This window comes from Heloderma suspectum, chromosome 2 (genome assembly GCF_057233095.1).
Source record: "Heloderma suspectum isolate Gila_16-S chromosome 2, 16-S_ref, whole genome shotgun sequence".
NCBI lineage: Eukaryota > Metazoa > Chordata > Lepidosauria > Squamata > Helodermatidae > Heloderma > Heloderma suspectum.
The window spans coordinates 400,984,099-401,056,187 of NC_139459.1; the positions used below are offsets into that span (position 1 = coordinate 400,984,099).

A 72,089-nucleotide genomic window follows, 5' to 3' on the forward strand; every position below is an offset into this window, starting at 1 on the left:
GCAGAGCAACGGCAACCCAGCAGCTCAGATAGGTCAGCTCAGTCAGTTTGTTGGGTGGTGATGGGGATGGCAGCAGCCAAAAAAGGCAGTGGGGGTGGGGGTCAGGGCATGGGGTCGGGTGGTGGGGTGGGCAGAGAGAAGAAAAGGAAGTCTATATGAGTGAGAAATAAATGAAAAGAAATTTTAAAAATTAAATTAAAATAAGAAATACCTGGGAATAACCGCCATTGAAATCTATATGCTTACTTCCGAGAAGACATGTACGTGGATATTGGGAGCCCCGGTGCTGCCCCCGCCTTGTCTGTCTCTGCACAGCTCTGGGCAGGGCCCACAGGACTTTGCCATCACGTCTCTCACAGAGCCTTCCTCAAAGTTGCTTGCTCCAGATGTGTTGGACTGCAAATCCTATCATCCCTCCTCCCAGCCAGCATAGCCAATATGCTTTCTGGAGCCAATGGGAGTTGTCGTCCAGCAAATCTGGAGGGCACCAAGTTGGGGAAGGATGCAGCCTGCTGCATTTCTTCTTGGTTGTTCCTGCAGACGGTGAGGGCCTAAAGTGCACATTACCAGCAACCCTGATGGTCTTCCCATATTTTTTTTTAAGTAAAGCAGCTTTTCTCTTGTTTCCCCCCTCTCTCTCTCTCTACACACACACACACACACACACACACATTTCCTCCATATATTTGTTTTGTGCTTACTTAAGAGTAAGCCCCCATACTTGAGGGTAAGTCCCATGGCCATGATGCTTTATTCTATTCATATGATAGGGTTACTATTTTATCTGAGGTAGAAAAAAAATACATAATCATTGTTGTCCATATCTGATGTATTATTTATGGAATTGATTGGATTAATTTCATCCCAAAGGCTCAGGGCTGGTAACAATATGCTAATCAATCTACTTTATCTTCCCCTGTTGCTGGTCACCAAAAGACAGTTTGAATAAAACATGTCTTCAGCTGCTTCCAGAAGATGCACAGACTTTGGCTTTTACAATATATGTGGTACTTTACAGAGAATCATAAACAAATCAAAGAAGAAAAGTCAGGTCTCTCCCCTAGAAGCTTACTTTCTCAATTTAAATGCACAGTTAATTTGTAATCTAAAGTTACATAGCTTTTCGAAACTTAATTTTTTATTGTACAAGCCATCATCATCATCATCATCATCATCATCATCATCATCGTCGTGTTCTCCTTTCCTTTTTCCTGACACCATTTAGATATAATATGCCTTTAGGAAGTAAGGGTGTGGAGATGTGAATGGCCTAGACCCTTGTTCCCCTCTTGAAAATGTACTCCCATTGTTTTGTCACTTTAATTTAAGAACACACATAAAGCTGATTTACATACCCTTAACTGAGGTTTGTTTAAGGGTGAGGGTGGGGGGCTCATTCCTGCATCACCCTTAAAACTCCTGATGCTTAAACTTGTTGGCAGTTCCCTGGACCAGCAGCCAGAGCCAGCTAGAGCACCATCCTATCCCACTCCCACAATCCCAGGGCAGGAAAGGAGAACGGGGCCACAGCAATACACCAGCTCTCTCAGTGAGTTAGGATTGGTGCCTTATTGTGCTTTACAGTGGGGGGGGGGGTGGAGAAATTTTATGGAAAAGTTTCTTTCAAATCTTGATGAACATGAAAAAGATGGAGGCAGATGGGCGGTGCAAATGAGAAGGAAGATTATGTCTTGTTCAGCTATTGAATTATTAATATTTATTGTAAGAGTTGGTTTGCGCCCGTTTTTAGGATTTATCACACAATCCTATGCATGTTTACTCAGAAGTCAGTCCCACTATGTTCAATTGCCCCTTGGGCTTTCTCCCAGGTAAGTGTGCCTAGGACTAGAGCCTTGGCTGCCCTTCCCAACATCTCTGTAAATTTAATTCGAAATAAAGACCCATTGGATTGCACTGTTAATTCTTGAACATTAATTTCTACAGTAAGCGGAATTGCCAAATGCAACCTGCTCGGTCAGCTACAATGTTTGGTACAAGGTTGGCATGTACGTGGGCAAACAAACCCTGGTGGAGGGAAGGGAAACAGAAGAAAAAAAATAGTTGGGGGGAGTGGGGAAAGAAGGTGTGTGTGTGTGTCCCACTATGTTCAATTGTGTGTGTGTAGTTAAATCCAGCTGGGTGTGTGGACGCTTCTGTTGAGGGAGGGGAGGGATATAATGAAGGAGCTTAGAGAAAGCTAATGGGTAAAGTTGGGGTGCTAAGGGAGTGTGCAAGGGGGCTGTTTAACTGCAAAGGGATCTGTCCATGAGGGCTGAGTTGAGAGGGTGAAGCTTCCATAGAGGATCATATTTTGAAAACCTAAAATGTTTGTGTCTGAGTGAGGGAGTGGGTGGGTGGGTGAAAAGATGTTAACACTCCTGCATTTTTTTCTGACACGTCCAACTGAAATATCACCGCTTTACTCCCAGCTGCACTGTTTTTGGATAACTGTAAGATATACAGTTGAAGGCTGTATATCTTACAAGGCTGTACAATCCTAGAAGGCTGTGAGGGGGCGTGGCTGTGACTGTCACGAAGAGACCCTGCGCTCCTGAATTTGCCACTATGGTACTGGCCAGGGGCCATTGGATTCAGCAGAGGGCATCTCCTGGGTCCTCCTGTGTTACTTACCATAGGCTGAGGATCAAATGAAGACATAGCAGCCCCCCCCACCTCCCCCCCCGTCAAAGAAACACACACACGGCAGCACTTCCACTTGCAGAAGCTGAAAAAACTCTTCCTCCAATTTGCAACAGTTGAGAAGACTTTGGCCCCCAAACTCCCTCCAAACTCTGCTGCTTCTCCGTGTGGCCTCCCCTCCCACTGTTATCCTTCACTGATGTTTCTCCCTGTCTTGCATTTGCTCTCTGTGTTTTCCTTGGAGATGCCCCCTAGGTAAGTCGTTCTCCAACAGGGCAACCCTCTCCCATTCCCCTTACCTCCTTGAGGAATGTGGGAACTGAGTCCCGGGTGAGAGGAACAGGAGCAAGCCAACGGTGCCTGTGTATAGCAGGAGGACACCCTGCGCTGGGGCTGGAACTGGGAAGGGGGCAGAGAGAGGGCTTTGCCTTGCGCAGGGAATCTGAAGGGACGTGGAGTTCTCCTAGCTATCTGTTGGAGACTATGTGCTGGAGACCCTCATCTCATGCCTTGTGTCACAGAAACAGCATCGGTTTCCCTTGTCTTCCTTCAAAAGAAACTTAATCCCAAGTAAGGGCTTGGGGAAAAGCCCTGAAACTTTTCACGACTTGGAAGTGGGGCACACACCTGTAACTTCAGGTTACTACCCTTTTCAAGAGGAACCCATCCAGCTGCAGTGAATGATACAATCGGCTGCACCCAGAATGGTGTGCCTTGCTTCTTTAAATAATTAGAATGGGGCCCTACTGTTGATGACCCCCCCGCACGCGCGCGCGCACACACACACACACACACACACAAGGTCTTCCCACAAAGAGCATCTCTACACCGGCCCCAAATCCCGCATTTAAAACATTCTATTTTAAATGCAGGATTATGACAGAATCCCTTTACACACGCTTCCTCCCCGCCCATTCCCCATCCTTGCCCCTTATCTGAGCCTTTCATATATTCCAGGACACAGCCACTTGATGGCACTGAGGTCTGGCTCCTCTTACTGTGAGTTTTCCTCTTTTCATGAGGGAACACAAGCAGAATAAAGTGTGGGAGACACCCTGGAGGTTGATAACGTCATCTAAAGGACCTGCAAAATTCTGTGAGTAACCAAGCTCAATAGCAGGATAAAAGCTCAATGTGAAGAAGCCCAAAGGCAACCGAAGATGAGCTCTTTGCCTGGGGCTCATGAAATCAGTACGGTCACAGTGCTGAACTGGCAGTAGCTCTGTCACCACATACTTACAAATCCTTTCAGAAGGGTTCTAAGGGGAGGCTTGTCAAAAACATCTGCGTTTGAAAAAGCTGGAATTGTTGTAGGGATAATCCCACTAATGAGGTGGTCTCCTGGCTTGTAAAAATTGAGTGGATCATATCCACCCCTATCTACAATCAAGGAGGATTTAGCCTGTGGCAGCAGAAGTAGCAGCAAGAAGCAAGCCATGCTTGGTGGGCCTGGTATAGCCTCTGCCCTGCTCCTCTCAACCAATTGGAAGAAAGATTCGAGGAAGCCAAAGCCCTCTTGCAAGACCCAGGCTTTCCTAATCACTTCTGTGGACTTTCCAGCACAGATGGAGCCCAGCCAGCCACAGCTTCTCAGCTGAAGGAGATGACAGGACATCCACCTCACCTCTGCACAGTCCTCCTCACCTGCCCTACACCTCCTCCCAAGGTCTCAGTGGCACAGGAGATATTTATGCTCCAGTCCTTCTGCACCTGGAGGTAAGACATCACCTCGCCTTGCCCATGCATCTGATATTTTTGTCCAAGGCAATCTTAGGGAAAGCCTCTGGGGCATTGGCAAGGAGAAGAAATCTTCATCATTTTGATAATTATATGGAGAAGGAACGTTGCCTCGGCAACATTCTGAACTCTCTATGCTGCTTCTTGCAACACCGGAGAAAACGTGTTTGAAGAAACTCTCACATGTGGTTCCCCGATCTGATATGGGTTACTGAAGAGGCAGTTGAGCATGTATAACATTTCTTTAAAACAAAGAAACAAACACTTTCACAAGAGCCAGGATTCCCTTTTAGGATATATATTACTATGAGTTTGAGGGGTCTCTGGACAGGAGAGGGCTAATGGGGCCAGAAGGGCTGCAAAGGTCCTTTCGCACACATGCTAGGGTTATATTTAGGGATGCCAGAGAATTCTACCATGGACCCCAATGAGGACGTATTCAAAAGAATCCAGCCTCTGGAGTCCATGGCGGAAAGGATCCCTTACCTCCGCCTCCCCGTGGAATCCTCCCCAGCCAGATCCTCCCTGCTGGCAGCTCCAGAGCGGTAGGATAGCTAGCCTAGCCTCTGGATAGGCTAGTGATAAGCTAGCCTATCGCATGAAAAACCACAGATGCAAATGGCGTAGCAGACACCATTTGTGGCCATAAAGCCCTTAGCTTAAACTAAATGCAGCCATATACAGCTGCGTTTAGCTTAATCCAAGAGCTTTACGGCTGCAAATGGCATAGCGGATGCCCTTTGTGTCTGGAGTCAGTGTCAGCCAGCAATATGGCATGGCAATGGCAGCCGTATTGCTGGCACTTCGGCACTGGCTGGCGGATCCACAGAATCGCTGCGGAGTGGAGCTGGCCGGTGAGGATTCCAGGGGGAGGGATGGATCACCTCCCCCCAAGGGCAGATTTCCCAGTGAATGAGCAGGTAGGAATCCGTCCATCCCTAATTATATTCTACTTCCAGTCTCAGAAGCAGCATGCCTATGTACACCAGTTGCGGGGAAACATTGGCGGGAGAGTGCTTTGCACTGATGTCCTGCTTGTGGGTTTCCCGTGGGCAGCTGATTGGCCATTGTGCAAAGAACATGCTGGACTAGCTGGACCCTTGGTCTGATCCAGCATTAGGGTTCTTCTTATGTTCTTACTTTATGTCTCACCATCTGGAAGGGGTAGGTTGATGGGTGATTTGGGCCAAGCCTTTTCAGTAGTAGCATTCTGGTAGTGGAATGTCCTTCTGAAAGAGGTGACATTGGCTCTTTTTTGTTTTTGTTCTTGCTTTTGACAGGAAACAAATACGGTTTTATTCCATCGGACGTTTAATGTGTTATGTTCTGTCTTTCTTTAAACTGAATTCTGATGTCTGATCTCTCTCTCTCACACACACACACGCACACACACACACACACACACACACACAATGATTTGCTATTCTGGTTCTTGGTTTTATGTCAAGTTTTAAAAAATTTATGTTTTATTGTCCATTGCATTGGACACATCGTAGGAAGAGGGTATTATTTACTTATTCTTTCATTCATTAATTCATGTATTCATGTATTCAAACAATCAATAAAAATATTTTTACTTATTTTTATTCATTACATTTATATCCTGCCTTTTTTCCTCCTCAAGGAACCCAAGGCAGCGTACATAATCCTCCTCCTCTCCATTTATCCTCACAACAACAACCCTGTGAGGTAGGTTGGGCTGAGAGTCTGTGACTGGCTCAAAGTCACCAGTGAGCTTCCATGGCCGAGTGGGGACTTGAACCCAGATCTCCCGACTCCCAGTCCAACAGCCCAGCCACTCCACCACCCTGGCTCTCTAGTCAAGGGGAAAGTTGTCAGGCACATTTTTTTTTAGAGAGAAAGGACTGGTCATTGGCCCAGGAAGGCTAGGAGAGTATTGCAGAAGATGACCCATTCTTATTTCACCTCCTCCCCAGAGGGGAGGGAAGTGAGGTGTGAGCAGAAAGCAACAGAAATATTTTGGGAGACAGGGATGGAGAAGACACAAAGAATGCTGAGCTGTGAGGTCTGGAAGGATTGTGGGGTGCTGGCTGCCTGTCTGGAGATCGGATGTTGGATGGTGGATTTGGCTGTCTGTTGGACTGCTCTAGCTGCATGACCCCAACCTGTATATTTGCAAAGAAACCTAAAGATGGCAAAACACGAATTAGCCTGCAGTGACCTCCTTCCAAAGGAAATCAAACCTGGGTAAGTGCTGTAGCCCTGGAACTCCTCACCACTCTGGGAAGCGGTGAAGCAGAACAAGTTCAACTATCACACAGCAGCACGGCCTGTGCCAGAGGCCTTTCACCAGTCACACATAACTAGACCGGAGTGGTGAAATTAGCTACAAAAGCTGCACAGGAACCATGTTTTCATTAGGGATGTGCGAAAGTCACTTACCTTTTCGCAGGGGTGATTCGCTGTGGGGGGGGGGGCGCTCCGCACCTCCCCCCGAAATCCTAACCCTGCCAGCTCCACTCTGCGGCAACTCCGCTGAGCCACCGGCCCAAATGGCGGCGGCTACAGCAGTAGATATGTAAATATTTACAGTACATATGTAAATATTTACACAACCTATCACAGCAAAAAAACAGAGGCACAAACGCATAGTGGCTGCCAAATATGTAAATATTTACATAGCCTATCATGGCAAAAAAACAGGGGTGCAAATGGCGGCGGCTGGGGCGGCTGCCATTTGCGTTCCCTTTTTTTGCCGTGATAGGCTATGTAAATATTTACATAGCCTATCACGGCCTCTACAGGGACGCAAATGGCGTCCCTGCATTAGCTGTGATAGGCTACGTAAGTATTTATATGTAAGTATTTACGTATAACTACGTAAGTATTTATGTAGCCTATCACGGCAAAAATGGGGAAGCGAATGGCGGCCGCAGACGCGGCCATCATTCGCAAAGCAGCGCAAACAGCACCAGGTAAGTGCTCCGTTTCGCACGCTTTTCGCCAGGTGGAGGGGCGGGGGGCTTCGTTCCGCCATGGATTTCAGGGGGCCAAATGCACTGGCATTCGGCATCACTGAGATCCATGGAGGAATCCCCTGACATCTCTATTTTTCGTACCTATTCCCGACAATAAACTAAGAACATTAGAAGAGCCATGCTGGATCAGACCAAGGGTCCATCTAGTCCAGCATTCTGTTCACACAATTGCCAATAACCTGCCCAGAGGAAACCCACAAGCAGGACACAAGTGCGACAGTACCCTTTTCCCATGTTCCACAGCAACTGGTGTAAATAGGCTTGCTACCTCTGATACTGGAGGTAGCATAGAGCCCTCACGACAAGTAGCCATTGATGGCCTTTTTATTTTATTTATTTATTGCATTTATACCCCGCCTTTCTCCCTCTCGCAAGGAACTCAAGGCGGCTTCTCCAGGAATTTGTCCAACCCCCTTTTAAAGCCATCCAAGTTGGTGGCCATCACTACCTCTTGTGGTCACTAATTCCATAATTTGACTATGCACTGTGGGAAACAGTACTTCCTTTTATCTGTCCTGAATGTCCCACCAATCAACTTCATGGGATGACATTGGTTCTAGTGTTGTGAGAGAGGGAGGGGAACAAAATCTCCCTATCCACATTCTGCACACCATGCATAATTTTGTACACCTCGGTCACGTCTCCCCTTAGCTTCCCTTTTCCCGAGCTAAACATTCCAGTTGTAACCTTTCCTCACAGGGGAGTTGCTTGAGCCCCTTGATCATTTTAGTTGCCCTTTTCTGAACTTTTTCCAGCTCTACAATACCTTTTTTTAGGTGCAGTAACGAGAAATACACACAGTATTCCAAGTGTGGCCTCACCATAGATTTATATAATAGCAGCATGACATGGGCAGTTTTATGCTCAATTCCTTTCCTATTCATGCCTAACATGGAGTTCTCCTTTTTTACAGCAACCGCACACTGGGTTGACACTATTTTACTGTACTAGGTTCTAAATCACCCTCTAGTCCCTTAGAAACCAGTTTTCCTCAGTAAACTGAGAGCAAGCACCCACCATCAGCTAGGGCTCAGTGCAGGGATAATGGAAGAGTAGGAGAACAGGAGGAAGTTCTCCTGTTCTTCTACTCTTCCATTATCCCTGCACAGAGCCCAGTACCCCTTATATGCATTCCTGGAGCCAATTTGGGCATATTGAGAGAATAGGGCAACTTTGAATAAGGAACTGGGAGCTTGTAACTAATGTCAGTCTTGTGCTTCACAACTGTAGGGCATTTACTCATACAAGGGGAGTCCAGCCATGGCTTCAGATCATTTGTCAGAAGTTCTTTAGATGTAAGAAGTTCAATACATTTCCTCACACTGCTCCCCATTTGGACGATGATATGATTGCAGTCCCAAGTAACCATTTTGAGCTTTCACAAGGCCGGGAGATCCGGGTTCTAGTCCCCACTTGGCCATGGAAGCTCACTGGGTGACTTTGGGCCAGTCACAGACTCTCAGCCCAACCTACCTCACAGGGTTGTTGTTGTGAGGATACAACGGTGAGGAGGAGGATAATGTAAGCCGCCTTGAGTTCCTTGCGAGAGGGAGAAAGGCGGGGTATAAATGCAATAAATAAATAAATAAAATAAATAAATGACAAAACTAGGAAAGAATTCAATAACAATCAAATGCCACCTTTAGTTGTTGATGTAAGATGCTCCTTTGTATTCAGATCAGGTCTCAATACAAGAATGTAGCACTTTGGAAGAAAGATGCAGCCCAGAAGTCCAGCACTGGAGGCCAAGATAGAGAAGACCTGCACGGCTACCATGTATTTCCCCTTCGAGCTCAGGTAGGAGGGAACAAAGGACAGCCAAACAGTGCAGAAGACCAGCATGCTGAAGGTGATCAACTTGGCTTCATTGAAGGCCCCAGGCAGCTTCCTGGCTAGGAAAGCCACTGTGAAGCAGATGGCAGCCAGGAAGCCCATGTAGCCAAGGGCACTATAGAACATAGTGACAGAGCCTTCATTGCATTGCAGGATCATCTGTCTAGGTAGGGAGTGCATGTCAAAATCTGGGAATGGGGGAGAAATTCCCATCCAAATTGTGCAGATGACAAGTTGGACACTGGAACAGGAAATGACAATAGAGTTGGCCAGACTCTTCCCCAGCATGTCCCACACCCTGTTCCCTGGCTTCGTGGCCAGGAAGGCCAGCACCACAGTGATGGTTTTGGCCAACAGAGAAGACACAGCCACTGAAAAGATAAGGCAGGTCACTTTCCTTGGCTGGCCAATGAAGAGGAAGGAGGACAAGAAGGAAAGCAAGAGAGAGATGAGGAGAATATATGAGAGGTCTTGGTTGTTGGCTCTGACTATTGGTGTTTCTAGGAATTTAATGAAGATTGCTAACACAAAGCCTGTGGTTAAGGACAAGAATAGGGCAAAGGACATTAGTAATATCCCCAAAGGTTCTTCATAGGAGAGGAAGGTTATATACTTTGGGATGCATTGATCTTGGTCCTTGTTTGGATGCTGATCGTCTGGACATTTGGTGCAAATAATGCTTTGCATCTGCAAAGAACAAGAGTAACATCCACTTTATACATCTGCAACAGCCCAGTTGTTTTACATGCCTTCAAAGACATTTTTCAACTTCTGTCCAAGAGCCCAAATAGCCAAGGGGAGGAGGGTTGCAGGAACTGACAATATGTAGTAGGAGAGGGGTAGCAAGCAGAGGAGAATGTTCATTTGGGGTGGACATATTTGGCTTTGAGGAAACCCAGCAGAGAATAGTCTCCTTTCTTTTACATTCCATCATATATATATATATATATATATATATATATATATATATATAGCACCCCCATATATATTCACCCATATATATATATATATATATATATATATATATATATATATGGGTAAAATGTCCATTTGTAGAGGACATCCTTAGCAGAAACCCGATCTTCACCCGTGCACATCTGCACCTAAACAGGGGTAGCAAAAGTGTCTTGGGCAGGGGAAGGCTGACTTCCCAAGACACTGAGGAAACTCTGGCAGGGACTATTGGATAGGAGTGGGATGGATGGATTAGGAAAGTGAATGAGTATAAAGCAGCTTGTATATGTTGTTCAAATAGCAATGGGTTGGCAGGTGAGTTGAACCTAACTTGTTTAACTTGAACCTAACTTGATTATCTAGACCCATTTCAGTCGGGCTTCAGGCCTGGGCATGGGACAGAAACGGCCTTGGTCGCCTTGGTAGATGATATGAGGAGGGCTCTGGATAGGGGTGAATGCTCCTTCCTTGTTCTCCTCGACCTCTCAGCGGCTTTTGATACCGTTGACCACGGTATCCTCCTGGACCGCCTGGAGGGGTTGGGCATTGGGGACACCGTATTGTGGTGGTTCCGGTCCTTCCTCTCCAGCAGTTACCAGAGGGTAGCACTGGGAGAGGAGGTTTCGGACCCGTGGCCACTTACTTGTGGGGTGCCACAGGGTTCCATCCTCTCCCCGATGTTATTTAACATCTATGTGAAGCCGCTGGGGGCAATCATCAGGAGGTTTGGGGTGCAGTGTCATCAATATGCGGATGACATGCAGCTCTACCTCTCGTTCAAATCTTCACCAAGGTTGGCCGTAGAATCCCTGTCCAAATGTCTGGAGACGGTGAGTGGCTGGATGGGGAGGAATAAGCTGAAGCTGAACCCTGGCAAGACCGAGGTACTTTTGGTGGGAGACAAGAGGAGGCTGGGGGATGTTGACCTGGTGTTGAATGGGGTATGGCTACCCTTGAAAGACCAGGTCCACAGCCTGGGGGTCATTTTGGACTCCCAGCTGTCCATGGAGGCTCAGGTGTCAGCTGTGAGCCGGACAGCGCTGTATCAACTCCATCTGATACAGCGGCTGCGCCCCTTCCTTCCCGACCATCTGCTCCCATCGGTAGTACATGCCCTGGTCTCCTCTCGTTTAGACTACTGTAATGTGCTCTACATGGGGTTACCCTTGAAGATGGTTCGGGAACTGCAGCTGGTACAGAACGCGGCGGCTCGCCTGATTAAAGGCAGCCGCCGGCGAGATCACATCACTCCTGTGCTGAAGGAGTTGCACTGGTTACCAGTTGTTTTCCGGGCCAAATTCAAGGTGTTGATTTTGACCTTTAAAACCCTATATGGTTCTGGCCCAGCCTATCTTAAGGAGTGCCTCCAGAAGCACCAGACAGGCCGCTTAACAAGATCAGCCTCGGATGGCCTTCTGTCTGTCCCATCAGCCAGGACAGCTAGACTGGTGGGGACGAGGGAGAGGGCCTTTTCTTTGGTTGCCTCCACCCTGTGGAACTCCCTCCCTAGGGAACTCCATCATGCCCCCTCTTTAATGAGCTTCCATCATGCATTAAAAACGTGGTTGTTCAGGCAGGCATTTGGGGTGGGTTAGGGTATTTTAGGAAATGTTTTTATTGTAGAATTTTATTGTTTTAAACTGTTTTATTGTATGTTGTACATTGCCCAGAGTGGCTGGGTGACCAGCCAGATGGGTGATTAATAAATTTAATAATAATAATAATAATTTAAGAGGACAAGGGTCAGACAAATTACACACTCACACACACACACATACACACACATAATTCAATGTCGGGAGCTAGTTGGTCCACCCTTTTTGACTGCATTCTCGTTGTCCGATTCTCATGAAACACACCTCATTGGAAAGCCCTTGACATACAGATTCCATGAAAAACAACAGTTTTTACTATAATTCAAAGTCAAGAGTTTAATTATGTCCATAAACTTTTTTTGTTTTAAAAGATGAAGTATCAGTAGCTAACCACTTTGCTATTGACTGTGTAGAAGGGCGGCTGAAGAAGCACAGGAGCAAGGACACCCCTTGTGGTGGCAAGACTATTGTGTTTGGCGGTGGCTTTAGGCAGACCTTGCCCATCATCCCACACAGCACCGGCCCAGCCATAATTGGACAGTCAGTCAAGAAATCCAGTGCCTGGAACAGTGTCACCAAATTCCAGCTCACTCTGGAGGGTTTGCTGCCCACCTTCTGTCTTTGGTAATGGTACCACCACAGAGTTCCTAGGTGTTGGAGAAGACATGATCAAGATCCTGGACTCCTGCATTGTTAATGAGGCCATTGTCACTGATGTCTGTGGGACTGACTTTACCGAGGCAGCTGTATCTGCAAATGCAGGCAAGGTCATTCTGCATCCCAAGAATGAGCACTATGGCTACATCAACCAAATGGCATCGGAAAGAATGGAAGGAGAGAGAAAGACCCACTTGAGCTCAGAAGATTAAAAGAATATTTCCATAATCATAACAAAACCCATATTTGGAACCTATGCCATAATCCTCTCTCGCAATTTCTGCCCCCCAAAACCTGGACTCCAAACCCAAATAGAAATCCAGTATTAGAAACCTCTCTTAAAACAGTGAAGCAAAGAACTGACGAACATAAAGCTGGATGGATCTTTTACAACATAAGAAGAGAAGGAAGAGAGGCCCTCAACCAACCTTGTATTAGAAAAAGACATCATCACAAAGCCAACTGTTAAAAGGGGAGCTGTTGTTATGATGAAGACTGAGGAGTACATTTCTGATGGTCTGAGACAACTAAATGACAGCAGTACATATAAACTCCTTGATTGTGATACCACAGCTGACCTAAATGAACCAAAAATCTACACCTTTATCAATTCATTCATGCATAAAAACTGACTGGACAGAGACCTTGCTGTTCTTTTTATTACCCCCACCCCTACAGCAGGAAGATTTTACATGCTACCCAAGATCCATCAAAATAACAATCCAGGAAGGCCTCTTCTTTCATGCAACAATAATGTCACTGAAAGAATTTCACTATATATTGGCCCCATAATTCAACCACTGGTCCATAAACTTCCTTCATATATTAAGAACACTACAGATTTCCTTATCAAGATGGAAAACTTAAATCAAGAACTTTGATTTAGCAATGATACCATCATCGCAAGCTTCAATCTCCCTTCTTCATACAGCAACATACTCTAGAAAGATGGCCTCTCTGCCTTCACATACTTCTTTAACCACAGAACCTCTGATGAACCCAGTACTGAAGTCTTAACATCCCTGGCTAAGTTGGTACTCAACTTGTAACAATTTCGATGTTCAATGGCAATCACTATTTACAACTCCAAGGTACAGCAATGGGAATACGCATGGTGTATTGATGGGACAACTTGAAAAAACTATCTGTAGAATTGCTTCCTACAAGCCTAGCATCTGGTGGTGTTACAGAGATGTCATTTTTGTCATCTGGTATTATGGGAGGGATGGCTTGGAGATTTTTTACCAAGTTTGTCAACACACCCAATGATAAAATTTAACAGTAACACCACAACTGAACACCCAAAATTACCTTTTCTGGATGTCCTCTACACCATTAAAAACCATCAAATTGTCACAGACTTATATTGTAAGCCTACAGATTCCAACCTGTACCTTCATTTCCAGTCATGTCATCTGATCCATCTAAAGAACAACATTGTGTATACTTTGGCTCTTAGGATGAAACATTTTTGTAATAACAAAGAAAACGTCTCAAGAAGATACAGCAAACCTAAAGAACATCTCCAACAATGTGGATACCCTAGTCACATCATTGACTACAACACTAATCAAGCATCAACAATATCGAGGGATACCCTTCTTTGTGATGCAAAGGCTAACCATGTCCAGGGCTGCTGTGTCTATGTTTTACCTAAACTTGTTTCGTAGGGTTTTTGCATGTAATTATATTGGATGTTACCACACCTGGCTGTCCTTTCAAGACACAAATAGTCCTATGTGAGTTTGAGATCTAATGCTGATCCCAGCACTGTCCACTGTATGCTGCCACTACAGTCCATTCTCCAAGGTTATGTCTTGCAACTTACTTTGTGAAACAAATGATGGATTAAAAAAAAATGACAAAAAGAAAGGATCCAACTTTAAACTGCCTTTTAAAAAACTCACACAGAAAATGTGAGGGTAATCTTGTTCAGACCTTCAGAAATATAATCCTCAGTCTTCATCTTAACAAAATTGTCCCCCAACTCAGATAACCTAGATGGCCCTGGCAACAGACCTCCTGGGCTGAAACTGCTGCTGTTGAATGCCAGGTCAGTGAATGGTAAAACAACAGCTACCCAGGACTTGATCCTGGATGAGCACACCAACCTGGCCTGTATTACAGAGACCTGGTTGGATGAAGCTGGTGGAGGATCTCTCCCAACTCTGCCCTTCTCTGCTCAGCACCAGGCAAGACCTGGGGGGCTTAGAGGTGGAGATGCAGTGGCCTGTCAGGATTCGATCCCCCTGACCAGGTGACCTATTCCTCAGTCTGCTGAGTTCACATGTGTGCATTTGAAGGTGGGTGCCCAGGACAGAAGAGGGATTCTGTTGGTGTACCATCCACCCCGCTGCTCAACAATCTCCCTTCCTGAGCTAGCCAGGGTAATCTCGGGGTTGGTGCTGGAGGCCTCTCGGCTTGTTGTGCTGGGGGATTTCAACATCCATGCTGAGGCTGCCCTGTCGGTAGGGGTGGCGGAGAATTTCTCCCTGAAACTTCGGGGGGCCGAGCGCCAACTTGTTCAGCCCCCCAAAGAAGTTTCGGGGAGAAATTCTCTGCACCCCCCTGCCCCCGCACCCCCCCCCCCGGGATGGGACTTAGCTTTCCCGAATGTCCCTCCTGGCGGCAGGTCCCGGCGGCGGTTTGTCGGGTCTTCGTCAGGGGCGGGGGCGGCAGCCGGTCTTTTGACCGGCTGCCGCCGCCGCCATTCCAATAAAAGAAAAAAAAAAAACACCCCCGTGATAGGCTACGTGACGATTAACGTAGCCTATCACGGCTAGATTTGCAAAGTCAGCCGTGATAGGCTACGTAAATCGTCACGTAGCCTATCAAGGGTGACTTAAAAAAAAAAAAAAGCGCGTACGGCTAATGGCGGCCCCCATAGGGATCCGCCATTCCCGTTCCTTATTTGGTCGCTGTAGTCTACGTAAAGATTACATAGACTATGGCGAAAATAAGGGCAACGCTATTTGCGTTGCCCTTATTTTCGCCGTAGTCTACGTAAAGATTTACGTAGACTACAGCGACCAAATAAGGAACGCGAATGGCGGCTCCCTATGGGGGCCGCCATTTGTGTACGCGCTTTTTTTTTTTTAAAGTCACCCATGATAGGCAGGCTACGTGACGATTTACGTAGCCTATCACGGCTGACTTTGCAGATCTAGCCATGATAGGCTACGTTAATCGTCACGTAGCCTATCACGGGGGCGTGTTTTTTTTTAACTTTTTATTTCGCGGCAAGGCGAGGTGAGGCGCCTCCCCCCCCCCGGCCTGAATTTCGGCCGGGCGAGGCGGGAAGCCCCCCCCCAGCCTGAACTTTGGGGGGAGAGCAGCGAAGCGACTCCCCCCCACCGCGAAAAGCTGCGAGACCAGGTAAGTGGCTTTCGTGCACTCCTACCTGTCGGGAGCGACTCAGGACTTCATGTCTGCCATGACAACCATGGGTCTGCCCAAAAAGGTACCTGGCCCCACCCATGCTGCTGGGCACTCTGGACCTTGTTTTCTGTGCTGGATGAGGTGATAGTGATCTGAGACTGGAGGAACTCTGTATAGTTCCATTGTCATGATCACTACCTGGTGGGGTTTAGACTTGCTGGCACTCAAAACCTCTGCAGGGGTGGAGGACCGATGAAGATGGTCCGCCCCAGGTGGCTGATGGAGCCTAATGGTTTCCTGACTGCTCTTGAGGATTTTCCTGTTACCTCAGCAGATGATTCTGTCGAAGCCCTGGCTGATCTCTGGAATGGAGAAATGACCAGGGTTTGGACACGATCGCTCCTGAGCGTCCTCTCATGGAGTGGAGTCACACCAGCACCCTGGTTTTCTAGGGAGCTGGCGGTGATGAAACGAGTGAGAAGATGACTAGAGCGACGCTGGCAGAAAACTCGGAGTGCATCCGATCGAATGCGGGCCAGAGCCTCTTTGAAGGCCTACTCTGTGGCAAGATGGGCAGCAAAAAATAAAAAATACAACCTGCTGCTATTGCATCTGCAAAGAGCCATCCAGCAGAGTTGTTTCAGGTGGTCAGGGGTCTTTTATTCACTAGCCCACAATAGGAGAACTTAAAGCTCTTGACAGCCCACTGTGAACAATTTGCTCAGCACTTTGCAGACAAAATCGCTCGGATCTGCTCTGACTAGGATGCTATACTCGATGCAGACCCAGTGGATGTAACTGTGTCCCCTGCTTGTCCAGTGCTGTTGGATACTCTTCAATCTGTACAGCCTGAGGCTGTGGACAGGATCCTGGGAGAGGTGAGAGCCACCACCTGTGTTCTAGATCCTTGCCCTTCCTGGCTCAGAAAAGCAGCCAGAGGTGGACTGGTGGAGTGTGTAAGGGGAGTAGGTAATGCCTCCCTTAGTCAAGGCAGAGTTCCAGCCTGCCTGAAGGAGGCGGTGGTGAGACCTCTCTTTAAAAATTCCCCTGAACCACACCATCTTGGATAATTATCGGCCAGTCTCCAATATTCCATTTCTGGGCAAGATACTGGACTGTGTGGTGGTCTCCCAACTCCAGGGATTCCTGGATGAGACAGATTATCTAGATCCAATTCAGTCTGGTTTCAGAACCAGTTGTGGGGCAGAAACAGCTTTGGTCACCTTGGTGGATGACCTATGCCAGGAACTAGATAGGGGGAGTGTGTCCCTGTTGGTTCTGCTGGACCTCTCAGTGGCTTTCAATGCCATCGACCATGGTATCCTTCTGGGCCGCCTCCCTGGGATGGGACTTGGAGGCACTGTTTTACAGTGGCTCCATTACTTCTTGGAGGGGCGGACCCAGAAGGTGGTGCTGGAGGACTTCTGTTCGACTCCCTGGCCATTGGCCTGTGGATTTCTTCAGGGTTCTGTTTTGTTCCTCACGCTATTTAACTTATACAGGAAACCACAGGGAGAGGTTGTCCGGAGTTTAGGGGCTCGGTGTCACCAGTATGCTAATGACACCCAACTCTACTTTTCTTTTCCATCTAATTCCAAGGAAGCTGTTTCAGTGCTAAATCGGTGTCTGTGGGCAGTAATGGACTGGATGAGGGCAAACAAATTGAAGCTTAATCCAGACAAGACAGAGGTGCTCCTGGTCAGTCCAAAGGGAGATCAGGGAATAGGGATTCAGCTTGTGCTGGATGGGGTTACACTCCCCCCAAGACACAGGTGTGCAGCTTCGGTGTGCTTCTGGATTCAGCCCTGATGTCGGACTTGGCCACAGTGACACATGCCTTAGTTACATCCCAGTTACATTGGATTACCGTAACACGCTCTACATGGGGCTGCCTCTGAAAAGTGTCCGGAAACTTCAGCTGGTCCAAAGAGCTCCTGCCAGACGGTTGCCTGGGGCTGGATACAAGGAGCATGCCACACCCCTGATAAAACAGCCTCACCAGCTCCAAGTTTGTTTCCGGGCACAATTCAAAGTGCTGGCCATGACCGATAAAGCCTGATAAGGCTCAAGTCCAGGTTACCTGAAAGATCGCATTCTCCCCTATGAGCCTACTCATGCCCTGAGATCTTCAGGGGAGGCCCTTCTTACGGTCCTGCCACCATCACAGGCACGTCTGGTGGGAACGCGGGAGAGGGCCTTCTCAGTGGCTGCCCCAAGGCTCTGGAACTCCCTTCCCAGGGAGACGAGAGTGGCACCCTCCTTGATATGCTTTTGCAGGCATGTAAAAACTTTTTTGTTCTGGCAGGCCTTTGGGGATAGCTAGTCTGGAGCTGTGAGAATATGACGGATGGATACTATGGCTTATACTTCTTGTTGTCTTTTAACGTTTTGATACGTTATACAATTTTAATATTATTGGTGATTTAATTATATTTATAACTTTTGTATATTTCTATTTATAGTTTTAACTGTACACATTTGTAATGTTTTAAGCCACCTTGAGTCCCAGTATTGGGGAAAATGTGGGATATGTAGAAATAATCATAGCAACAACAACAACAACAACAACAATCTTTGCCCTACTTCCAGCAGCAGCATGATCTTTCGGAGTCACCCACCTTCCTGGCTGGAGATGGTCCCTTCCGGGCAGGGAGCACAGGCATAGCAGCAAACTGGCCTTCCTTCCTGAACCACCTTCATGAATCCAGGGTGACAGCTTTCCACACATCTGGAATGAGGCAGGGGCTAAGCACAGAAACAAGGACCGTCAAGGAAGGTGTGTCACGGATGATGTCTCTATGGAAAGAAGCGTGGAACTGGAAAGGAGCCAACAGGACCTCTGCCTGCAGTTTGTGCTTGGTTGAACTTGAAGCCTGTATCTAAACCGAAGCACTTGCGGATGAAAAACCTGCTCGCTATGGGGTCTCTCCATCCTCTGTTGTTTCCCTTTGTCAAATTTCAGATTGTAATCCCCTCAGGGCACGGACCCGCCTTCATGTACCGTGTAAACTGCCATGCGCACTGAGGGCACTATATACATGAATAAATAATTGAACTGCCAAGTGTGTGTTTCAGGGCAGTCCTTTCGATGGATCGCTGATAGGGATGTACGAAAGGGACTTACCTTGTCCCGCAGCTTGCTTCGTGGTGGGGGGGGAGGCGCTTCGCTTCTCACCCCGAAGTTCATGCGGGGGGGAGGCGCCCCATCCCTCGCCGGCAAAATTCAGGCCGGGTAGAAGCGCCCCGTCTACCCGGCCGCGAAAAAAAAGTAAAAACAAAAACGCCCCCGTGATGGGCTACGTGACGATTTACGTAGCCTATCACGGCTAGCTCTCCAAAGTCAGCCGTGATAGGCTCCGTTAATCGTCACGTAGCCTATCACGGGTGACTTTGAAAAAAAAAAAGCGCGTACGCAAATGGCGGCCCCCATAGGACACCGCCATTTGTGTTCCTTATTTGGTCCCAGTAGTCTACGTAAAGATTTACGTAGACTACGGCAAAAATAAAGGCAACACTATTTGCTTTGCCCTTATTTTCGCTATAGTCTATGTAAAGATTTACATAGACTATAATGTAAATATAGTCTATGTATAGTCTTCAATGGGGGCGGGGGCGGCAGCCGGTCTTCCGACCGGCTGCCGCCACCGCCATTTCAAGGTAAAGTTAAAAAAAAAACCGTGATAGGCTACGTAACGATTAACGTAGCCTATCACGGCTAGATTTCCAAAGTCAGCCGTGATAGGCTACGTAAATCGTTACGTAGCCTATCACGGGTGACTTTGAAAAAAAAAAAAAAGCGCGTACCTTTTTTAGACTACCGGGACCAAATAAGGAATGCAAATGCAAAGGGACCAAAAAGCAAAGGGACCAAAAAAGGAACGCCTATGGGCACCGCCATTTGCATACGTGCTTTTTTTTTTTCAAAGTCACCCGTGATAGGCTACATAACGATTTACGTAGCCTATCACGGCTGACTTTGGAAATCTAGCCATGATAGGCTACGTTAATCGTTACGTAGCCTATCACGGTTTTGTTTTTTTTTCACTTTTTCTTTTGCAGCCGGGGAGACGGGGCTCATCTCCCCAGCCTGAATTTCGGGCAGGCAAGGCAGGGCGCCTCCACCCCCGGCCTGAATTTCGGGGGGAGAAGCAAAGCACCTGCCCCCCACCGCGAAGCAAAGCTGCAAAAAGGTAAGTGACTTTCGTACATCCCTACTGGAAAGTGACTCGTAATCAGTAAAGCTGTGTAACATGGGAGTCCCATGCTCTCTATTGCCTGCATTGGACTACAGTCTGACTCCAGCATTCAGTGGTAGAGCCCTTGCTTTGCTTCTAGAAGGGATGACCAGCGTGCCCAAGTAGGAGAGGAAAACCTCCTATCTGAAACCTTGGAGAGTGTCAACGTAGGCCGCTTCCTATGTTTCTGTGAACCAGCTGACATTTCCAAGCATTTTTCAAAGGTGGTCCTACACAGAGCATATTGACATTGTCAGTTCAACTAGATAAAGCAAATTATTTTCCACACCTTGTTGAGCCATTCAGGCAGGCCACGCAATGGCATCTGGGTTAATAGTGATTTTTAGCCTGGGGATCCCCGCCTTTCTAGACTCCCAAATTTCTCTTTAATGATGGACCTGTTGGGAAGCACCATCCAGTTCACAATGTCAAAGTCGGCTGCCGGGTCTCCGTTCTCATCCAAATACATTCCGTCCAATAGAGAAGTATTGTAAAACTGGCGGTTTCTCAGGAAAGGGTGAAGCTAGAATGGTGGAGGAAACACCAACATTTAGTAAACAGGAAACCACGGTATCTCCGTTCTGCTGATTTCAGACTTCAATCTCCAGTGACTAAGGACTGGTTCGAGACACTCTGTACATCTTCTTAATGTTTGCAGGGTATCTGGTTTCATTACAGAAAAACATCAGAAGAGCCATGCTGGATCAGACCAATGTTTAGGGAGGGCTGGATTTCCCCAGAGCCCCTGGCTCGGCTGTCAGGATTGATTCTGAGCACAGGGAGATAGTTCACAGCTCAGATTCAGAAGAGGAGCAGCCAGAACTGGGGGAGGCATTTTCACAAGCTAGTTCAGATATGGGTAGGCGTGTTTCTCATGTTACCAACTCCAGATGGCTGGGCATGAAGCTTCGTCCTTACCCCTACCCCCCGCCCGTGAGAAGCACTGGGCGGGAGGAGGAGGGGATTGGAGACTGTGACCTAAGAGATGCGAGTTGGCAGCTCAGAGCTAAGAGGGAAACATCAGGGGCGAAGCTCAGACGGTTGACCCAGTTAGCGATGTGTGAGAGGCTATGCAGGGAAGCATCACGCAAGGGGAGGGACCTCCCTCCCTCCCTAAGTTAGCCTAGCCAGATAGCCACCCTTTCAGACTGTGGACAACTTTCGATGATCCCATTCGAATCCCCTGGAGGCATGCCTTTGCAGCCAGAGAGTCTTGGAGGATTTGCATCTGTAATGGGCCTGTGAATAATGAATTAAAGGCGTGAGACTGAAGCCTCTCTACTTGTGTGTGAGAGTGCTTGAGGAAGGAGGGGGCCAAGAGATTTGTGACAGTGGCTTGCACTTGTGAGCCGAGCAGCAGGCCGGTTCCCCAAATATGGGACATCGGTTGGTCATGGTGCGCAAGTGTTTCCTTCTCCCTGAAATGGCAGGGACACTTCAACAAAACGACTAGGACCTTCTCTGCCACTGCGTGGCCTCTGCCACCACAGCAGGGCAGGAGGATTAAGAGCCCCCCTCCTTCCCCTATCCCCATTGCCACACCGCCGTGGCCACCAGGCATTGGTGGGAAAAGCGCCAGCTGGCCCGCCTTGGTGCGGGCTGCATTGGACCAGCTGGAGGATGGTTGGTCGGGTTCCGGAGGGCCAAGCTGGTGAAAGCTCACCAAGGTCCACCCCCCCACACAGTGGATTCATCTGACCTCCCTACCAAGGGTCCCTCTAGTCCAGCATTCTGTTCACACAGGGTCAAACCAGCTCCCCATGGCAAGCAGGACATGAGTGCAACAGACTCTACCGGAACCTCCCCTCTCTAACTGCTCTGGCATGTTCTGTTAAATGCCAACTTTCATTTTCTATTGTATTACAGACGAACATTAGACACAAACTTCTGCGTGCCCTCTAAGGGAAATTCTCCAAAGCGGGGCTGGCACTCCTCTCAGGTTAAGTCCAACCAGCCACTTCCTGGGGTTCCTGCTGGCACCATTAAAAGGCACAAAATGGTCGGTTATGTAATACACAGTGCGATTGTACACACCTCTCCTCATTTATAATAGTGATGTACAAAAGTCACTTACCTGGTCCTGCAGCTTGCTTCGCGGTGGGGGGGAGGCGCTTCGGTTCTCCCCCCAAAGTTCAGGCCGGGCGGGAGGTGCCCCACCTCGCCCGGCCGAAATTCAGTCCAGGGGGGGAGGCGCCCCACCTTGCCCAGCCGAACTTCAGTCCAGGGAGAAGCGCCCCGTCTCCCCGGCTGCAAAATAAAAAAGTGAATGAAAAAAAAAAAAACCCACCCGTGATAGGCTACGTAACGATTAATGTAGCCTATCACAGCTAGATTTCCAAAGTCAGCCATGATAGGCTACGTTAATCATTACGTAGCCTATCACGGGTGACTTTGGAAAAAAAAAAAAAGCGCGTACGGAAATGGCGGCGCCCATGGGCACTGCCATTTGCATTCCTTATTTGGGCCCGGGTAGGCGAAAATAAGGGCAACGCTTATTAAATAAGGGTGCAGTGGTGGCTGCAGGTGTGGCGGGGGCAGCGGCAGTGGCGGGGGCGGTGGTGGCAGGTGTGGTGGCAGCAGCAGTGGGGGCGGTGGGGACGGCGGTGGCAGGGGTGGTGGGGGCAGTGGCGGCGGGGGCGGTGGCAGCAGGGGCAATAGCTCAGTGCAGGGGGCTCAGTGAGCATGGGGCACATGAGGGGGCAATAGCTCTGTGGGTGCAGCCTGGAAGAGTGGGGGGGGGCGTTGTACTCTCAGACTCAGCTGAGCACCCGCACCATCTCTACCACAGAATCTTCATTGCATTGTGGAATGGAATGGAATATGTACTGGACAGATTGTCTGGCTTGGGAGTTGGAGGCACTGCATTGCCCTGCACTGGTTCTGCTCCTACTTGGATGGGCAATTCCAGAAGTTGTGCTGGGGGATTATTGCTCCATGCCTTGGCAATTATGCCATGGGGTTCCACAGGGCTCTATTCCATCCCCCATGCTTTTTTAACATCCACATGAAACCGCTGTGGGAGGTGACCCAGAGGTGTGGGCTGAGGTGCCATCGATATGCAGATGACACCCAGCTCTGTCTCTCCTTTTCATCAAATCCAGGTGACGCAGTTGTTGTTCTGAATCAGTGCCTGGGTGCAGTGACAGACTGGATGAGGGTCAATAAACTGAGACCCAAGACAAGACGGAGGGACTGTTAGTGAGTGTTTTGTCTCCCTGGCTAAGTGACGTTCAACTGAGTAGGGATGTCAGAGAATTTCGCCATGAATCTCGGGGAGGCCGAATGCCAGCGCATTCGGCCCCCCAAAATCGGTGGTAAAGTGGTCTGCCCCCCCCGGGATGGGACTTACCTTGTGTGAATGTCCCTGGCGGTGGTGGCTCCGGCGGCGGTTCGGCGACAGTTCGGCGGCGGTTCGGTGGCAGCAGCTGCGGCAGCCGGTCTTCCGACCGGCTGCCACCACTGCCATTTCCAGTAATAAAACAAAACAAAAAACCGTGATAGGCTACGTAAAGATTTACGTAGCCTATCACGGCTAGAATTTTAAAAAACACCGTGATAGGCTACGTAAATCTTTATGTAACCTATCACGGCTGCTTTAAAAGAAAAAAGAAAAAAACCCGCGTACGCAAATGGCGGCGCCCATGGGCACTGCCATTTGCGTTCCTTATTTTGGCATGTCTTAGTCTACGTAAACAGTTACGTAGACTAAGACGGAGAAAATAAGGGGAACGCAAATAGCGTAGCGTCTACGCTATTTGCGTTCCCCTTATTTTCGCCATCTTAGTCTACGTAAATGTTTACGTAGACTAAGACAGCGAAAATAAGCAACACAAATGGCGGCGCCCATAGGTGCTGCCATTTGCGTACGCACGTTTGTTTGTTTTTTTCTTTTAAAGCAGCCGTGATAGGCTATGTAAACATTTACGTAGCCTATCACGGCTGACTGCAGGGACGCAAACAGTGCCGGCTACGGCCGCCATCATTTGCAGAGCCGGCCGGCCAGGATTCGGGGTGGGAGGTACGGAGCGCCTCCCCACCGGCCAGAATTTTTGGGGGGAGGGATGGAGCACCTCCCCTCTGGCCAGAATTTTGGGGGGAGGGACGGAGCGCCTCCCCCCCACCACGAATGTCACCCTTCGAAAAGGTAAGTGACTTTTGTACATCCCTGAAACTAAGTGATGTTGGGAGCTGCCTCTTTTCAGCATGTAACTCCTTTGCTGAGGGAACTGCAATGGCTGCCAACCAGCTACTGGGCCAGGTTTAAGGTTTTAGTACTAGTGTACAAAGCCCTAAACAACTTGGGACCAGGATACCTGAGAGAGCGCCTCCTTCCTTACCAACCTGCCCAGTCACTGAGGTCATCAGAGGTCTTGCTCCTGGTGGTTCCACATGGACCTCTGGCCCGATTGGATTCCACCAGGAGAAGAGCCTTCAGTGGGGTGGCCACATTTCTTTGGAACTCCCTGCCCCTGGAGGTCAGGCAGGCACCTAAACTGTGTTGTTTCCGGTGCCTCCTGAAAACAGCACTGTTCGAGGAGGCATTCCTTAACTGACCAGTCACGGTTTCTATTGGCATTCTGTGTGTGTGTGTGTGTGTGTGTGTTTAAAAAGCATGATGTTTTAATCTTTTTATTCTTTTACTGGTTTATCTTTTGTGTTCACCGCCCCAAAATCTGTTTTAGATATGGAACGGTATACAAATATTGTAAATACATAAAAATTAATGCACCTCTTCTGGAGGGGGTTGCAACCCCCCTAAAGGATCAGGTTCATAGTTTGAGGGTGCTCTTGGATCCAGAACTGTCATTTGAGGCACAGGTGGACTCGGTGCACACAGCACTTTTTTCAGCTCAGGCTGTTATAGAAACGACACCCTTCTCTGGACAGAGATAGCCTAGCATATTCATCCACACTCTGGTAACTCTCATCTGGATTACTGCAATGTGTTATGTACAGGGCTGCCTTTGAAAACAGTCCAGAAACTTCAGATGGTCCGAAGTAGGCAGCAAGATGGTTACTGGGGACTGGCCAATGTGATCATATCATGCCAGTACTTTTCCATCTGCACTGGCTGCCAGTCTATTTCCGGACTCAATTCAGAGTGGTGGTATTACGTTTCAAAGCCCTGAACTTCTTGGGTCCAGCTTACCTGAAGGATAGTCTCCACCCATATGGACCTGCTGGATAGGGATGTTGGAGGAATTCATCGGGGGGGGGTGAAGCTCACCAAGTTTTAGTCAGCTCAGCCCCCCCCCCCCCAAATATCAGCTCACTTTCCTGCAGGCTGGCCTGACTCGAGCTGCGTCAAGTTAGGCCAGCTCATTGATTTCCATTTTTTTTTTAAGTGCAAAGCAATTTGTGCAAGTCATGGCCACAATTTGCACAAATGACACAACTTTCAGCTATAATTTGCACAAATGATACAAATTGCAGGCATAATTTGTGCAATTTGAGAAAATTTCAACTGTAATTTGTGTAAATTGCACAAATTGCAGTTGCAATTTGCTCTAATTGATTTTATGGGTGGGGGGACCTGAAAAAGTTCCTGGATTTGGAAACATCCCCCTGGCTCAGTTCACAAATGCAAGCTGAAATGGGGGCGCCACGGGAAGATGTTGGGCCCCCAAAGGGCCGGATATCATGAAGACAGACACCTCTACTTCCAGACCCTAATATTTTCTTCAGCGGTCCTTCTCAGGGAGCCCCTGCTGAAGGAATTGAGTTGGGTAGCTATGAGGAAGAGGGCCTTTTCTGCTGTGGCACCCAAGATGTGGAATGAGCTTCCCAGAGAGGCTCGTCTGCTGTGTACGTTGTTCTCTTTCCAGCATGAGGTGAAGACCTTACTTTCCCAGGTATTTTAGTCTTTTGGTTTCTGTTTTAAATATGTTACATGTTTAAATCTTTGTATTTAGGCTTTATTTTGGCTTCTATCTATATTTTATACTGTGGTTTAAAACTTTTGAACTTTTATAATGCATCTTAAGTTGTATTTTATGGATGAAATTGTTTTGAAATGCTCAGAGAGCGTCAGTTATTGGGTGGTATAGAAATGTAATACATACATACATACATACATGTACACCTGCAAGGCTGGAGAATATTAAAGTGTTCCATGTCTCACTCCTCTAGTGTCATCTGATGACCCCCTGGTACCGTGAAAATGGGAGGCTGCCACCCAGAAAAGGGCATTCTTCACTTCAAGGAATATTTGACAATATCAGACCATGCTGGCCAACTGAGAATATTTGTCTAGTCAATTGACTGATGTCCCAGTCCTCAACTGCAGTGAGATCAGTGATTTCTGAGTGGCCAAGTTTGACATCTTGCAGCCTCCAAAACAGCAAGAGCAAAATGTACACAGTTCAGTCATGATCACCAGAGTTACTTGTAAGATATGCTTATATATTATTCAAATTTATTTATTTATGTGTTTGTCTGTTTATAAAAACTGTTTATACCAACATTCATTCATGAAAAAGACCCCTTAGGGCTTTTACATTGATACAATCTCAAAACAAGTGAAGAACAAAGAGCATAAGAAGCCAGAGTAAGACAGTTAAAACCAAAAACCATGGTTTGCAGGATCTTACAGCAAAAAACAAACAAACGTGTAATTATCCCATGTTTTTCTGAGGTTGGAATGAATCAACTTTTGAAAAACGTAGAATACCAGTTCAAAAGCAGAAGAATATCACAGTGTTTGGTAAAATATTAATCAATTCTATGCTTGTGTTTTTTGTCATGAGGTGATCCTTTGCATTCAGATCAGGCCTCAGTATGATAATGCAGCACTTGGGAAGAAAGATACACCCTGTAGCCCAGCGCTGGAGGGCAAGGCGGACAAGAACTGCACAGCATTGTTAGATTAGAAGTATACAACCATCAATCAGTGTCAAGAACCAGCAAAGTAGCCAGAGCTGAATGTCTGCCTGAAGAAGAATAATAGCATATTATCTGAAACCATGGTGTGAGGAAGCAAATGCCTGATAAACGACACACCTATGAAAGAATTCAATAACAATCAAATGCCATCTTTGTTTTTTCTTGTTAGATGCTCCTTTGTATTCAGATCAGGCCTCAGTACAATAATGTAGCACTTGGGGAGAAAGATGCAGCCCAGAAGCCCAGCACTGCAGGACAAGATGGAGAAGACCTGCACGGCCACCATGTATTTCCCCTTGGTGCTCAGGTAGGTGGGCACAAAGGACAGCCAAACAGTGCAAAAGACCAGCATGCTGAAGGTGATGAGCTTGGCTTCATTGAAGGCCCCAGGTAGCTTCCTGGCTAAGAAAGCCACTGTAAAGCAGATGGCAGCCAGAAGTCCCATGTAGCCAAGGGCACTATAGAACATAGTGACAGAGCCTTCATTGCATTGCAGGATCATCTGTCTAGGTAGGGAGTGCATGTCAAAATCTGGGAATGGGGGAGAAATTCCCATCCAAATTGTGCAGATGACAAGTTGGACACTGGAACAGGAAATGACAATAGAGTTGGCCAAACTCTTCCCCAGCAAGTTCCTCACCGTGTTCCCTGGCTTTGTGGCCAGGAAGGCCAGCACCACAGTGATGGTTTTGGCCAACAGAGAAGACACAGCCACTGAAAAGATGATGTTGAATGTAGTTTGCCGGAGGAGGCAGGTTGCTTTCCTTGGCTGGCCAATGAAGAGGAAGGAGGACAAGAAGGAAAGCAAGAGAGAGATGAGGAGAATATATGAGAGGTCCCGGTTGTTGGCTTTGACTATTGGTGTTTCTAGGAATTTAATGAAGATTGCTAACACAAAGCCTGTGCTTAAAGACAAGCATAGGGCAAAGGACATTAGGATGATCCCCAAAGTTTCTTCATAGGAGAGGAAGCTAATATCCTTCAGGATACATTGATTCCGGTCCTTGTTTGGATGCTGATCTTCTGGACATTTGGTGCAATATTCTGCATCTGCAAAGAACAAGAGGAATATCCACTGTAGACATCCAAGAGGAGGAGACTTGTAGGGGAGAGGTCAGAAACTGACAATATGTAGTAGATGAGGATTAGCAGGAAGAGGAGAATCTTCATTGGGAGTGGACATGTTTGGCTTTAAGGAAACCCAATAGAGAATAATCTGTGTACTTTTACATTGCATCTGTGTGTGTGTGTGTGTGTGTGTGTGTAATGTTCATTCATAGAGGACATGCTTGGGTTGCCCATTTTTTGATCAAGTCACCTCCCTTGTAGACCGTGGGAATGCTGTAGACATCATATACCTCGACTTCAGCAAAGCTTTCGACAAAGTGCCCCATGATATCCTGATGAGCAAACTTGCTCGAAGTGGGCTAGATGAAACAACGATCCGGTGGATCCACAGTTGGCTACAGAATCGGACTCAAAGAGTGCTTATCAATGGGACCTTCTCAAGCTGGGGAGAGGTAACGAGTGGGGTACCGCAGGGCTCAGTCCTGGGCCCAGTGCTCTTCAACATTTTTATTAATGACTTGGAGGAGGAGGTGCAGGGAATGCTGATCAAATTTGCAGATGACACAAAATTGAGAGGGATAGCTAATACTTTGGAAGACAGAAACAAAATTCAAAGTGATCTGGATAGACTGGAGTGCTGGGCAGAAAACAACAGAATGACATTTAATAGGGACAAATGCCAAGTTCTGCACCTAGGAAAAAGAAACCAAATGCACAGTTACAAGATGGGGGATACGTGGCTCAACCACACTACGAGCGAGAAGGATCTTGGAATTGTTGTCGATCACAAGCTGAATATGAGCCAACAATGTGATGTGGCTGCAAAAAAGGCAAATGCTATTTTGGGCTGCATTCATAGAAGCATCGCTTCCAAATCCCGGGAAGTACTAGTTCCCCTCTACTCAGCACTGGTTAGGCCTCATCTGGAGTACTGTGTCCAGTTCTGGGCACCACACTTTAAGAAGGATGCAGACAAGCTGGAGAGGGTTCAAAGGAGGGCAACAAAGATGATCAGGGGACTGGAAACAAAGCCCTATGAAGAGAGACTGAAAGAACTGGGCATGTTTAGCCTTGAGAAGAGAAGACTGAGGGGAGATATGATAGCACTCTTCAAGTACTTGAAAGGTTGTCACAGAGAAGAAGGCCAGGATCTCTTCTTGATCATCCCAGAGTGCAGGACACGGAATAATGGGCTCAAGTTACAGGAAGCCAGATTCCGACTGAACATCAGGAAAAACTTCCTGAGTGTCAGAGCAATACGGCAATGGAACCAATTACCTGGGGAGGTGGTGGGCTCTCCCACACTGGAGGCCTTCAAGACGAGGCTGGACAGCCATTTGTCAGGGATACTCTGACTTGGATTCCTGCATTGAGCAGGGGGTTGGACTCGATGGCCTTGTAGGCCCCTTCCAACCCTACTATTCTATGATTCTATAACCCCACTTTCACCCCTGCACATCTGCACCTAAACAGGGGCAGCAAAAATGGCTACTAGTCCTGATGGCTATGTGGCACCTCCAGTACCAGAGGCAGTGAGCCTAAGTACACCAGTTGCTGGGGAACATGGGTGGGAGGGTGCTGTTGCACTCATGCCCTGCTTGTGGGTTCCCAGTTGACAGCTGGTTGGCCACTGTTTGAACAGAATGCTGGACTAGATGGACCCTGGGACTCATCCAGCAGGGCTCTTCTTGTGTTCTTATTTCTAAAAATAATTAAGGGACAGCAAACAATAGACCTAATTCAAGCTATAATCCATTAGAAATCATAAAACCAGAAAAAAAGGAAACCTGAAAAAGAAAACAAGTAGCCACTGAATTCAAAACACAGGAAAAAAATATTGAAAGGTTGTCCTAATGCTGTCTTTCCCCCCCCCATTTTGTTCTCATATAATGCATTAATTGAGCTAGAAGAAGAAATTCCCACATTTTTTCCTGTCTATTCACTTATTGCAGGAGTGATTAATGATCTCCAATTTTTTTACATTTATTTACACATATAACTCTTGCTCTTCTTGGATACATTTAAGGCACACTCGCTTTTTGCAGGGCACAGATAGGGCTGTTTCATCTCACCATTCTCCGGTGTGAAACTATGAACAAGCCACATTTTGTATTTTATGTGTTGAAACAAAAGCCTTTAATCTATTGTATTCATTCAACACAGAGGGCCCATGGTGTGATTTTAAGGACAGAAGTGGTGTTTGGGCTGGTGGTGCTGATCTCCGAAACAACCCTCATGAAGAACCACCAAACAAATCAATGGACCCAAAATTGTGGCGAAAAGCTGATAAAACTCAGGATAAGGCTATGTTTTCTATAATACAAATGTCCACCGATTACTTATGTTTACTGTCATTGTTATAATTTTTTTAAATGACAAATTTTTGTATAGTGATGTCCATCATGGGTAAATCCACTTTTGGGGGTCCAATGGATTCTTGTGGCATTTGCAAGCTGAGCCAAGGGTTTGTTCCTGAAATATGGGACCTTTTTTTTTTTCTTTTGTTTTGTTTTGTTTCTGCTTCTGTTTTTTGCATAAAAAGCAATTTATTTTTTATGCAGAAACTCACATTGTGGCTGCAATTTGCAGAAATTACAGCTGCAATTCGCACAAAATACACAGTTTTCAGCTGTAGTTTGCACAAATTGCTTTACATGTTAAAACATACACACACACACGAATTCCGCAAGCTGGCCTGACTTGATGCAGAAGGAGTCGGGCCAGCACATGGGAAAAGCCATAGTCCAGGGAGCTGAGCTGGCTAAAGTTCAGCGAGCTTCACCCCCCAGATGAATTCCTCCGACATCCCTGTTTCTGAACAGTACTCATTTCTGTATCATAGCTGTTACACCATTTTGCCTTCATGAAGGTAGCTAAAGGCATATTACCATTTGAGACTCTCTGTTTGCAGGATTGCTGTGTCTGTGTTTTATCTATGCATGTTGCATAGAGGGTTTTGCATTTAATTGTACTGGATGTTGCCACACCTGGTTGTCCTTCCAAATCAGGAATGGTCCTATATCAGCTTGAGACCTGGTGTGGATCCCTGCCCCATGCTCTGCTTGCTGCCACTACAGTCCATTCTCCAAGGTTCTTTCTTTCAACTTACTTTGTGCAACAAAGTATGGATTTTTAAAAATAGAAAAGAAAAGAAACAAAAAGAAGAAAGTATCTGACTGTGAACTGCCTTTTAAAAACTCCCACAGAAAATGTCAGGGAGAACTTTGCTCTCTCCCCACTGGCAGCATTTTCTTTCAGAGTAGGTATGTCAGAGAATTCCGTGACAGATCTTGGTGAGGCTGAATGCCAGTGCATTCAGCCCCCTGAAAACCATCGTGGAACAAAGCCCCCGCCCCCCCAACCCATGAAAGGCATGCAAAACGGAGCACTTACCTGCTCCCGTCCGCGCTGCTGTGTGAAGGGCGGCCGTCCTGCGGCCGCCATTCGCTTCCTCCTTCTTCAGCCGTGATAGGCTACATAAATATTTATGTAGCCTATCACGGCTAACGCAGGGACACCATTTGCATCCCTGTGGAGGCCGTGATAGGCTACGTAAGTATTTACATAGCCTATCACGGCTATGATGAAGAAGCGAATGGGGGCCGCAGCGCGGCCCCCATTCGCAATTCAGCGTGGACGGCAGCAGGTAAGTGGATGGCAGCAGGTAAGCTACCGCCATTTGCGTATGCTGGGGTTTTCCCCCTGCCGTGATAGGCTACGTAAATATTTATGTAGCCTATCATGGCTCACTACAGGGACACAAATGACGGTGGCTATGAAAGCCACCATTTGCATCCCTGCAGGGCTGCCCAGTGGCAGGATGTCCGGCTGTGGGCAGCCAGAGCTGGCCGGCGGCTCTGCGGCTTGGCCGCGGAGCGGAGCCAGCTGGCCAGGATTCCAGGGGGAGGCACGGAGCGCCTCCCCCCCCCGTCGAGGATTCCGGTGGATTCCCCCCAGCTGCGGAACTCGGCGGAGCCAGGTAAGCGGGGTTTCGTACACCCCTATTTCAGAGTCACCCACCTTCCTGGGTGGAGATGGTCCCTTCTGTGCAGGGAGCACAGGCATAGCAGCAAACCGGCCTTCCTTCCTGAACCACCTTGACGAACCCGGGGCGACAGCTTTCCACACATCTGGAATGAGGCAGGGGCTAAGCCCAGAAAAAAAGGACCATCAAGGAAAACGTGTCAGGGATAATTTCTCTATGGACAAGAGACAGGGAAGTGGAAAGGACCCAACAGGAACTCGAGCTGCAAGTTTCACTTGCGCTTGCAGATGAAAAACCTGTTCACCGTGGGGCCTCCCCTTCCTCTGCAGTTTCCCCTTTGTCTAATTTCAGATTGTAATCTCCTCAGGGCAGGGGCCTGCCTTCTTGTACTGTGTAAAGTGCCATGCACTCTGAGCGCACTATATACAGTACATGAATAAATAATTGAACTGCCAAGCGTGTGTTTCAGGGCGGCCCTTTCGACGGATAGCTGAGCAGGTGAGCTGGGAAAAGACCTCTGTCCTGATCTTGAAATGGTGCTGCTTGTTGACACGGACAGCACCGGGCTAAATGGGGTGATGGTCTGATGATGCCTCTCTTCACTTCACCACTTCCTACTCCAGGGACTGGACTGCAGAACCACAGACCAGAGCCACCATTCTATGGGGCATCTTGGTGCCGGCGTGTGGCATCTGGGTGAGGCAAGGAAGAAGAAGCTTTTTCACATTATTCGTTCCTACTGGTGGAAGTAGAAAATGGATCTTTTGTGTATCTTGCTGGCTTTGTTCTTACAGCTCATATAATATTTCATACTAAGTCACACTACTGTCCCAGGTTCAATCCACAGCATCTCCAGGTAGGACAGGAAAACCTCATGTCTGGAATCTTGAAGAGAGTTGACAATACGGGGCTAGATGGAGGAATGGTGTCCCTCAGTATAGGGCAGTGTCACACAATCACAATGCTTGCCACGTGCATTCAGTGTTAATCTTTGCATGGCTTGCTGTGCTAAATAGAACCCCGGTGCCTTAGGGTTAACTGCATGGCAGGGAGTGAGTGAAAGGTGGGAGAGGCTTGTGTGTGTGTGGGAAGACGGAGGTTATAAGAGGCAGGAGCAGACAGAGAGACCGATAGGGTGTGGAGATAGGGCCTTCGGGTTTGATGAAGCTACATCTACATTTTTATTTATTTATTTATTTATTTCTATATAGAGCTGTCATGGGAATAGGAGTTATAAGCAGGGATGGTGTGGGAGCCCGAAGAGGGGGTAGAGTCTGACTGACTCCCCCCGCCCCATCCGGCCTCACGGACCCTGCTTGCCGAGCCTAGGGCGCTGATGACCTGGCCGCCGAGTGCCCCAGAGTTTGGTGAGTGGCTGGCAGCACCACTGAGGAGGACTCATCCTGCCTCTGCCAGCTGTCAAGGAAGCCCTTGACAACCAGCGCAAGCAGGAGAGGCCTCAGCAGCGCCCCAGCACTTTCGCCCTGGCCTCCTCGGGAGGAGGCCAGGGATAGAGCACTGGGGGTGTGCCATGCCAAGGACTCCGGCAGTCAAGCCGTTGTGTGCATAAAGCTCAAGGGCCGGACTGCTGGAGTCCTTGGCCCAGTGAGGAGGGGCAGGGAGGCAGGGCCAGCAGGGAGGCTAGCTGGGGGGGTCCAGGATGTGTGAGCGGGGGGGGGCAGCTCATTGAGCTCCCCTGTGCTCCAGCTGAAGATGGGTCTGTCCATCCCTAGTTAGAAGGGGTAGAGTGTGGGAACAGTTGTCCCAAAGAGGAGACAGATGGAGCTGAGGGAGGGTGACGTCAGAAGTCTTTTTGTGAACCAGCTGACATTTCCAAGCATTCTTCAAAGGCGGTTCTGCCTAGAGTATACTACTGTTATGAGGACTTAGCAGATGGTCGGTACAATGAGATAAAACAAATGCTTTTCCACACCTTGTTGAGCCGGTCAGGCCACACAATGGCATCCCGGTTAATGGTGAATTTTAGGCCTGGTGATTCCCGTCTTTCTAGACTGCCAAATTTCTCTCTAATGATGGACCTATTGGGAAGCACCACCCAGTTCACAATGTCAAAGTCAGCTGCCAGGTCTCCGTTCTCATCCAAATACATTCCGTCCAATATAGAAGTATTGTAAAACTGAGGATTTCTCAGGAATGGGTGAAGCTAGAATGGGAGAGGAAACACCAACATTTAGTCAACAGGAATCCACATTCTATCTCAGTTCTGTTGATTTCAGGCTTGTATCTCCAGTGACTCAGGCCTTTTTCCAGACACGCTGTGTGTCTTCTTAATGTTCTCAGGGTACATGGTTTCATTACACAAGAAGAGAAGAAAATGAGATGAGCTGTGCTGGATCAGACGAAGCGTCCATCTAGTCCACCATTCTGTTTACACAGTTGCCAACCAGCTACCCATAGGAAACCCACAAGCAGGACATGAGTGCAACATTAACCTCCGACCCATATTCCCCAGCAACTGGTGGTTTAACCTTTGCCTAACCCACATTATGCAGCATTCCTGAACCTCCCCTCTGTCTGCTTTAGCAGTTTCTGCTAAAGGGGAACTTTTGTTTTCTATTGTATTAGAGATAAACATTAGGCACAAATGTCTGTGTGCATCCTAAGAAGAATTCTCCAAAATAGGACAGGTATTACCTTCAGGTTAAGTCCAACTGGCCACTTCCCAGGGTACATTCTGGCAGCATTAAAAGGCAGAACATTGCCAGTTATGCAATATGCAGCAGAATCATATACATCACTCTTCATTTACAATCTGCATTCCCTAATTAAGTGACTATACACGGTTAACTGTGTATACAGTTAAAGGTGTACAAAATTATGCATGGTGTGGAGAATGTGGACAGGGAGACTGTTTTCTCCCTCTCACATAATACTAGAACTCAGGGTGATCCCATGAAGGTGATTGGTGGGAGATTCAGGACAGGTCAAAGGAAGGACTTCTTCAACCAACACATAGTTAAACTGTGGAATTCGCTACCACAAGACGTAGTGATGGCCACCAATTTGGGTGGCTTTAGAAGGGGGTTAGATAAATTCCTAGAGAAGGAGGCTGTCAATGGCTGCTAGTCCAGATGGCTATGTGTTACCTCCAGAACCAGAGGCAGTGAGCTTCTGAACACCAGTTGCTGGGGAACATGGGTGGGAGGGTTGCACTCGTGTCCTGCTTGTGGGTCCCTGGTTGACAGCTAGCTGGCCTTTGTGTGAACAGAATGGACCCTTGGTCCGTTCCAGCATGGATCTTATTTTTTTAAATGCAAATGAGTCCCACTGATGGAAATGTCTCACTTGGGAGGGGTTGAAGGGGGGGCACTGCATCTCAGTGGTAGAGCACACGCTTTGCACATGGAATGTCCCAAATTCAATCCCCAGTGTCTTGAGGTAAGCCAAGGAACAAATTTGCACCTGAAAACATGAAGAACCACTGCCCATCAGTGAGGACAACACTGGGCTCGAAAGACCAATGGCAACCTCCTCTATTCCAAACAGGGAACATTTCACCTCGCTACTACATTTGCCTTTTTCTCCTGCTCAGAATCAAAGGGAATGATTCTGGGATTGTACCATTGATAGTTATGTTCAGCAGCGATATCTGTGATGGAGAAGGGAGTACCTGCCATGGCTGTAGCCCTTGAGCCCCCAGCATGCGGCCGCCTTCCATCCTCTTGGATCTGGACCTATAAGCAGCATCCAAGGCACGGGCCACAGCCTGTATGGTGTTGTAAATGACATAGCAGTCTAGAGACAGGATCCTCTCTATGTCCTCTTGGGGAAGGGCTTCCAGGTTCTCTTTCTCTGTGCATCGGGTCCAGCCTTTCACAGACAATGCATGTTTTGAATAGGAACAACTGAATGCTTCTTTTCCGAACTGATCGATGAAAGAGAAAAAGGGCCGAAACCCATCAAAGTCTGTCTTTTTTGGGGGTGGGATGAGGAAGGAAAATATACCATGAATGGGCTGCAAAGGAGGTCTAAACACCAACAAAGGCAAGGTGAAGTCCCACACTGCTGTTGTGATCCAGACTTTTGCTACATTGTCTTTTAAGAAGTAATCACTGTTCTTTTGTATCCTGTATATTCCATTTAAGAAGGATGTATTCTCTGCACCATAAATAAAAACACTGACATGTCCTGAATTGTGAAATGAAGCAGAATGGATCTGTTTATTGCCCAAAACTATTCTTGGGAGGCTTAGTGTGTAAACAGTACAAATGCCATTTGCAAGGAGCTCAGCCATCAATGTCATCATGAACCTCTCTCCATTATTGGTTTCTGGAGCAAGGAGACCGACCAACGTCCATCTGAAATGCAGGAGCAGTTTGACAATCCCCTGGTACTGGGTTGGGTCTTTGGGGACCATTGGATAGAAAAAAGGGAACTGAGCTTTATCATCCAGAACATAAGAAATAAAAGTATAACTGACCTGGCAAGGAAAGGAAGAAGTGAATGTTACATTTTATTTCAAATCAAAGCTCAAATATTTCTTATCCCAAAATCATTAATAATGACTGGAGAGATGCCAGCCATTGTGATGGAGGGGGTTGACCCATCTCTTGCAAGAAGGACCCTTCCCTCTTCCCTCTGTTAACACATTGTGCCCCCTCCTGCAGGGGCCCTGTCATTGGTTGTTCAGTCATTAAGTCATGTTCGACTCTTCGTGACCCCATGGACCAGAGCACGCCAGGCCTTCCTGTCCTCCACTCTCTCCCGGTGCGTGCTCAAATTCATATTCATTGCATCCGTGATGCTATCTAGCCATCTCATCCTCTGCTGTCCCCTTCTCCTTTTGCCTTCAGTCTTTCCCAGCATCACAGTCTTTTCCAGGGAGTTTTCTCTTCGCATGAGGTGGCCGAAATATTTGAGCTTCAGCTTCAGTATCTGTTCTTCCAATGAGCACTCAGGGTTGATTTCCTTTAGGATGGACTGATTTGACCTCCTTGCAGTCCAGGGCACTCGTAAGAGTCTTCTCCAGCACCACAGTTCGAAAGCATCAATTCTTCGGCGTTCAGCCTTCCTTATAGTCCAGCTCTCATAGCCATACATTACGTAAATGCAAAATAGGCAAGCTTCTGTAACTCAGCCATTCTTCATCTGATATTTCTGAAATCTGGCCAGATTATCCCTCTAAACAAGGATAATTTGTGTACCACATTCCACAATGATGTAAATCCTGGTGATGTAACGCAACTGGGCAGTATATTCACTTGCCCAGCCACCTCTACCCAGGGGAGTCTAATGCCCTTGGGGGTGGGGGGAGAGACTGAGAGTGAGAGTTTGCTTAGTAGCACCCTTTAGATTTAAAGAGGAAAAGAAGGGCAGCTGACACATGACAATGCATTTGACTCCACATACACACACACACACACAGAGAGAGAGAGAGAGAGAGAGAGAGAGAGTGGACATAAGGTCAATAGCCCTCTATTCTCAAGCAACTGTGACAAAGTGTTATACTGCCTCTGATGCTGGAGGTAATATATAGCCATAATGACTAATTGTCATTGATAGCCTTCTCCTCCTTACATTTGTCTAATCCCCTTTCAAAGCCATCCAAGCTGATAGCCATCACTGCATCTTACAGCAGTGAGTTCCACAGTTTAACGATGCACTCGGTGCACCAGTAGAACATCTGGTTGGATTACTGCAATGCATTCTATGTGGGGCCAAATTTGAAGATGGTCGTAAACTTCAGTGAATTCAATGGAGAGCTGCTAGGTTACTAACTGGGACTGGTCAATATGCTCATGTGAAGCCAGTACTTCATCAGCTGCCATGCAAAGTGTTGGTGTGCCCTAAATGACTTGAGACCAGAGGCTATAAAGGAGCGTTTCCTCCCATGTGTCCCTCCTCTGACACTTAGGTCATATTCGGACTCCGTCCTCTGGGTGCTGCTGCAAAGAAGCCATGCGGGTGACTACAAGAGATGGCCTTCTCTGTTGTGGCCCCCTGTTCTGGAAGACTGTCTGCAACTATGTTTGCCTGGCACCTATGTTGCTATCTTTTTGTCACCATGAAAAAACCTTCCTTTTCTCCCAGGCATTTGGGAGACTGAGTTCTAGGTTCTTGCTGTTTGATGTCTTTATTGCATGTTATTTTTTAAAAAATTTGCATCGCATTCTATATCTTTAACTCTTTATATTGCATTTTAGTCTTTTAACTGCTTGTAATCTGTCTGGAGAATGCTTGTTATTGGGAGAATTAAAATATGATAAATAACATGAATAAGAAGTGCTTTCCTTTGAAATGCCAATTCTGCTGCTTATTGACTCAGCCAGCCTCTTTCTCCATCCCTCCCTTTGCATTTTAAATAAAATTAAAACATGATGCCGAAGACTGAAATCCTAAACACACTTACTGAGTAGAAAATCCTATGGAACTCAACAGGATTCAATTCCGAGGAAAACTGCCTAGGAATGTGTTGCACAGATTATTTATGGGTCACAGCAGGGGATAGTTTTTCCAAAGAGTTGAAGGCAGTTTAAAGTTTAAACTTCAAGTGAAATTTGTCTCAGATCTCACACAAAGCACTTAAAAACTGTATCTCCAGTTTCACTGTGGATTTCAGACACAGAAGTGAAACTGAAGGGTCACAATGTCATCTAAAGAATCCATGAAAAAGGGTGAGTAGAAAATAAGACGGGCATGATAAAGGACAAAGAAGGCAGGGACCTCACAGAAGCAGATGAGATTAAGAAGAGGTGGAAAGAATACACAGAAGAACTATACAGGAAAGATCTGAATGTCCCTGATAGCCATGATAGTGCGGTCACTGAACTTGAGCCGGACATCCTCGAGAGTGAAGTCAAGTGGGCCTTAGGAAGCATTAGTAACAACAAAGCTAGCGGAGATGACAGTATTCCAGCTAGGGATGGGGGAGAATTTCTCACCGAAACTTCGGGGGGCCGAGTGCCAACGTATTCGGCCCCCCGAAGTAGTTTCGGGGAGAAATTCTCCGCCCCCCCGCCCCTGCCCCCCCCCCCGGGATGGGATGTACCTTTCCCGAATGTCGCTCCCGGTGGCGGGTCGCAGCGGCGGTTCGGCAGGGCTTCGACAGGGGTGGGGGCGGGAGCCGGTCTTTCGACCGGCTGCCGCCGCCGCCATTCCAAGAAAAGTTAAAAAAAAAAAAAAACGCCCCCGTGATAGGCTACGTGATGATTAACATAGCCTATCACGGCTAGATTTGCAAAGTCAGCCGTGATAGGCTTCGTAAATCGTCACGTAGCCTATCACAGGTGACTTAAAAAAAAAAAAGCGCGTACGGCTAAATGGCGGCCCCCATAGGGAGCCGCCATTTGCGTTCCTTATTTGGTCGCTGTAGTCTACGTAAAGATTACGTAGACTATGGAGAAAATAAGGGCAACGCTATTTGCGTTGCCCTTATTTTCGCCATAGTCTACGTAAAGATTTATGTAGACTACAGTGACCAAATAAGGAACACGAATGGCGGCTCCCTATGGGGGCCGCCATTTGCGTACGCGCTTTTTTTTTTTTAAGTCACCCGTGATAGGCTATGTGACGATTAACGTAGCCTATCATGGGTGACTTTGCAGATCTAGCCGTGATAGGCTACGTAAATCATCACGTAGCCTATCACGGGGGCGTTTTTTTTTTAAACTTTTTATTTCGCAGCCGGGCGAGGCGAGGCGCCTCCCCCACGGCCTCAATTTCGGCCGGGCGAGGCGGGAAGCCTCCCCCCCGGCCTGAACTTCGGGGGGAGCAGAGAAGCACCTCCCCCCCACCGCGAAGCAAGCTGCGAGACCAGGTAACTGACTTTCGTACACTCCTAATTCCAGCTGAGCTATTTAAAATCCTAAAAGATGATGCTGTTAAAGTGTTGCATTCAATATGCCAGCAAATTTGGAACACTCAACAATGGCCGCAAGACTGGAAAAGGTCAGTTTACATTCCAGTTCCAAAGAAGGGCAACACCAAAGAGTGTTCAAACTACCGCAAAATTGCGCTCATTTCACATGCCAGCAAGGTGATGCTCAAAATCCTACAAGCTAGGCTTCAGCAGTATGCGAACTGAGAACTACCGGAAGTACAAGGCTACAAGCTGGGTTTTGAAGAGGCAGAGGAACTAGAGATCAAATTGCCAACTTTCGCTGGATCATGGAGAAAGCAAGAGAATTCCAGAAAAAACGTCTATTTCTGCTTCACTGACTACGCTAAAGCCTTTGATTGTGTGGATCACAACAAACTGTGGCAAATTCTTAAAGTGATGGGAGTACCAGACCACCTTACCTGTCTCCTGAGAAACCTGTACAAGGGTCAAGAAGCAACAGTAAGAACTGGACATGGAACAACCGATTGGTTCCAAATTGGGAAAGGAGTACGACAAGGCCATATATTGTCACCCTGCTTATTTAACTTATATGCAGAGTACATCATGAGAAACGCTGGGTTGGATGACTCACAGGTCAGAATTAAGATTGCTGGGAGAATTATCAACAACCTCCGATATGCAGACGATACCACCCTAATGGCAGAAAGCGAAGAGGATCTAAAGAGCCTCTTGTTGAGGGTGAAAGGTAAAAAAAGGTAAAGGTGTCCCCAACCAGTCCTGTCTGACTCTAGGGTGTGGTGCTCATCTCCATTTCTAAGCCGAAGAGCCAGCACTGTCTGAAGATGCTTCCGTGGTCATGTGGCCAGCGTGACTGAACACCGAGGTGCACGGAATGCTGTTATCTTTCCTGCCAAAGCGGTACCTATTTATCTACTTACAATTTCTTGCTTTCAAACTGCTAGGTTGGCAGAAGCTGAGACTGAAGACGGGAGCTCACTCCGTCATGCAGTACTCAGGTCTCGAACTGCTGTTCTGCTGACCTTAGGGTCTGCAGTTCAGCATCTTAACCAATAAGCCACCACAGCCCCGAGGGTGAAAGAGGAGAGTGCAAAAGCTGGTTTGAAACTCAACATTAAAAAAACTAAGATCATGGCATCTGGCCCCATCATTTCCTGTCATATAGAAGGGGAAGAAATGGAAGCAGTGACAGATTTTACTTTCTTGGGCTCCAAGATCACCGCAGACGGTGACTGTAGCCATGAAATTAAAAGACGCTTGCTCCTTGGGAGGAAAGCTATGGCAAACCTAGACAGCATAGTAAGAAGCAGAGACATCCCCTTGCCGACAAAGGTCCGTCTAATCAAAGCTATGGTTTTCCCAGTAGTAATGTATGGCTGTGAGAGCTGGACTATAAGGAAGGCTGAGCACCGAAGAATTGATGCTTTCGAACTGTGGTGCTGGAGAAGACTCTTACAAGTCCCCTGGACTGCAAGGAGGTCAAACCAGTCCATCCTAAAGGAAATCAACCCTGAGTGCTCATTGGAAGGGCAGATCCTGAAGCTGAAGCTCAAATATTTTGGCCACCTAATGCAAAGAGAAAAGTCACTGGAAAAGACCCTGATGCTGGGAAAGACTGAAGGCAAAAGGAGAAGGGGATGGCAGAGGTTGAGATGGCTAGATAGCATCACTGATGCAATGAATATGGACTTGAGCATGCTCTGGGAGATAGCGCAGGATATGGTCCATGGGGACATGACTGAACTACTGAACAACAATAACAACAGAAAATGACAAGCACACAATAAATGCCTTCTGTAGAAAAGCTCTGAGTCTTGTGTCTTGTGGTGGACACCCGTTTCCCATTTTTCCACTTCTCCGGAGACTGCCAAGTGGAATTAGATTCAGCGTGCCAATGGCCCACCCATCTCTGAACCCACCTGTGGGATTTTATAGATGCTCAACATGGTTGAAATCTCCATGGACAAGTCAGATTGAGCCCCTTCAACAACAGTCAAAGGATGATGCTCCCTTCCACAGCTGAAGTTTGGAATGTCTGCTTGCCCAGGAGAGAGCAGGCTCAATAAGGCAGCGTAAGTAATTACTTCACTGAAATAGGTGTCATGGATTCTGTAGCCCAGGGTGATGTTGGGTAAGAGCCTGGGATTCTGGTTGATCTCCTGAACAGCAAACAGGACAGACAGGATCTCCCAATCCTTTGTGTGTAGATTCCTTGAAAAAATATTCAATGGAGACGACATTTTCAGATTTTGCTTCTTTGCCCCCTCAAGCCTGTCCAGGCAATGCAGAGCTCTGGATTCAATTTCTAGAACTTTACTTGCTAACACTGATCCAAGACCCAAGCCAGAGGCTCAACAACCAATCCCACTTGATGGGAGCTTGGGGTGGGAGAGCCGGAATATCCTTGTTCCAGGATCAGTAGCCGGATTTTCTGGGCCCTTTGGGCAAGATCCCATGCCAAGTGGCCCACCTCCTCACTACTGTCAACATTGCTCAGAGGTTGCCCTTTCCTTTTATGCCCAGACTTTTGTTGCCCTGGATTTTCCTTTTAAGTGGTCCAGACACCACGTGGCTCTTTTCCTCCCTTTTCCCTAATATTCCACCCCATCATCAACTCCTAAACCCTCCAGCTTTGGAGCTCCTTGCTGATCGTTTAATCCTCCCATCTACTTCTTTCCCAAACCTTTGCATTTGCTATACCTGCCCCACACCAACTCTCTCGCATTTCCCAATCCCCAGTTCTCCATCACACAAATCATCCTAGGCTGCAACCTATTCCCTTCCTTCCCCTTTTTCTCCACCCCCCTTTCCTCCTCTTGCTTTGCAAGAAAGGCACCCATGATCGTACATGTTGAGCCGGCTTTTCTCCCCCCCCCAGTTTTTATGTAGATGCCAGCTGGTGTCTTTCTGCTCACTGCTTAAATTAAAACAGTTCTCTTTAAATTGCCACACTTCCATCACCCCTTTTTGAATACACACAGATAAATAAATACCATACACATACGCACAATTTCCTTTGTGGCCTATTGCACCTAGCTTTACTACTGCTTTCTAAATGCTTGCTTTCTTGTAACCTTCTTAATCTCATTGTCTTTCGGACATGTGGTTTTAAATCAAATTCCCCTGATGGGTGATTTTACTTCCTTTTAAATTCTCCTCTTTAAATTACAGAACTGCTGCCAAGGACCTTGTCTGTGGTCTCTGACACTCTCAGCGTTTGGTTTTACTAAGCTTTCAGAATTCAGCACCAAATTGCACGTAAGTAATCTGCACACACCCATGTAAATCAATGGCTGTGTGCACATTACATCCATGAATGCATGGATTAGACACATTCCTCTTAGCACTCAACCTCCACTACACCGAGAGGGGAATTGACGAGGCCGAAAAAGCAAGGAGGAGGAAGAGGAGGAGGGGCTTTGGGGATCAGCTGGGGTCTACCTGCTGGGGTCCGCTGTGTTTCTTACCACAGGCCACAGATGAAGTCATAGCAACTTCAGCTGTCCACTTCTCCCTCCCCCTCTCCCTCCCCCTTTCTCTCTCTCTCTCTCTCTCTCTCACACACACACACACACACACACACAGCACATAGACACACAGCCCTAGCAGAAGCATTTCCCATGCAGAAGTGAAAATCACACATCCAGTTTGTAATATTTGAGAATACTTCCACCGCACACCCACCTAAATTCTTCCACCAAGTCTGGCTGCCTCTCCATGGGGCCTCTGCCCCCACCCCGCCCTGACCCCAGTGTTATCCATTGCTGAGGGGTCTTCCTCAACTGCATCTTTTCCTTCTTCGAAAACTTAGGAAAATCTGATCCAGTGCTGAATTCCACAGCGAATACAGCCCTACTTTACTACAGGATAGCTGCCCTCTTTCCCTCTCCCTCCCCCTTTCTCTCTCTCTCTCTCTCTCTCACACACACGCACACACACACACAGCACATAGACAATTATGGATGGTCATTAAAACTTTGCTAAAACAACAAAGCTGGTAGTGACCTGAGACATTTGCACAGTACTGTATATCTGTTCCCCTTCATGGATCACTGCCTTGTTGTGGCGAAGGGGATTGCGTAACTCAGTGAAGCCATAAGCTATGCCGTGCAGGGCCACCCAGGTCATGGCAGAGAGTTCTGACAAAATGTGGTCCACTGGAGAAGGAAATGGCAACCCACTCCAGGATTCTTGCCAAGAAAACCCCATGGAACGTATCACAAGGCTAAAAGAGATGACGCCGGAAGATGAGCCCCTCAGGTCGGAAGGTGTCCAATATATTACTGGGGAAGAGCAGAGGGTATTTCCAAGTCACGCCAGAAAGAGTGAAGTGGCTGGGCCAAAGCTGAAAGGACACTCAGCTGTGGATGTGTCTGGTGGTGAAAAGAAAATCTGATGCTGTAAAGAACAATCTTGTTTAGGAACCTGGAATGTCAGATCAATGAATCAAGGTAAGCTGGAGGTGGTCAAACAGGAGATGGCAAGATTGAACATCGACATCTTGGGAAGCAGCGAACTAAAATGGACAGGCATGGGCGAATTTAATTCAGGTGACCATCATATCTACTATTGTGGCCAAGAATCCCTTAGAAGAAAAGGAGTAGCACTCATAGTGAACAAAAGGGTGGGAAAAGCAGTAGTGGGGTACAATCTTAAAAAGGATAGAATGATCTCAGTACAAATCCAAGGCAAACCATTCAACATCACAGTAATTCAAGCCTATGCCCCAACCACTGAGGCCGAAGAAGCTGAGGTTGATCGGTTCTATGAAGACCTACAACACCTTCTAGAACTAACACCAAAAAAAGATGTCCTCTTCATCATAGGGGACTGGAATGCTAAAGTAGGAAGTCAAGAAATCACTGGGATAACAGGCAGGCATGGCCTTGGTGTACAAAATGAAGCAGGACAAAAGCCAATAGAGTTTTGCCAAGAAAACACGCTGATCATAGCAAACACTCTTTTCCAACAGCACAAGAGGCGACTCTACACATGGACATCACCAGATGGTCAATATCGAAATCAGTTTGATTATGTCCTTTGCAGCCAAAGATGGAGAAGCTCCATACAGTCAGTAAAAACAAGACCTGGAGCTGACTGTGGCTCAGATCATGAGCTGCTTCTTGCAAAATTTCGGCTGAAATTGAAGAACGTAGGGAAAGCCACTAAACCATTCAGGTATGACCTAAAGCATATCCCTTACGAATATACAGTGGAGGTGACGAATAGATTGAAGGGATTAGACCTGATAGACAGAGTGCCTGGGGAACTATGGACGGAGGTCCGTAACATTGTTCAGGAGGTAGCAACGAAATCCATCCCAAAGAAAAAGAAATGCAAGAAAGCCAAGTGGCTGTCTCATTTTTGGATCAAGTAACCTCCCTTGTAGACCGTGGGAATGCTGTAGACATCATATACCTCGACTTCAGCAAAGCTTTCGACAAAGTGCCCCATGATATCCTGATGAGCAAACTAGCTCAAAGTGGGCTAGATGAAACAATGATCCGGTGGATCCACAGTTGGCTACAGAATCGGACTCAAAGAGTGCTTATCAATGGAACCTTCTCAAGCTGGGGAGAGGTAACGAGTGGGGTACCGCAGGGCTCAGTCCTGGGCCCAGTGCTCTTCAACATTTGTATTAATGACTTGGAGGAGGAGGTGCAGGGAATGCTGATCAAATTTGCAGATGACACAAAATTGGGCGGGATAGCTAATACTTTGGAAGACAGAAACAAAATTCAAAGTGATCTGGATAGACTGGAGCGCTGGGCAGAAAACAACAGAATGACATTTAATAGGGACAAATGCCAAGTTCTGTACCTAGGAAAAAGAAACCAAATGCACAGTTACAAGATGGGGGATACGTGGCTCAACCACACTAGAAGCAAGAAGGATCTTGGAATTGTTGTCGATCACAAGCTGAATATGAGACAACAATGTGATGTGGCTGCAAAAAAGGCAAATGCTCTTTTGGGCTGCATTCATAGAAGCATCGCTTCCAAATTCCGGGAAGTACTAGTTCCACTCTACTCAGCACTGGTTAGGCCTCATCTGGAGTACTGTGTCCAGTTCTGGGCACCACACTTGAAGAAGGATGCAGACAAACTGGAGAGGGTTCAGAGGAGGGCAACAAAGATGATCAGGGGACTGGAAACAAAGCCCTATGAAGAGAGACTGAAAGAACTGGGCATGTTTAGCCTTGAGAAGAGAAGACTGAGGGGAGATATGATAGCAATCTTCACGTACTTGAAAGGTTGTCACAGAGAAGAAGGCCAGGATCTCTTCTTGATCATCCCAGAGTGCAGGACACGGAATAATGGGCTCAAGTTACAGGAAGCCAGATTCCGGCTGAACATCAGGAAAAACTTCCTGACTGTAAGAGCAATACAACAATGGAACCAATTACCTGGGGAGGTGGTGGGCTCTCCCACACTGGAGGCCTTTAAGATGAGGCTGGACAGCCATTTGTCAGGGATGCTCTGACTTGGATTCCTGCCTTGAGCAGGGGGTTGGACTCGATGGCCTTGTGGGCCCCTTCCAGCCCTACTATTCTATGATTCTATGAGGCTTTACAAGTAGCTGAGGAAAGAAGGGAAGCAAAAAGCAAGGGAGAAAGGGGAAGATATATCCAACTGAATGCAGAATTTCAGAGAATAGCAAGGAGAGACAAGAAGGCCTTCTTAAATGCACAATGCAAGGAAATCGAGGAAAACAACAGAATGGGAAAGGCTAGAGATCTCTTCAAGAAAACTGGAGATCTCAAGGGAACATTTTGTGCAAAGATGGGCATGATAAAGGACAAAGAAGGCAGGGACCTCACAGAAACAGATGAGATTAAGAAGAGGTGGAAAGAATACACAGAAGAACTATACAGGAAAGATCTTAATGTCCTTGATAGCCATGATAGTGCAGTCACTGAACTTGAGCCGGACATCCTCGAGAGTGAAGTCAAGTGGGCCTTAGTAAGCATGAGTAACAACAAAGCTAGCGGAGATGACAGTATTCCATCTGAGCTATTTAAATTCCTAAAAGATGATGCTGTTAAACTGCTGCATTCAATATGCCAACAAATTTGGAACACTCAACAATGGCCGCAAGACTGGAAAAGGTCAGTTTACATTCCAATTCCAAAGAAGGGCAACGCCAAGGAGTGTTCAAACTACCGCACAATTGCGCTCATTTCACATGCCAGCAAGGTGATGCTCAAAATCCTACAAGCTAGGCTTCAGCAGTATGCGAACCGAGAACTATCAGAAGTACAAGCTGAGTTTCGAAGAGGCAGAGGAACTAGAGATCAAATCGCCAACATTTGCTGCATCATGGAGAAAGCAAGAGAATTCCAGAAAAACATCTATTTCTGCTTCATTGACTACACTAAAGCCTTTGATTGTGTGGATCACAACAAACTGTGGCAAATTCTTAAAGTGATGGGAGTACCAGACCACCTTACCTGTCTCCTGAGAAACCTGTACGAGGGTCAAGAAGCAACAGTAAGAACCAGACATGGAACAACCGAGTGGTTCAAAAATGGGAAAGGAGTACGACAAGGCTGCATATTGTCACCCTGCTTATTTAACTTATATGTAGAGTACATCATGAGAAATGCTGGGTTGGATGAATCACAGGTCGGAATTAAGATTGCTGGGAGAATTATCAACAACCTCCGATATGCAGATGATACCACCCTAATGGCAGAAAGCGAAGAGGATCTCAAGAGCCTCTTGTTGAGGGTGAAAGAGGAGAGTGCAAAAGCTGGTTTGAAACTCAACATTAAAAAAACTAAGATCATGGCATCTGGCCCCATCACTTCCTGGCATATAAAAGGGGAAGAAATGGAAGCAGTGACAGATTTTACTTTCTTGGGCTCCAAGATCACCGCAGACGGTGACTGTAGCCATGAAATTACAAGACACTTGCTCCTTGGGAGGAAAGCTATGGCACACCTAGACAGCATAGTAAGAAGCAGAGACATCACCTTGCCGATAAAGGTCCATCTAATCAAAGCTATGGTTTTCCCAGTAGCAATGTATGGCTGTGAGAGCTGGACTATAAGGAAGGCTGAGCGCCGAAGAATTGATGCTTTTGAACTGTGGTGCTGGAGAAGAGTCTTACGAGTCCCCTGGACTGCAAGGAGGTCAAGTCAGTCAATCCTAAAGAAAATCAACCCTGACTGCTCATTGGAAGGACAGATACTGAAGCTGAAGCTCAAATATTTTGGCCACCTAATGCGAAGAGAAAAGTCACTGGAAAAGACCCTGATTCTGGGAAAGATCGAAAGCAAAAGGAGAAGGGGAAGGCAGAGGATGAGATGGCTAGACAGCATCACCGATGCAATGAATATGAACTTGAGCACATTCCGGGACAGAGCGCAGGACAGGAAGGCCTGGCGTGCTGTGGTCCATGGGGTCACGAAGAGTCGGACACGACTGAACGACTGAACAACAAAGCCGAAGCTCCCTGGGTGGCAGCATAGGATGATGAGTAAACCAAAGTGTTACCATGCTCGCCTCTGGAAACTTAGGGAGACCTGATCCACTTTTGAATTTCAGTCAATCCAGCCTGACTTTCCTACAGAACTGGTTCCAGCTACTCAAAGAAATTCAGCAACATGCACAGCCATAAAAAGCATGTATAAAGCTGGGATGAGGGGCGGGGGGTAAGGAGGCCAGGCAGAAGTCTGGACTTTTGGACTTGGGAAACAAAGAAGAACTGTCTTAGCCACAGGGCACCTGCATCTCTTCACAGGTCTTACACGAAAACAGGGTGCTTGTTCTGTACATTAGAATTATGACACAAAGCGCCAATTGTCCTGCAAAACAATACATTTCATAGGGAACGTGGACAGCTGCAGCGCATGAAGAAGCAGCCCGCACGCTGGATGGCATCTTACTGTTGATGCGTCCCCCAGAGTCTTCCCCCAAAGGCAGCATAGGGCAATTTCTTCACCTGGGACAGGCCCCAGGTCCTGGGGAAAGTCCCTGGTAAATATGGGATCATTGGAATTCATGAAATCAGCAGAAAAAGTCAATCCTGTCACCACGCTGTGACTTGCCTGGAAAGAAGACTGCTAGCCGGAGGCTCATCGAAAAATCTTCCATGTATAAAAGTCGAACTGGTTGCAGGGAGGACCCCACTGATGAGGAGGTCTCCTGCCCTGTCGTAACTGAACTGGTCCACTCTCCCCCTTCTCAGAGCCAAGGGGCATTTGGCCTTCATCACCCCACAGCTTCCCTGGGGGAGCAGAAGCAGCATCAGCAGGAGCAGGATCATTCTTGGCGCCCCTAGTACCGCTTCCACATTCTTCCCCTCAGCTAATAAGAAGCAAAAACCCCTTTGCAAGACCAGGGCTTTAGTGGCTGTGCAGATGGAGCCCAGCCAGACACGGCTTCACTTCTGAAGGGGATGAGAGGAAGGAAACCTCACACCAGCACAGTCCTCCTCACCCACCCTCACCCTCCTCCCAAGCTCTCCGGAGGCATTTATGCACCAGTCCTTTCGGGCTCAGTTGAAAGACGTCACCTCATGTGGCTCTGGATTCTGGTGTTTATGCCAAAGGCTATCTTTGGGGAAAAAAACCCTGGGGCACTGATGATGTTGATAGGGATGTCAGAGAATTTCACTACGAATCTCGGGGAGGCCGAATGCCAGCACATTCAGCCCCCCGAAATTGGTGGCGAAATGGTCTGCCCCCCCGCCCCCCTGGGATGGGACATACCTTGGGCGAATCCTCCTGGCGGCGGCGGCTCCGGCGGCGGTTCGGCGGCGGTTCAACGGCAGTTCAACGGTGGCCGGTCTTCCGACTGGCTGCCACTGCCGCCATTTCCAGTAAAACAACAACAACAACAACAAAACGTGATAAGCTACGTAAAGATTTACGTACCCTATCACGGCTAGATTTTTAAAAAATACCATGATAGGCTACGTAAATGTTTACGTAGCCTATCACGGCTGAGTAAAAAAAACAACGGTGCATACGCAAATGGCGGCGCCCATGGGCGCTGCCATTTGCGTTCCTTATTTTGGCACGTCTAGTCTACGTAAACATTTACATAGACTACGGCGAAAATAAGGGGAATGCAAATAGCGTAAATGCTACGCTATTTGTGTTCCCCTTATTTTCATCGTAGTCTACGTAAATGTTTACGTAGCCTAGACGTGCCAAAATAAGGAACGCAAATGGCGGCGCCCACAGGGGCTGCCATTTGCGTATGCGCTTTTTTTTTTTACTCAGCCATGATAGGCTATGTAAAGATTTATGTAGCCTATCACAGTTGACTGCAGGGACGCAAATGGCGGCGGCTACGGCTGCCGCCATTTGTGGCCAGGCCGGCCAGGATTCGAGGGGGAGGAACGGAGCGCCTCCCCCCCAGCCAGAATTTTATTAAAGGTAAGTGACTTTCATACATCCCTAGATTTTGATATCTATCAGGAGAAGGAACATCTCCTCTGTGACATCATGAACTCTCTATGTGGCTTCCTGCAGGGCTGGTGGAAACATTTCCAAACAATCCCAACTGGGGCTCCCTACAGGTACTGGAGACTTCAACATCTTTGCTGTTGATCTACAACATCTATGCTATGACTGTACTGGAGACTTCAACATCTATGCTGGGGCACCTTCAACTGGTGTAACTCAGAATTTCATGGCTTTCAGGACAGCCATGTGTTAATTTGGTCCTGTCGAACTTCAGAACTTGTGCCAATTTACCTTACATATGGATCCCAATTTGGAAGTGTAAATTTGAGTCATGGGGAGGCCTGACCCAGCTTGGGACCATAGTGGGGGAGGGGGCAAAAAGTCTCCCTATCCCGTTCCCCACTGCTAGGGTCCCATTCTGTGTAGTCATCAGTGGCAAAACCTACGGTGGTTCATGAGTTATGTTTGGACTGAACACACAAAAGCTGGGGAATCATTTTTCCAGCCATAACTCCAGCCCCCTTTCAAACCACAATGCACCTTGGGCAAAGGGACAAGCACATGTGTGGCAAGTGATAAGGGGAAGGAGCCCAATGGGATGCATACGTGACTGCTGAACCATGGGGCTCTGAGACCTATCAGTCAACAGCCTGAGGGCTTGGACCTGTGAGATATTATGCATGGCAAGTCAGAGTTGCCCCCTCATGCTGGAGGGAAAACAGCAGACAGCCTGGCACCCATAGCCTCCACCATATCCCCATTTGTTCCACCCACTCCCCTACCCTGTGCCACTGTCAGCAGAAGCTGGGATGTCATACCAGCTCGAGAGAGGAAAGCCAGTGCCCAGCACAACAGCAAGTCAACAGTTTGGCCCCCATTGGAATGCAGCAGCACAGCAAGACAAGCCCCACCCCTGCCCCCACCCCCCAGCCTCCACCCCATTCCTACCTGCCGATGGGAGTGCAGGAGTTAATTTCAGGCAGCTCCGTCACTAGCTACGCTCGTTGTCCATGTTAAGAGGCTGGGGATGCATTTTCAGCTACAGTGTACCAACCCATCGCTGAAGCCTCCTAGCTGCTACAACGGGTCCTGCCCCGGCAATACTCTATGCTGCTGGCAGCTTCTGCGGGTGGCACAAGATTGGGAGAGCTGGGAAAGACAGGGAAAGTGGCAAGGAATGCAGGTTATAGGGGGTCTTCACCCCTGCAGTGGTGGTGCAGCCCAATGGGGGGCACACTGTTAACCCTTGTACACTGGGGTCACTGGCTTTCTCTCTCTATCCCAGCATCCTCTCTGCTAGCCAGCTCTCAGGCTGATAATCCCTTCACTGCTGCAGGACAATAGGCAGCTTGGTCTTCAGGTACAGAGAAGGCCACAGAAGCAGATTCTCAGAGACGCTTAATCAACATGAAATGAGTCTATGCAACTGTTGGTGGGGGTTGGGGTTGGGGGGGTTGTTGTGTTTTTAGGGGTGGGTAGCCTGCCTGATAGGTGGAAGTAAGGGAGCATGTGTCCACCTGACGGAAGCAGTGGGGAAGTGTTGGGGGGCAGGCACTGGCGGAACACTAGGGGCAGGCCATGCCAGGTAAGGGGTACACAGGAGAGATGTGTAATATTTGTCCCCTGTTCCGGGCCTGCCCAGAGCCAAAGGATGGCTGGGGGAGGCGTGACTCCATATTCTGGCCTTCGTTTGCCACTCTGCAATGGCAGGTCTGTTACCCAGAAAACATCCCTCATCCATGACATGATCTTGGATGAGGGTGCGGACCTGGCATGTATTACAGAGACCTGGCTGGCAGAGGCCACTGCTCCAATTCTGGTGGCCATGTGCCCGGCTGGATTTTCATATGCACAGCAGCCAAGGGCTGGGGATCGAGGAGGGGGAGCGGCTGTTATCTTGGTCTTCACCAGACTCCCTCTCCAGGAGACCTAGGTTGCTGAGAACATGTACTGGAGGTTGGGACTGAAGGGCAGTCTGGGGATTCTGCTCATGTACTGTCCACCCCACTGCACAAATGACTCCCTGGCAGAGGTGCTTGAGGTGGTCTCTGATGTGAGTGTGCAGTCCCCTAACTTACTGGTGTTGGGGGACTTCAATGTACATTCGGAGGCCATCCTCACGGGGGCACCTTGGGACTTCATGGAAACCATGGCTTCCTGGGAGCTGCACCTAGGGATGTCAGAGAATTTCACCACGAATCTCAGGGAGGCCGAATGCCAGCGCATTTGGCCCCCCAAAATTGGTGGCGAAACAGTCTGTCCCCCCTGCCCCCCCCGGGACGGGACTTACCTTGTGCGAATCCCTGGCGGCGGCAGCTCCGGTGGCGGTTCACCGGTGGCGGCAGCGGCCGGTCTTCCGACCGGCGGTCGCCACCGCCATTTCCAAGTTAAAAAAAAAAAATGTGATAGGCTACGTAAAGATTTACGTAGCCTATCACGGCTAGATTTTTAAAAAACACTGTGACAGGCTACGTAAATGTTTATGTAGCCTATCACGGCTGAGTGAAAAAAAAACAAAATGCACGTATGCAAATGGCGGCGCCCATGGGCACCGCCATTTGCGTACACGCGGTTTTGTTTTTTATGTTTTTCACTCAGCCATGATAGGCTACATAAACATTTACGTAGCCTATCACAGCTGACTGCAGGGACGCAAACGGCAGCGGCTACGGCTGCCGCCATTTGCGTCCCGGCTGGCCAGGATTCGCGGCGGGAGGGATGGAGCACCTCCCCGCTGGCCAGAATTTCGGGGGGGGAGGGATGGGGCACCTCCCCTCTGGCCAGAATATTTGGGGTGAGGGACGGGGCACCTCCCCCCCACCATGAATCAAGTTTCGGTTCAGGTAAGGGACTTTTGTACATCCCTAGCTGCACCCCATACCAACTGGGAACACCCATATAGCCGGCCATGCACTAGACTTTGTATTTGTTTCTGGAGAAGTGAGGAGTGATCTGGAAGTTGGGGGTATATCCACCACCACCACCCCCTTGGCATGGTCAGATCACTATCTGGTGATGTTGGACTTCTCAGTTCCACAACCCCTCCGCATGGATGGAGGACCTATTAAAATGGTCTGCCTCAGGCGCCTTATGGATCCGAATGGATTCCTGAATGCTCTTGGGGTTTCTCTGGAGCACACAATTGCCACTCAGTTGAGGCCCTGGTGGGTGGCTGGAATGCTGCAATCACTGGGGCATTAGATCAGGTGGCTCTGAAACACCCTCTCCCCCTGAACAGGGTTCAAACTGCACCATGGTTTTATCCGCAGTTATGAGCCCTGAAACAGGAGGTGAGACACCTAGAGCACCGGTGGCAGAAGTCTCACTCCAAAGATGATCTTTAGCCTATCACGTGGCAATGAAGGCAGCAAAAAAGGAATACTATGCTGCCTCTATCACATCCAGAGAGTGCTGTCCCAGGAGGCTGTTCCAAATGGTCCGGAGCCTGGTCGGTCCAGTTGCTCCGGAACCGCTGGAACCTTCTAAGGCCTCCTGCAAGGCTTTGCCAAGGCACTTTGCTGATAAAATTGATCGGATTAGGAGTGTTATTGCATTTACCATGGATACAGTTAGCGAGCGAGAGGTGGCCTGTGGCAAACTGGTTTTGTGGGATCGGTTCCAGCTTATTCCTTCTGATAAAGTGGACAAAGTGCTTTCACCTGTAAAGCCGACCACCTGCTTACTTGATCCTTGCCCATCTTGGCTCATTATGAGCTGCAGAGAGAGATTGGGTGAGGGGATCAGGGTGGTGGTGAATGCCTCCCTTGAGGAGGGAGTGATGCCATCAGCCCTCAAGGAGGGAGTGATAAGACCGCTCTTGGATCCCCAAGTTTTGAACAACTTTTGCCTGGTCTCAAATCTGCCATTTTGGGGCAAGATCATTGAGTGGGTGGTGGCGATGCAGTTGAAGGCACACTTGGAAGAGGCTGATTATCTAGATCCATTTCAACTAGGCTTCAGGCCTGGCCATGGGACAGAAACGGCCTTGGTTGCTTTGGTCGATGATATGAGGAGGGCTTTGGATAGGGGTGAATGCTCTTTCCTTGTTCTCCTCGACCTCTCAGTATCTTTTGATACCATTGAACACAGGGTTCTCCTGGACCGCCTGGAGAGGTTGGGCATTGGAGACACCATATTACAGTAGTTCCGGTCCTTCCTCTCTGGCAGGTATCAGAGGGTAGCACTGGGACAGGAGGGTTCAGACCTGTGGCCACTCACGTGTGGGGTGCCACAGGGTTCCATCCTATCCCTGATGCTATTTAACATATCCATGAAGCTGCTGGGGGCTATCATCAGGAGGTTTGGGGTGCGGTGTCATCAATATGTGGATGACACGCAGCTCTACATCTCGTTCAAATCTTCACCAAGGTTGGCCATAGAATCCCTGTCCAAATGTCTGGAGACGGTGAGTGGCTGGATGGGGAAGGATAAGTGAAACTGAACCCTGACAAGATCGAGGTACTTTTGGTGGGAGACAAGAGGAGGTTGGGGGATGTTGACCTGGTGTTGAATGGGGTACGGCTACCCTTGAAAGACCAGGTCCACAGCCTGGGGGTCATTTTGGATTCCCAGTTGTCTATGGAGGCTCAGATGTCAGCTGTGAGCCAGACAGCCTTGTACCAACTCCATCTGATACGGCGGCTGCACCCCTTCCTTCCTGACCATCTGCTCCCATCAGTAGTACATGCCCTGGTCTCCTCTCATCTAGACTACTGCAATGTGCTCTACGTGGGGTTACCCTTGAAGATGGTTTGGAAGATGCAGCTGGTACAGAATGTGGCGGCTCACCTGATAAAAGGCAGCCGCCGGCCTGATCACATCACTCCGGGCTGATCACATCACTCCGGTGCTCTGTAAATTCTTTCGCTGTAGTCCCTATGATGGGGTTTCTCTTTTACACCTGACAGTCATTTCAGTTTCTGTGTTCATATTACATGTTATGATGTGTTGGTGTATTTATTAGTGTTATGTTATTGCCCATTTACATTGGGAAATGATTCCTAATTTTGGTTGCTTATAATTTGTGCAATGTCTAGAGAAATGTGGTTATGCCATGTTTAATCCATTAAATAAACAATGAATAAACATAGGGCACGTCTACCATATTCTGATCAATTATCAACAACCCTGGATTGCAGTACCTGCAATGTGCTTTAAAAAAAAAATGCTGATGATACAGATGAAGATGGTGATGCAAATGGAAATGTTCATTCCCACCTGATTAAACTTGAGATTCCATACAATGGAGCTTCAATTAATGGTGAACCCATTAGCTGAATTAGCCTCGGGCTCCATCCTCCCAACTTGGATTCTCTGGAAGGATTCATTGGGAAAAAAACCAAGTTTATGAGATCATATCCTCTGGCAAGGTCCCCATTAGCATCAACACCTACTTCTTCCCTAGCACTATTATTAAAGCAGATTCTTCTCAGGAAAGAGTGAAACTGGATTGGCAGAGAAAAGGGTTTACATGGCACTGTTTGTTTCTTCATTACAAAACTTTCCACCACCCTTCCTCCTTACTGGTGCCACCCTGGTCAGCCTCTTGGGAAATGGTTAAGGCTATTTCCTTGGAAGTTGCCAACTTGTCAATTTTGAGGTACTTCTCAAGGAAGCTTTGCTCATACAATCATGCTGAATCATTCACAGGATGTTATAGGGGGTGCAGACGCAGTTGCCCTCCATTTGCACACCCCACCATCACCCCATGGCTTCCCACCGCTTTTCCCATCTTGTTTCTTACCATCTTTCTCCCTGTTAAGGCAGGGAACATGGAAACTGTTCCATAGTGTCCTTAACTGGCAGTGATAGGAGCACTCCACCTGGAAGCATGCTTAGACTTAAAATATCTGTTTCCCCAAGTACTGCTACAACCAAACATGAATTTCCCTATATTTTCCAAATGTTCAAAATAGGGATGGCAGAGAATTCCGCCACGGATCTCGGTGAGGCCAAATGCCAGTGCATTCGGCCCGCCGAAATCTGTGGCGGAACGGCCTGCCCCCCCACCCCCCCGCGGATCCCCCCCAGGACGAGACTCACCTAGGGCGGATCTTCCGGGCGGCGGCAGGTGTGGCGGCAGCGGCGGCGGCGGCTGCGGCGGCTGGTCTTCCGACCGGCTGCCGCCGCCGCCGCCATTTCCACTCTTGTAAAAAAAAAAAAAAAAGACATAATAGGCTACGTAAAGATTTACGTAGCCTATCATGGCTAGGTTTTTAAAAAGAAAAACATGACGTGGTAGGCTACGTAAATCTTTACGTAGCCTATCACGGATGGGTGGGTTAAAAAAACCACACAACCGCATACGCAAATGGCGGCGGCTACGGCCGGTGCCATTTGCATTCCTTATTTTTGCCCATCTTAGTCTACGTAAATATTTACATAGACTATGACGGCGAAAATAAAGGGGAATGCAAATAGCGTAGGGGGCACTATTTGCGTCCCTTTTTGATTCCCCGTTTTAGTCTACGTAAACCTTTATGTAGGCTAAAACGGGGAATCAAAAGGGATGCAAATAGCACCCGTACACTATTTGCATTCCCCTTTATTTTCGCTGTCGTAGTCTACGTAAATATTTACGTAGATTCAGACGGTGAAAAAGAAGGAACGCAAATGGCGGCGGCCATAGCCGCCGCCATTTGCGTACGCATTTTTTTGGTTTTGTTTTACCCAGAGACCTCCGCGGCCGGAAATCCAGCTGTGGACGGCTCTGGCCTGGCTGGGCCTGGCCGGCTGCTCCACGGAGCTGCCGTGGAGCACAGCCAGCCATGGAGGATTCTGGGGGGGAGGAACGGAGCACCTCCCCCCTCGTCGAGGATTCCGGGCAGAGGGATGGAACGCCTCCCCCCCACCATAAACATAATCCGTGAGCAGGTAGGTGACTTTCGTACATCCCTAGGGAAAAAAAAAATGCTCCATAGGAAATGAGAGCGAAGATGACAAATGAAATAAATATTGTGGTGATGAAGTGTTTCCAGGACTTCACTATGTAGCAATGAACAGAGGGGTCTGATGGCTTCAATCTGAGTGGGGCATTGAATCCTCTCCGGGTTTCAGTCAGAACCAGTCAGAACTCTAAAGGAGCTGTTCAATGTATAGCTGACCATCTTGGACAGCTCCTTTAGAGTTCTGACTGGTTCTGACTGAAAGCTGGAGTGGATTCACTGCTGCACTGATATTGGGGCCACCAGCCTCCACTGCCCATGAAGCCTCCATATATTGAGTTAAACCATGGGTTTGTCTCTCTCAGGAATTCTGCTGTAGCTGGCAGCCACTCTGCAGAGCATTGTACAGAGGTTTCTATCTGGTTTGCAGCCCGAGATACCTCTTGGAAATGGGTAGTCCAGGAATTTCAGCATGTGACACAGGTGAGCTATTGCTTCTCCCAAGGGCAGGGGCACTAAGGAAATGCCACATTACACGCTTCCCATGCCAGGGCTCAGCCTCAGAACAAATGAGGCAATGAGAAAGAAATGAGGGCTTCTGCATCTGTACATGTGCCAAGTGTTTTCCCCTCAACCAAGGAGCCATCACAGTCAGTCCGCTCCCATGGGGACTAGAGAGAAATGTGTCCGTGTCAGGGAATATTGGTTTCCCTCCCAGGACATTTCTTTTAAATTAAGACAAATTATTGTCTGCCCAGATGTGATGAGCATCAACTCCGTCTTCCTGTTATGCCCTGAAAATTACATGGCTGTCTCATGTTTCAAGATCATCACAGCCTAGCTAGTTTCCATCATCTTTCTTGTTGGTTTGTTTTTGTTGTTTCACTGGCAACCAAAACGTTTGAGAATTTGTAACACCTCACCTCTTAGGTGAGCATGAATATATTGGGACTTTTTAGTATGAGAACAAGGTGAACAAGATGGACCATGATGGAGGTTTCTCAAATTATGAATGCTAAAAGGGTGTAGGCAGAGGTCTCCCTCTGTAATAATAACCAAACTCAGAGTCACCCAATAAAATAGCTTGATAGGAGATTTGGGATGGATGAATGGAAGTACGGTTTTACATGAGGTATAGTTCAATAGTGATAACCTCTGGATTACATGGCTTTGAAAGGGGGTAAGACAAAAAGGGTACATGAACTTCCCATCAAAGATTCTGTCACTGTTCTAGGAAGAGACTGAAATCTTCCTTTTCAGTTGTGCTGAATGTTTGGATGTTGGGTCCCCAAACAGGTTTTACTCCCATCTGTGGTTGATACATTTATGATCATGTTTTTCTTCTATATTTCATTTTCAATGGTTCCATGGTATCTTATGATATTCTATGATTTAGGAGTGGCTGCAAAAACATCACCGATGCAATGAATATGAACTTGAGCACGCTCCAGGAGAGAGCGGAGGACAGGAAGGCCTGGCGTGCTATGGTCCATGGGGTCATGAAGAGTCGGACATGACTTAATGACTGAACAACAACAAAGCAACTACCTGCCATGGCTGAACATTATGAAGGTTCCATTGGACTCCATCTGCTCTGGATTTATATTTGGCTCTAGAAAAATATATGGCATGCAGAGCATGTGCAACAGCATAGACAGCATTGTTGACACTATAGCTTTACCCAGATAGTCCCATTTCAAAGGTGGATCCAGAAAGACTTCCCAGCTTCTCCTCCCCAGTGCAGATTTCCTTGCTTTTTTCCATAAAGTCCATATGTGGGAGTGAACACTCAAATGCACTGAACCAGAACGGATGAATGAAATGAATATTTGACCGATATGGATGAATGCTCTGGAGAAAGTCCTGAAATCCTGGAACCACATTTGTATGGAGAGTGAATGACAAGGTGCCATTGAAGGTTTTTGTGGTGAATTTGTCTGCATCCAGTGAGGTAGTGTAATCCCATTCAGCTGTAGTGATCCACGCCCTTTGTATGGCATTCATAAATCGAAATTCATTGGAGTACAACACTAATTGTAAACCCTCCAGTGACAGGCAGTCTCCATAGGCAAGTGTCACACTGATTTCATTGAGTGAGAGAATAGAATGAATTGATCTCATTTTTTCTCCAAGTATTTCATCTGGTAAAAATATTGACCACCTGTGTCCCAGCAATGAGATATTATTCCGCAAGAGCCTGGGTCTCAAGGTTTGAAGGAAGGTTTTGCCACTTTCATCATCAGAAACAAGGAGGCCAATCCAGTTCCATCCAAAATGTCTGAGTAGGTGAACAATCCCAACATACTGAGGATCCTCATTTGGGACCATCTGGTAGAAAGAAGGGAACTGGGTTTTGTCCCTCAGTACTGGATCAAAGGAGCCATAGCTCACCTAATGGGAAATATATCATTTTTCTTTAAAATCTGAGAAAACTCTCTGTTTCTTCACAGACATAAACTAACTCTATCCAAATGTCTGTCAAAGTTAAAATCTTGATCTTATTGAACAGGATGTTCTAGCAAATATGGCTTCTCTTCCAAATGTGGTTTGGAATCTTACACTTCCAAGTAAATTTATCAGGTAATATTAATAGTCACATGATTTGTGAATATTGTGGGTTGTTAAATTCCACTGTATTGGGGTTTGTCTTTTTAAAAAATGTTTTAACTCTCTTGACCTGCTGTTTTATTCTTTCACAGTGTTGTTCACTGCTCCAAAGTCTTCTGATGTGGAGCGGCATATAAATATTGTAAATAAATAAATAATAATAAATAAATGATAGCACGATACTAAACAGGATGTGGAAGAAACTGGTTTTCTCCAGGTTTAAATTTCTAATATGTATCATTCACTTTTGATTCTTCAACTGTCGTCTCATACCAACATACATGAAAGTAAGCTTAGCTGTGAGTATGTATAAGAACATAGGAAGTATCATGCTGGATCAGAACAAGGTCCATCTAGTTGAGCATTTGGTTCACACACTGGCCAACCAGCTGCCCACAGGAACCCACAAGCAGGTCATGAGTGCAACAGCGCCCTCACACCCATGTTCCCCAGCAACTGGTGTGCATACTGCCTCTGACACTGGAGGTGGCACATAGCAACCAAGACTAGTAGTCATTGATATCTTACATCTACAGGATAACCCTCTAAGAGCTGGCATTCTAGCTTCCAGGAATCACCATAGGTACCAAAATGGTGGTTCAGGCAATGTAGTGCTCAGGGGGCTGAGCAGAGACTCAGTTCTCAGAAGGAGAAGAGAAAGTATGTCTCTGAGATCCCACTCTAATGAATATGGAAAAAGTACAGATTCACAGAGAACTACATTGGGGTAAAGCAGCCTCTTGGAGAGTAGGTGTCACTTTCGGAATAGATGAGGATTGGCATAGGACCAATGGGAAGCAACAGGATGGTGGATGCCAGGTCAACATCCCTATCCAGGTTAAGTACATTGAAAGATGCCTTCTATGAAGTCAGGCCTTTGATCCCTCTATCCTAGTACTCTCTACTTTGACTAGCAAGGATGCTCCCAGATCTCTCCCTGCCACGCAATCTGAGATCCCATGCATAATATTTATGCATTTATGTATTAATTGAGAGTATTTTCGTTCCGCTTTCCAGCCAGTAAGGCTCCCAGGACAGGACACAAATCCTCAAAATAAACAAGACGCTTTATTCTCTCAGGTTTAGCATCCAAAAAAAGGAATCAAAATGTGAAACTGTGGAGGAAGGAGTAAAAACAGCAAACTCATGCATCATTCATTACAGCTACAGGTTTCTGATCTTGATCAGTTGTTGTGATAGAAAAAGTTCAGAGACAAGGGGAGCCAAAGGGAGTGGGTCCATCAGCATGGCCAGGGGAATATGCCTGCTCCCCTCGACTCTGCTCTGCTTCAGCCTGAGGGCCTGCCTGCTGCTGGGAAACAGTTGGACTACATTAAGTCACATTGATTGCAATGGGTCTACTCTAAGAATGACTCTCTCTTAGAGCGGTAATTGGTCTCTAAGCAGAGTCAATGGAGTGCCCTATATTCTATTTCTCCCTCTGGTGCAGCCTTATGGAATGGCACAAAAGAATGTATTTTATTCTTGTAGCTGATTGTAATCCACCTAGATTGTAATCCACCACTCGACCTTGGGGGAGCTGGGGGTGGCGACAGCTGACAGGAAGCTCTGGCGTGGGCTGGCCCATGAATTCACGAAGAGTCGGAAGCGACTGACCGAATAAACAACAATCCACCTGGACAGTGTTTGCTATTTGAAAGAGATGAAAAACATGGCTAATGAATAAATACATCACCACCATTCTGTCACCTTCCACAGCTTCTCACACACATATTAGTATGTTATCTCCCCAAAGCCACTGTAGGGTCCCTTCCATAGACACCTGTCCCTGTGTCCTCTGCAGATTTGGACTACCAAATGCAGGTGCAAGACCCTGAGGCTGCCGTGTGGAGGCCGGGGCCCCCGGAAACTGCTGCACTATGAGGCAACGTGACATGGCCACCAAACATAGTGCATTTTGGATGTCATTAAGGAGGGCAGAGTGGGAGACAAGCAGATCTGATCCTTGAGCAGAATCCACTGGGAAATTCTTGCATACACAACTCAAGGAAAGGAAAGGAATGGCAGCTGTAAGAGAAGAACATGACGGCACTCGGCATAATAGCCAGTCAAGCCATCTGTTGCAGTCACAAAGCACCCAATGTGCATGGACAGATTTCCTCTTTGTCGGAGTTCCACATTCATTCCAAAGGTGGTAGTGTCTTCGGACCAGGTATGCCCTGATCTATGTGTAGCAGGGAGGCCAGGCCAGGCCAAACAGAATGCCCCATTCCTGTTTGCCTTCCCCTTCCTATGACCTTTCCACTACCACCCAGTGGGATTCTTTATTTCCATGGCTGTATGGACCAATTGGCGTTATACACAGGGCTGCCTTGGAAAATGGTCTGGAAACTTCAGCTGGTCCAAAACAGGGTTGCAAGACTGTTAACAGGGACTAGCCGACATGATTATAGCATGCCAGGGTGTTTCCATTGACTGAAACAAGGAGGAAAAAGGATAGGGAGGAAGAAGGAAAAACAGTAAAGCCATGCATCATTAATTAAGGGAGCAATCCTCACTATATAGGCAGCTGCCTCCGAACTCAGAAGAGACCCTCTATCCAAAGCATGGCGGGAGAAGCCCGGAGGGGATCTTGCCTGGCTATTTTTCAAGAGACAGCCATTTTAACTTTTCCATCTGCACTGTGTGCCAGTCCATTTCCAGGCTTGATTCAAAGTGCTGATATTCACATTCAAACCCCTAAACAGCATGTGGACAGCTTACCTGAAAGATCGTCTCCTCCCATATGCACCTGGCCAGGCCCTAAGGTCACCTTAAGGGGTCCTTCTCTGGCAGACCCTGCCAAGGGAAGTGTGGTGGCTACCAGGAAGAAGGCCTTTTCTGCTGTGGCAGCTCCATTTCATGATGCATTTTGCAACGGTAATTGTTGTGAACCATCCAGAGAGCTTTGATATAGAAATGTAATAAATGAATGAAGGAACGAAGGAATGAATGAATAAAAAAATCTCTGGGTATCTTGTAAATACCTTCAGGTAGTGTGGGGTTTGGCTTCTAGGCATGGGATAGGTAACACAACAAGGAAAGTGTCATGGGTTTAATGCTTGAATAGTTACAACACAACCATAAGAGCAAGGAAGTTGGATCCCAGCAGAAGCTGGGTCCCAGGTAGCCAGCTCAGGTCAACTCAGCCTTCCATCCTTCCAAGGTTGGTAAAATGATTACCCAGCTTGCTGGGGGAAAGGTAGTCATGACTGCGGAAGGCAATGGCAAACCACCCCGCTATAGTCTGCAATGAAAACGCCAGTGTGAGCGGCATCCCTCTAAAGGTCAGTAATGACCCAATGTTTGCACAGGAGGAACATTTCCTTTCCCCATCATGGATCACTGCCTTGTTGTGGCAAAGGGGCTTGCATAACTCAGTGAAGCCATAAGCTATGCCGTGCAGGGCCACCCAAGACAGACAGGTCATGGCGGACAGTAGGGATGGCGGAGAATTTCTCCCCGAAACTTCGGGGGGCCGAGCGCCAACGTGTTCGGCCCCCTGAAGTAGTTTCGGGGAGAAATTCTCCGCACCCCTCCACCCCCCACACCCCCCCGGGACGGGACTTACCTTTCCCGAATGTCCCTCCTGGCGGCGGGTCCCGGCGACGGTTCGTCGGGTCTTCGTCAGGGGCGGGGGCGGCAGCCGGTCTTTCGACCGGCTGCTGCCGCCGCCATTCCAATAAAAGTAAAAAAAAAAAAACACGCCCCCGTGATAGGCTACGTGACGATTAACGTAGCCTATCATGGCTAGATTTGCAAAGTCAGCCGTGATAGGCTACGTAAATCGTCACATAGCCTATCATGGGTGACTTTAAAAAAACAAACAAACAGCGCGTACGGCTAATGGCGGCCCCCATAGGGAGCCGCCATTCACGTTCCTTATTTGGTCGCTGTAGTCTACGTAAAGATTACGTAGACTAAGGCGAAACTAAGGGCAACGCTATTCCAACTGAGCTATTTAAAATCCTAAAAGATGATGCTGTTAAAGTGCTGCAATCAATATGCCAACAAATTTGGAACATTCAACAGTGGCCACAAGACTGGAAAAGGTCAGTTTTAGAGATGTACGAAAGTGACTTACCTTTCCGCTGATTATGTTGATGCTGGAGGGGAGGCGTTCCGTCCCTCCTCCCGGAATCCTGGCCGGGGGGGGAGGCGCTCTGTTCCTCCCCCCCCCCCGGAATCCTGGCCATCTGGCTGTGCTCCGCAGCAATTCTGCAGAGCAGCCGGCCGGCTCTGCCAGCTGGCTCTGCCAGCAGCCGGACATCTGGCCACTGGCTAGCAGGGACGCAAATGGTGGCGGCCGTAGCCACCGCCGTTTGCGTCCCTGAAGTCAGCCGTGATAGGCTACATAAATCTTTACGTAGCCTATCAAGGCTGATTTAAAAAACAAACAAACGCGCGTACTCAAATGGTGGCGGCCATGGCCGCCGCCATTTGCGTACGCACGTTTGTTTGGTTTTTTAAGCATTTACGTAGCCTATCACGTTTTTTTTGTTGTTGTTTTTTAACTGGAAATGGCGGCGGCGGCCGGTCAGAAGACTGGCCGCCGCTGCCAAACTGCCGCCTGAGCCGCCGCCGGAGCCGCCGCCGCCAGGAAGATCCGCCAAAGGTAAGTCCCGTCACGGGGGGGGGGGCGTTTCGCCACCGATTTCGGGGAGCTGAATGCACTGGCATTCGGCCTCCCCAAGATCCGTGGCGGAATTTTCGTACATCCCTAGCCAGTTTACATTCCAATTCCAAAGAAGGGCAATGCCAAAGAGTGTTCAAACTATTGTACAATTGTGCTCATTTCTCATGCCAGCAAGGTGATGCTCAGAATCCTACAAGCTAGGCTTTAGCAGTATGTGAACCGAAAACTACCAGAAGTATAAGCTGGGTTTCGAAGAGGCAGAGGAACTAGAGATCAAATCGCCAACATTCGCTGCATCATGGAGAAAGCAAGAGAATTCCAGAAAAACGTCTATTTCTGCTTCATTGACTACGCTAAAGCCTTTGATTGTGTGGGTCACAACAAACTCTAGCAAATTCTGAAAGAGATGGGGGTACCAGACCACCTTACCTGTCTCCTGAGAAACCTTTATGAGGGTCAAGAAGCAACAGTAATAACCGGACATGGAACAACCAATTGGTTCAAAATTGGGAAAGAAGTACGACAAGGCTGTATATTGTCACCCTGTTTATTTAACTTATATGCAGAGTACATCATGAGAAATGCCAGGTTGGATGAATCACAGGTCGGAATTAAGATTGCCAGGAGAATTATCAACAACCTCAGATACGCAGATGATACCACCTTAATGGCAGAAAGTGGAGAGGTTCTAAAGAGCCTCTTGTTGAGGGTGAAAGTGGAGAGTGCAAAAGCTGGTTTGAAACTCAACATTAAAAAAAGAAAGATCATGGCATCTGGCCCCATCACTTCCTGGCATATAGAAGGGAAGAAATGGAAGTAGTGACAGATTTTATTTTCTTGGGCTCCAAGATCACCGCAGACGGTGACTGTAGCCATGAAATTAAAAGACACTTGCTCCTTGGGAGGAAAGCTATGGCCAACCTAGACAGCATAGTAAGAAGCAGAGACATCCCCTTGCCGACAAAGGTCCGTCTAATCAAAGCTATGGTTTTCCCAGTAGTAACATATGGCTGTGAGAGCTGAAGAAGGCTGAGCACCCAAGAATGGATGCTTTCAAACTGTGGTGCTGGAGAAGACTCTTACAAGTCCCCTGGACTGCAAGGAGGTTAGGTCAGTCAATCTTAGGGATGTTAGAGAATTCCGCCACGGATCCCAGGGGGGCCGAATTCCAGTGAATTCGGCCCCCCAGAATCTGTGGCGGAATGGAGCAACCCGCCCCACAATCACAAGAAAGCCCCCCTGGAACGGAGCCTACCTGGCGGCGGCTCCGGCGGCGGCCCCAGCTCTGGCAGTGGTTACAGTGGCAGCGGCTCCAGCCGCTGCCGGGCTGCTGAGGATGCAAATGGCGCCCTGAGTAGGGGATGCCATTTGCGTCTCTATGGTAGCCCGTGATAGGCTACGTAAATATTTACGTAGCCTATCACGCCTAAACCAGGGACACAAATGGCATCCCCTATGCCATTTGCGTTCCCATTTTCGCCATCATAGGCTACGTAAATATTTATGTAGCCTATCACGGAGAAAACAGGAATGCAAATGGTGTAGGGGATGCCATTTGCATCCCTGCTTTAGCTGTGATAGGCTACGTAAATATTTATGTAGCCTATCACGGGCTATCATAGGGACGCAAATGGCATCCTCTACTCAGGACGCCATTTGCATCCACAGAAGCCTGGCAACGGCTGGAGGCCCTTCTGCGGGTTGGCCTGGCCAGCGGCTCTGCAGCCTGGCCGTAGAGCGGAGCTGACCAGGCAGAATTCCGGGGGGGGGGGAGGAAAGGATTTCCTCCCCCCTCATCGAAGATTTCGGGGGGGGACAGAACTCCTCCCCCCCACCGCGGATGTCCCTCGACGAAACCAGGCAAGTGTTTTGTACATCCCTAGTCAACCGTAAAGGAAATCAACCCTGACTGGTCATTGGAAGGAGAGATACTGAAGCTGAAGCTCAATTATTTTGTCCACCTAATGCGAAGAGAAAACTCTCTGGAAAAGACCCCGATGCTGGGAAAGATTGAAGGCAAAAGGAGAAGGGGACGGCAGGGGATGAGATGGCTAGATAGCATCACCGATGCGATGAACATGGACTTGAGCACACTCTGGGAGAAAGCGGAGGACAGGGAGGCCTGGCGTGCTATGGTCCATGGGGTCATGAAGAGTCAGACATGACTTAATGACTGAACAACAACAACAAGAAAATAGCAACATTAAATTCTTCCAGCTAGCCTGACAAAATGGGTCCCCAATTTCTCAATTTTTTCGCAGCAATATCTTTCTGTCAGAGTTCTCATCCGTCCCAAGCAGGTTTCTTTTTTTATCCTTCATCTTCTCTCCTTCATTTCTCTCAACCTTGTCCTCTTTCAAAAGTTTCTTTTTGGCCTGTTTTATATGCCAAAGTTAGCCTATGCTCAAGTAACTTTAACCGATCAGAAAGGCTTGCCTTTAGCCTAAATTGAGTCCCTGTGTCTTTCCTCAGACCTTTTTCAATACGGTCTTGCAAAACCTTTGCATCTTGCAAGCTGTAGGACCTTCGGCACCACAAAAGCAAACAACCTGTTTTCCAAACTCATAAACCATTTGACCTCTTCCAGAACCACCCTGCCTTCCTTCCTTTAGAAATCTTTTGGTCCAGGGGTGGGGAACTTCTTCAAACGTAGGGGCCAAATTCAATTTTGGAGAAGCTTCCAGGGGCCACATTCCTGGGATGGGAGGGGCCGAAAGCAAAGGAGGTTGGCCCAAAGCCAAAAGGGGTGGGGCCAAAATAACCAAAATATCAGCATATTGTAGCTTAAAGTAACTAAGCCTTAGGGGAGGATTTTCAGAAGGGTCCAAGACAGCACAAAAGCCAGGAAACCAGAAACTGATCAATGATCAGGGGAAACAGAGGCAGTAGAGGCAGCATGGCCATCTGGGGAACCCCAGGGGGGCAATTTTCTCCCTTGGGCCTGATCTTACCCTCCCCTGTTTTAGTCTACAATCAACTTGGACTGTACTGTGAGAATCAACCAACTGCAGGGGGATTCTGTGCAAAGGGAGTTTTCAATTTGAAAGAGAAACGATCAAAAGTGTACTGGAACAAGTAGTGCTCCTATATTCTGGGAACAATGACAAAAACAACAGAATTCATGAAATAACCTATACAAATTACACATGGATAGGGGTGTACGAAACCCCCCTTACCTGGCTTTGCCGGGTTCTGCTGGGGAGAAGGTGCTCCGTCCTTCCCTATGGAATCCTCGCCGGAATCCTCGCTCTGCATCTCTCCCCGGAATCCTGGCCAGCCGGCTCCGCTCTGCGGGGATTCCGCAGAGTAGCCGGCTGGCCCCGCCAGCAGCCAGACATCTGGCCGCTGGCTAGCAGGGACGCAAATGGTGGCTGCTGTAGCCGCCGCCATTTGCATCCCTGTATTCAGTCGTGATAGGCTACGTAAAGACTTGCGTAGCCTATCACATCTGGGTTAAAAAAAAACGTGTATGCAAATGGCGGCAGCTATGGCTGCCACCATTTGCATTCCGTATTTTTGACCATCTTAGTCTACGTAAATATTTACGTAGACTAAGACAGAAAGAATAAGGGGGAATGCAAATAGCGTAGCGGTCGCTATTTGCGTTCCCCTTTATTTTCACTGTCTTAGTCTATGTAAATATTTACATAGACTAAGACGGTCAAAAATAAGGAATGCAAATGGCGGCGGCCATAGCCGCCGCCATTTGCGTATGCATTTTTGTTTTTTAAAAAAACCCAGATGTGATAGGCTATGTAAGTCTTTACATAGCCTATCACAAATGGGGGGGGGGACAGACTGCAAATGGTGGCGGTGGCGGCAGCAGCCGATCAGAAGACCAGCCGCCTCCGCCGCCGAAGCCGCCACTGGAGCCACCGCCGCCATCCGGAACATCCACCCCCGGTAAGTCTCGTCCCGGGGGGGATCCGCAGGGGGCGGGGGGGTGGCAGGCCATTCCACCACGGAGTTCAGGGGGCCAAATGCACTGGCATTCGGCCTCACCAAGATCCGTGGTGGAATTCTCTGACATCCCTACACATGGGCAACAAAACCAAACGAAGCATGGACCCAGATCACAGGACATGGAATGGGAAAGAAATTAGTTTTGTTTGGAGTTTTCATTTTTCAATGCATTTGTACAATGCATCTGTGTAAATTAGGGGAATTTACATCAAAAAATGTATACATTAGGCATAGTAGAGTACAACATCACGTATATTAGAGGAAAGCGGTTGCAAAAAAAATTATACCAATGGGAACTGGAGAAAGAGGGCAGAATGAGCTTCTCCTTGAAATACGATGAGAACATTATAGAAACAGAGAAATGTGTCCATCCCTACTCAGCACTCTTGCATTAACTTGAATTTACGACATCTTTCTTTCTTTAAAGCTCCGGTTATGTCTCTATGAACCCATCCGGATGATACAATGAAAACAGGCAAGCAGTCCTGCTTAACTGAGATCATACTTTTAGGCTTCTCTGATTTCCAGAATATGTGGGCCTTTCTGTTTTGGCTGGTACTACTATTCTACTTGGTAACATTGGCTGGAGACAGCATGATATTGATCCTCACCATTGCTGACCCTACCCTTCACACATCGATGTACTTCTTCCTCTGGAACTTGTCCTTCTTGGAATTGGCTACACCTCATTAGGCATGTCAGAGAATTCTGCCCAGATTTTAAATGGGATCGAATTCTGACAAATCTGGTCCGCAGAATCTGAGCATCTGAGGGGCCATAGGATTTTTGGATGCCTGGATCCAAGGCTGGAGAAAGAAGGGATGGTGGAGAATTTCTCCCCGAATTTTCAGGGGGCCGAGCGCCAACGCATTCGGCCCCCCAAAATCGGCAGTGAAATTCTCCGCCACCCCCCCGCCACCCCCCGGGATGGGACTTACCTTTGGCGAATGTCCCTCCTGGCGGCGGGTCCCGGCGGCGGTTCGGCGGCGTTTCATCGGGGGCAGGGGCGGCGGCCGGTCTCTCGACCAGCTGCCGCCGCCACCATTACAAAAAAAAAAGTAAAAAAAACAACAACACACACACCCGTGATAGGCTACGTAACGATTTACGTAGCCTATCATGGCTAGATTTCCAAAGTCAGCCGTGATATGCTACGTAAATCGTCACGTAGCCTATCACGGGTGACTTCGGGGAAAAAAAAAAGCACATACGCAAATGGCGGTGCCCCATGTGCGCCGCCATTTGCGTTCCTTATTTTGGCACGTCTAGTCTACATAAACATTTACGTAGACTACGGCAAAAATAAGGGCAACGCAAATAGTGTTCCCTTATTTTCGCCGTAGTCTACGTAAATCTTTACGTAGACTAGACGTGCCAAAATAAGGAACGCAAATGGCGGCGCCCATGGGTGCCACCATTTGCGTACGTGCTTTTTTTCCCCCCAAGTCACCCATGATAGGCTACGTGACGATTAACATAGCTTATCATGGCTGACTTTGGAAATCTAGCCATGATAGGCTATGTTAATCGTTACGTAGTCTATCACGGGTTTTGTTTTTTTGTTTTTGTTTTACTTTTTGTTTCGCGGCCGGGGAGACGGGGCGCTTCTCCCCGGCCTGAATTTTGGCCGTACGAGGCAGGGCGCCTCCCCCCCCCGGCCTGAATTTCAGCCGGGCAAGGCGGGACACCTCCCCCCCCTCACCTGAACTTCGGGGGGAGAAGCGAAGCGCCTCCCCCCCACACAAAGCACCCCTGCGAAAAGGTAAGTGACTTTCGTACATCCCTAGGAGAAAGTGCCCCAACTTCAGGCTGAGGAGTCTGAGCTCTTCTCACCTTTCCCCACCCCTCCCAGCTGGTATGGAGAGAACCACACCGGCTGCCTCTATGAGCTTGCAAATGCAAGCTCGAAGAGGATGGAAAGGGGGCGTGCTGGTGGTCAGGGAGGCGAGGCGAGTGGGGAAGAGGGGATACAAGCTATCCCCAGCCTCTGTGCTTCCCTCTCTATGACACCTCAGCTAGATAGGCAAAAACACTAGTCTAGCTAAATTGCAGAGCAGGAGGCGCATTATCGTACTCAGAAATTAAAAGGGAATTAAATGGTGTTCCCCACACCCTATGATCTTTTTCTTTTCTTTCCAAAAATGTGCTCTATCATCATTGAATATCTAAGGAACTGCTAAGATATATGATAGTTTGAGCAACTGACAATAAGGCATAAATAACATTTTCTATCTAAAATCTATAAATTACTCTTGAAATATGAACCAGAACCAGAAGAGGTTAAGGATTATATGATTTCAATTACAACATATTGGAAAGATGGCCTTGTAGGCCCCTTCCAACCCTACTATACTACTATTCAATGATAAGAATACTCCAATGGAAATATGAGAATACCTATGTAAAAAGAGCCATACTTTTACATTAAACATGTCGGGTTTTTGTCCTGGCTACTAGGCCTTGCCACCTCAGAATCAATCATACAATCATAGAATCATAGAATAGTAGGGTTGGAAGGGGCGTACAAGGCCATCGAGTCCAACGCTCAATGCAGGAATCCAAGTTAGAGCATCCCTGACAGATGGCTGTCCAGCCTTGTCTTGAAGGCCTCCAGTGTGGGAGAGCCCACCACCTCCCCAGGTAATTGGTTCCATTGTTGTATTGCTCTGACACTCACGAATTTTTTCCTGATATTCAGCCGGAATCTGGCTTCCTGTAACTTGAGCCCATTATTCCGTGTCCTGCACTCTGGGATGATCAAGAAGAGATCCTGGCCTTCCTTTCTGTGACAACCTTTCAGGTACTTGAAGAGCGCTATCATATCTCCCCTCAGCCTTCTCTTCTCAAGGCTAAACATGCCCAGCTCTTTCAGTCTCTCTTCATAGGGCTTTGTTTCCAGTCCCCTGATCATCTTTGTTGCCCTCCTCTGAACCATCTCCAGCTTGTCTGCATCCTTCTTAAAGTGTGGTGCCCAGAACTGGACACAGTACTCCAGATGAGGCCTAACCAGTGCTGAGTAGAGGGGAACTAGTACTTCCCACGATTTGGAAGCTATGCTTCTATTAATGCAGCCCAAAAGAGCATTGGCCTTTTTTGCAGCCACATCACATTGTTGGCTCATATTCAGCTTGTGATCGACAACAATTCCAAGATCCTTCTCGCTTGTAGTGTGGTTGAGCCACATATCCCCCATCTTGTAACTGTGCATTTGGTTTCTTTTTCCTAGGTGCAGAACTTGGCATTTGCCCCTATTAAATGTCATTCTGTAGTTTTCTGCCCAGCGCTCCAGTCTATCCAGATCACTTTCAATTTTGTTTCTGTCTTCCAAAGTATTAGCTATCCTGCCCAATTTGGTGTCATCTGCAAATTTGATCAGCATTCCCTGCACCTCCTCCTCCAAGTCATGAATAAAAATGTTGAAGAGCACTGGGCCCAGGACTGAGCCCTGCAGCACCCCACTCGTTACCTCTCCCCAGTTTGAGAAGTTCCCACTGATAAGCGCTCTTTGAGTCCGATTCTGTAGCCAACTGTGGATCCACCGGATCGTTGTTTCATCTAGCCCACTTTGAGCTAGTTTGCTCATCAGGAGATCATGGGGCACTTTGTCGAAAGCTTTGCTGAAGTCGAGGTATATGATGTCTACAGCATTCCCACGGTCTACAAGGGAGGTTAATTTTTTCTTGATCAAAAAATGAGATCAGATTTGTCTGGCAGGACTTGTTTTTGACAAATCAAAGACTGCTTCAGCTTTTAATAAGCATCATGTTGAATTCGGCACAGCCATGGGAAGATGGCTGCCA

The 72,089-nt window shown here is 47.8% G+C and overlaps 1 protein-coding gene and 1 long non-coding RNA gene across 2 annotated transcripts; both read right to left on the reverse strand.

Moving 5' to 3' along the window:
• Positions 1–9,005: 9,005 nt before the first annotated feature.
• Positions 9,006–31,430, reverse strand: LOC146356639 (vomeronasal type-2 receptor 26-like). The gene is made up of 5 exons (XM_084830231.1): positions 31,372–31,430; positions 22,103–22,275; positions 20,318–20,551; positions 18,412–18,538; positions 9,006–9,896 (listed from the first exon to the last, which is right to left on the reverse strand). Exons 4-5 carry the CDS (start codon positions 18,454–18,456, stop codon positions 9,006–9,008), a joined length of 936 nt encoding a protein of 311 aa, XP_084686357.1. The 5' UTR covers positions 18,457–18,538; positions 20,318–20,551; positions 22,103–22,275; positions 31,372–31,430.
• A 29,307-nt stretch (positions 31,431–60,737) lies between these two features.
• Positions 60,738–63,381, reverse strand: LOC146356640 (uncharacterized). The gene is made up of 3 exons (XR_014787466.1): positions 63,262–63,381; positions 62,415–62,596; positions 60,738–61,340 (listed from the first exon to the last, which is right to left on the reverse strand). It is a non-coding gene; the product is annotated as an uncharacterized LOC146356640 (long non-coding RNA).
• Positions 63,382–72,089: the final 8,708 nt, after the last annotated feature.

Bases quoted from the DNA above. Each gene is read 5' to 3' on its own strand.
- LOC146356639 (XM_084830231.1), bottom strand. From the start codon at position 18,456: ATGCCTGTGCTCCCTGCCCGGAAGGGACCATCTCCAGCCAGGAAG. The intron at 9,897-18,411 runs GTGGGTGACTCC...TGTTCTTTGCAG, and splicing joins GACCATCTCCAGCCAGGAAG to ATGCAAAGCATTATTTGCAC.